Source organism: Thamnophis elegans, chromosome 1, assembly GCF_009769535.1.
Source record: "Thamnophis elegans isolate rThaEle1 chromosome 1, rThaEle1.pri, whole genome shotgun sequence".
Classification (NCBI taxonomy): domain Eukaryota; kingdom Metazoa; phylum Chordata; class Lepidosauria; order Squamata; family Colubridae; genus Thamnophis; species Thamnophis elegans.
In genome coordinates, this window is record NC_045541.1 from 80,259,068 (window position 1) to 80,331,156 (window position 72,089).

At 39.5% G+C, this 72,089-nt stretch overlaps 1 protein-coding gene across 1 annotated transcript; it reads right to left on the bottom strand.

The window, feature by feature from the left end:
- Positions 1–22,924: 22,924 nt before the first annotated feature.
- Positions 22,925–49,685, bottom strand: TH (tyrosine hydroxylase). The gene is made up of 13 exons (XM_032227255.1): positions 49,596–49,685; positions 42,000–42,206; positions 37,160–37,334; positions 34,493–34,581; positions 34,055–34,122; positions 32,396–32,446; positions 30,778–30,923; positions 29,022–29,157; positions 28,862–28,931; positions 26,315–26,371; positions 25,774–25,869; positions 25,465–25,598; positions 22,925–23,084 (listed from the first exon to the last, which is right to left on the bottom strand). The coding sequence occupies exons 1-13, from the start codon at positions 49,683–49,685 to the stop codon at positions 22,925–22,927; spliced, it is 1,479 nt and encodes a 492-aa protein (XP_032083146.1).
- Positions 49,686–72,089: the final 22,404 nt, after the last annotated feature.

The following is a 72,089-nucleotide window of genomic DNA, read 5'->3' on the forward strand; positions in this document are numbered from 1 at the left end:
TGCACTAATGCCTATGTTATAAAATAAGCTTAATTAAATCCAAGTTTTAACTAATGCCATATGGCTAAAGTCAATACTTTTGTCTAAATAGCTCTTGGCTGCAAATCTGCTGTTTGGTCTGTTTTTCTCTGACGATATAGCAGGCTGCCCGTGTGGCCAGTTGTACAATTCTTTGCTTATGGGCATCTGCTCTTGGAAAGGGTGTCCAGCTGAAGTCAGGTATTCAGATAAAGAACCATCAAGGGAGAGAGTTGAGCCCCTTAATGTTACTTGTCATCTGGCTAGCAAACTACACGTCACCCATCGAGTGATGGTCTTCCCCCCCCCCCCCCGCCCCACAATAATGTATTACAAATCATCAGTGCATTGATGATGTTGCCTAGTTAGGGTAATGAAACCTTTGCAAGAAAACAAGCAAGCTCAGAGAGTTTCAAAGACTCAAAGACGGTGGAAGGCTGAAGTTTTATATGTTCATATCTGATATAAGACATCTCCTCCCGATTCTATGGATCACACTTCTCCTTTCTGTCTGTTGCTAACAGGCTGACTACAGATTTGTGGTCTTTGCCTAAGTCCACACATATGCTAAAATAGTCCTGGAGACTTCAGCCAAAAATAATGTTGTGCTTTACTTGATCAGTTGCCATAAATGCTTTGAGGATAAATAGAAATCCATAATAGTGGTAGCAGAATCTGTATCCTGTTTCTGACCATTCCTCCTGTCTCCCAGGGCCAAGATTTTTCAAACCTTATCGAGCTCCAGCACACTTGATTCCTGAAAGCTCAAAGTTCAGATTTTTTTTAAAAAAAACAGCCCTAGAGCCAAAACCATGCCAAAAGTATCTTTCCCCAATCTCATACCCTTTAGACCAATACCCTTTTTCCTCCCTTCTTATACCTTAAAAAAAAAAAAAAAACTCATGCACTCATTTCGGTAAACTCATTAGGATTGTCCACTGTTTCTGTCAATCTGCCAGGAAGAGTTTATAGGACAAAAACAATCCTTAGTATATAATCTTCAGTCTCTCTCTAAACAATTAATGTGGGGGGGAGGAGGCGAAAAATATACCATTTTGTCACTCTGCAGAAGTCAGTCGTGAAAATGCAAACCACCTTATATCTTATATACATGACACCCATTTATTGGCCCAGCTAACCTAGATTTTGTCACACGGGAATGCTCGCACATCATGGATCTGCTAGTTCCCATTTTGATGCTCCCAGATTGAACTGCTGAAATTCAAGAGTGAAACTATTTAGGTTTCTTTGGGGCAGGGGGAGGTGAGAGGCATTTAAATGGATATCTGTGAGTTTTAATGCACCCCCTTTATCCTTTACTGCCTAACCCACAACCTTTGTGAAGCTTAAAGTTTCTTAAAGGTCAGGTGTCCCCACTGAGAGTGATGGCATTGTCTCACAAAGATGATCCCTCTGGTTTGCAGGAAACCCTCCCTGAAAAGTTCTGTGAGTCCCAGCCACAAAAAAAGATTTGTCCATTCTTATTCTATAGCAGTTCTTCAGTATCCAATCCCTTGGCCACGCCAACCATTCTAACTAAAATCCTGACCTACAAATCTAAGAAACTATCAATTTTTTATATGTATGTCCAGAAACTATCAGGTATAAATTATTTTTAAAAAACAATTTGTCAATGCGTAATGGGAAAATGTCATTTCTTTTACGTTTGGATAAAATATTTTTTTTTCACAAAAAAGTAATAACACAGCTTAATTAATTGAAAACAAATCTTAGGAGTTGCATTTTAAAGTGTACTTTAGTATGCACCAACTAATTCCTGGCCTCAAACAACAATTGATTTTTTTTTAATCCAACTATATTGAAATTGCATCATGTAAGTGTTATTTTATATCTTATAATAGAGCGGAAAATTGTCTTTTTTCTGAAAGGTAAGAATGATTTTGGTGTAACAATTGTAATAAAGTAGTAGATAATTTTGACACATCTCCAGAGGTCTATCTTAATCTTATTACTATCCCATAGAAAAATCATCTCCCCCCCACCCAATTCTAGTTATTTGCATCCCACAGTTTTCCATTAGGAAATAATCTGTGCCATATATTCAAATTTTACTTTCTATAATAATATCTAATTGTGATGATGGCTTTACCTAATATTTTTCTATTCATGTTCTTAAAAGATGTGATGCCTGCTGGGGCCTGAGTGTGTGGAATTACTATGGATTTCTGCAGTGGTGGGATTCAAATAATTTAACAACCGGTTCTCTGCCCTAATGACTATCCAGGTAGGTGGGGCTCAGTGGTTCATGTGACTGGGTGGGCGTGGCCAACTCAAGGTCACTCAGGCTGATGGTCGCTTCACCTTAGCTGTTACAATGTAAGGATTAACCGGAGAGGCAGTTTCTGTAAGCAGGTCAATAAAGATTAGGCTAGAAACAACACCAGAATGTTTCCTTCCTGCCTTCCCTACAGGATTAGCCCTGTAAAGTAGAAAAAAACAAAAGGAGATTTCTTCCAATAACCGGTTCTCCGAACTACTTAGAAAGTTGCCAACCGGTTCTCCCGAATAGGTGCGAACTGGCTGAATCCCACCACTGGATTTCTGTCTATCTGTTGCTGCATTCAATTGCCAGATTGAAAGGTGAAGCAGATCTTCCCAAGGAACTGTTATGGTTACAAAAGACTTGCTGCACTTGTCCTGTTTGACCAGAAGATGTCTCTCCTCCATTTTCTGTGACATTGATGGATGTTTTGCCTCTCCTGTTTTTAATCTATTATCTCACGTTTCCCTAATTGTCTACCTTTCCAATAAGATAAGTTATTAGCTATTTTGTATAGGAGATGAGAATAGTGCAGTCCTATTTTTTCTAAAGATAAACTTCAGCACGATGATATTGCTGATGTAATGCAATAATGCATATGATGAAAGCGTGATTGCTTAAATTATATTCCTAATCTATTAACAACTTTGGTTATAGTCATTCAGTGTTACCTTCAAAGCATAACTCAGAGGCAGAAGGTGAAGAGTTCCTTCAAAAAATAAAGAACAGAAAAGTTCAGATGCAACAGAACTGGCTCCCTGTATTTCAAGGGAATTGGAGGAAGCAGTCTCTTATGTCTGGAATCTAAAATGATCTAATTTCATCTCTGAATGTTTCTCGTAGGTTTCTGTAGTCATTCTGAAACCTGCCCTACTCACTTGTAATTCAGTAGAAGGCTGGCACACAAATTTCTGCAGAAGGTTCTGCTTTCCTCAGAATGTGTGGGCTGCCAAAGAAGCTAAATTTGAAAATTTCTACATTTTAAATCCCATGGGTTAAGAAAGAATAGTCAACATAGAACAGGATGGGAATGGGCTAGATGGGATTGTTAGACATCACAATTTAAACCTATGAATCAAAATGTCTTTGCTGATTTTAGCAATAAACTATTCCTTTTCTCCAGAATTCTTAACATACTCAAATTTTCCTGCTTATGCTAGATTCAAATTACGGAAGTCAGAAATGTTTTTTCCCCATACAGGAAGTTCCTGTTATTTTACTGAAGTATTTTTATAATTTCTAAAGCTGTGTAGGGCAAAATAAAAATAAATATTATGAAAACAACAGAACTCTCCCTGGATTAATCAGAAAGCTTTATTTTAGAAAGAATAAAGATACATATTTAAATGTTTGGTAATAAAGTTATTGACTGCCAGTCTAAGGGAAATAAACAGTGAATGTGATAGACCCCTGTTGAAAGAAACTTCCAGGATGAAGAATTGCCAGTGATAAGGCCTTGTTTCTGGGAGAAGAAAAATCTTACACCTGTTAGAGAAGAACTTCAGAAACAGACTTCAGCAGCACTTCAGTAGATGAGCTTTATGTTGTGTTGTGCTGTGTGTTCTGGTGCAAAAAGTATGATTTAGGTAATGACATTCTAGCATATGTCATTAGCAAAGGGTATAAACCCCACTTGAATTTGACCTGATATGATCTACATAAAATTTAGGAAATTACTTTCAGAGAGATAAAGAGACTGCATGTGGATTCAAACAAAAGGAACAATAACTGGATATATTTTTTTCCAATAGGAATCCTCATATATTCAAAAAGGCAGGAGTCCAATTTGAATTAAAAGAAAGTTGCAATATTACAGGTATTGTAATGAGAAGCAACATCATCTCAAGTTAAAACCCTGGCAAAACATCCTCTTGTCTATCTGAATTCCTCAGCTTGGTACCCATTCTACTGAGAATATATTCTGTTATCATCACTATATCACCTATGCAGGTGGAAGGCTGAGTAATTTTTCCATTCATGACTCAAAGTGGAGGGCAAGTTAATGAAGGAACAGTTTGCAGATCATCTAGTCCCAAAGTAACATATTTGTCACCAGCACCTGGAACAGGCCCTCGAAGTGGAAAAAATGCTAGGACAGAGGAAGTAGCGATAACATGAGCCCAATATCCAATATTCTGGCCCTGCTGCTTTTCATTGAATGAAATATCGAAAGAGTATATATGCCATGAAGTTTAGATAGATAGACAGACAGACAGACAGACAGATGATAGATTGATTGATCACAGCTTCCACAGGCGCATCATCACCACTTGTGATCTTCACTGTCAACTTCCAATAAGTCAAGTCAATGAGGAAACCAGCCACCACCTGATGTTGTGTTTAATGACTGCACATGATTCATTAACAACCATAAACTGAACTGTCATTGTACACCGAAGATTGCATTTAATTTCATTGTACAAGATGCAATGACAATAAAGTAAACTAGAGGGATGGATGGATGGATGGATGGATGGATGGATGGATGGATGGATGGATGGATGGATGGCTCGACAGATAGACGACAGAGAGTGGGGATAGAGAGTAAAGGAGGGAGAGAGATTTTGATGGAAAGACAGAACTGAGGTAGCAATTTATTGAAGATAGTTGATTGTAAACCCTAGATTATATTTCCCCCACAAACCATGCAGATGTTAAATAGTATCTCTCTGTTATTGGCCACAGATATATGAACAGAATCCCAACACTAGTTTCAAGTGCCTTTGTGCCAAAAAAAAACCCAGCATTTTGTTCTCTCTCATTAAAATTGTTGCATAATTGGGTTTTTTAATTAATAATTGTGGTTTGCATTTGTTGGTGAAAGCAATCAATATAGAAATTAAACTTATGTTCTTCCTTTCCTATGCTTCATCTCCATGTAATTTAATCACTCTACATATCTATGCGTGTGTGTATGTGTTGATACAAGTAATCCTCGACTTATGACCACAATTGAGCCCAGAAATTATGTTGCTAAGTGAAAAAAATTGTTAACTGAGTTTTGCCACATTGAATCACTGCAGTTGTTAAATTAGTAACACGGTTGTTAAGTGAATCTGGCTTCCCCATTGACTCTGCTTGTCAGAAGTTCTCAAAAGAAGATCACACGACCCCAGGACACTGCAACCATCATAAATATGAACCAGTTGTCAAGCATTTGAATGTAAATTCCATGACCCACAGGGATGCTGCAATGGTCATCAGTGTGAAAAATGGTCATGTCAATTTTTGCAGTGTCGGTGTAACTTTGAATGGTCAGTAAATGAACTGTTGTAAGTCGAAGACTACCTGTCTATGTATGAAATAGAAGAAAGTGCAAACTGCCTCAGACAGCAAAAACTCTTGAGCCAGTCCTGCATGTGCCATGCGTTATAAACTCCTTCTACCAATCTTAGATTGGTGCAAATCACTTCATAGCACTAGACCTCCCAGTTTCAGAATTCAATCTAAAACTCCTGTCTCTCGGGGTGGATTCCGGCTGTTTCCACTGACGGTTCTCTCAGGGAGGCGCCATATGCACACGCACACTTGATGTGCGCTATATACGCATCCCCAGTACTGAAAAAAATGGCTTCTACAGATGAGCAGAAGCAAAAAACAAGATGGTGGCGCCGGTTCGGGGGCGTGGCAGGCCGAGTTGCTACCTACTCGGCCGAACCAGTCCGAACCGGTAGGAACCCACCTCTGCTGCCTATAGGTAGAATTTAAAATGTGGCAAGAGGGGACCTGTCTATCCTCACCAGGGGACCACTGATGCACTACTTACCACTGCAGTAAAAGAGTGGAATGGCCTGTCAGTTCGCCCTTCCTTCAGAGGGAGCTGCAAGAAAGAGCACTGTTAGAATCACTTTAAAAAGTTACTACAGGACACATAAAGCCTTTGGCTTGCATGGCTTACTGGAGATTGTGGTGCGTTGGAGGTTAGAGTATTTCACAATCCCGGAGAGCGAGTGCATTGTTAACATTTCCTTCTTTGCCTCTTCCTACCATCACTGGTCTTGTGTTCTTGCTCAAAGCATACAGGGCACATGTTAACTGATATTTTTATTTTAGCTTGCACATGCAAAAAAATGCGGAGATTTTTGTGGTTAGGATGTTTTCATGAGTGAGACAGTGACTGCCAGTTTGGAAAAATACTTTGTCCCTTCTTTGCTTTCTCCCTTTCATGTTATTTTGCTTGGGCTGCTACTCTTCCTGAATAATTCACCTGCCTCTCTCTTGGGTAGAGATATTACCAATAAGGATACAAAATACAAAACTCCAAAGCATCAGCAAGCAACTTCACGTTTCTAAACACTGATAAGCATGTAGAGGAGAGAATCTGGAAGGTAACCTTGAATTCGCTTGCCTCAGGTTTTTCAGCTGCTGTTGAAATATATCAGAACTCCCCCCAACATCTAAGCAATGTTTTGATTACGGCCTGACTTACTTCTCTTCCCTAATGAACTTTACTCTGATGTGAGAGGGATTTCAATCCCTTCCATCTAAGCAAGCACGCTTAAGATTGAAAATGTATCTAAAATTTTAATTCTTCTGTACAATTGCTGGATTTAGTTCCAGGGTGTGGAACAGGTTTATCAACCGAGGATCAAAGAAAGCTGAGGGGTTCATCAGCTAACTAGGGATGATGAGAGATGTTGTTTAACCCACTTAATGTGAGTTCTGAAAGAGACATGAGCCTGATTCAATAGTGCATGGAAAACTGGAAAAATTTAACAATCTATGGAGATTCTCAGTCATCCAGGTCATGGTTGTCCCAAAGGTGTTTTTTTTTCCAAAAGGCAACTAAACTTTGCTTTTTTCTTGAAGATGTTTTGTTTCTCATCCAAGAAGAGGAAAAGACAAAGTCCAGTTGTCTTTTTTTTGTGGGGGGAAGCACCTTTGGGACAACTTAACCAATCTGAATGAAAAATGGAAGCAGAATCAAAGTGAACAAGCCCGAATGATTAAAATCTCCATTAAATCAGGACAAGTAGTTGACTGCAGAGCAATAGAGAAAACTTCAATCCATTATTACCATGTATTGATTGCCTGGATTTTTTTTGCAGCCCAGATTTGATGGGTAATGGTGATAGATATCCTTCCTGGAATAAAACTGCCTATGTTCAGTAGATTAAAGTTCTAAATCCAGTACTACGTGCCCTATATAGCAGGGGTCTACAACCTTGGCAAATGTAAGACTTGTGGACTTCAGCTCCCAGAGTTCCTCAGCCAGCAAAGTTGCCAAGATTGGAAACCCCCGCTATATAGTAACAGATATAGAATGGGCAAGACCAATCAATAGGGATATAGGAAAAATATCTTATACCAAGAACAGAAAATATTCATGCCTGATTTCATAGGTGGTTAGTCACAATGATGAAAATGTGATGACACACTAGTGACATCATAACAAATACCACTCTTTCATACTTGCATTCCAACATCAGACCCAAATATATCCAATACAGGACTTGCATTGTAACGCCTGACTCATCCTGAGCCTGTCTCTGATTTCTCAATGAACTCCTCCACATTCCAAACTCAGCTGCTGACCACCATGTATTTCTTTGGCGTGCTTCTGCTCATTAGAAAGATCTTACATGTATACATTACTCACAACTTCTGATTTGTGGGCAAACATTCCACCAGCCGCAAGCTGAGTGTACCTCTGTCTACTATGGCCATGTTCACATTCTCCATAAATACGATAAATAAATTGTAACTGGCTTGTGGTTATTTCAGTTGACCAAAAAGACACCTAATCCAATCAGTGCTTCTTCTGGCTGACCAGTTGGAAAATATGAAGAATGGAGTTTGGTCAATAGCCCATCTCTTGAGCCATTGTAGGTTCCATTTTAACAAAAAATTCTTTCACCCCCATTGAGTGTAAAAAAAAGGAGTAAATGTCTATGTTCCTGCAATGCAGGAAAAAAAGAAACATCCAACCTGTCTTATTACCATTCCTTTACTGCATTTAAAAATTTCCAAAGATAAAAAAGTGACTTATTAGAACACAGGGTTTGGAGAGGGGATATATTGCTTATGAACCATGGTGGCTCAGTGGTTTAGAGTGCAGTACTCCAGGCTACTTCTGCTAACTGTCGGCTGCCTGCAATTTGGCAGACCGAATTCCCCAGGCTCAAGCCTTCCATCCTTCCGAGGTGGGTAAAATGAGGACCCACCTCTGTAAACCGCTGACTCTGTAAACCGCTTAGGGAGGGCTGTAAAGCACTGTAAAGTGGTATATAACTTTAAGTGCTATTATCAGTACAGAAAAACTCTGGCATTGTAAAAAAAAGGGGCCCATTTTGTCCCATTTGCAGGAAAATCTTGAGGAATGAGAAAATAAAAAAGAGGCTTGCCAAAAGTATGAAATTTTACATTTCTGAGGATGAACCTGAACAGGTACCATGTCTTTCTGTGGAGATGCCCTCTCTTTCCCAAGGCTGAGAAGTGGCTAAATTGGCACCTCTGTAATCAAGAAGGTAAGTTTGTGGCACTTCAAGATTTCTAGAAGTGCTCTGCTGCTCATATGTTTGGAAATCTTCCTCCAAAGAGGGAGAGGAACAGAACACTGGTGGATAAGTCCATTGAAGCACACATGTCGTTTTCTCTCTCTCTCTCCCCAGTGTGAAATTCTCTCTTATTGATGCACATTCAACCTTTAGGAGGCCCTGAATAACCCTGCAGCATTAGGGGTTTGTTCTGCAAAAGTTAAACATGATCTCTACTGGGCTCTGCTGTTGGGTCACTTAATTGTATGCAGGTTTCAAAATATCCCTCAGAGGCATTCTGCTGAACCTATTGTAACACATGCAGATGTTTATTACTTCCAGCATTGACTCTGCAGTCTCTTAAACTCAAGCCTCTCCATCTGAGCTCTCTAATCCCCTTTTAAACAATATGAGCAGGCTGCAAAATCTCTTCACATATGTGTCTAAGTGTGTGTGCTTAATCTTTCCTGTTTTCTTGATCTCTTATAAAAATAGCAATTTCCTAACAAACTTGACACGTCTACTTCTTGCACCTAGAGAAACTGATTTAACAGCTGGCCCGTTTAAAGAAAAGATAAAGTACGACATTCATTCAACTCCTCCAGTTCCCCCAATCAAAAAATAATAATCATGTGAATTCGTGTTATTTATTTTCAAAGATAAACTTGGTTTGGGTTTAGGTCTATTCTTGTGTATTCATAAAAGCATGTGTCCATGCACTGCCCATGTGTATTTTATGTAAAAGATGGGAGCACCCTTCCTTTGGGTGGCTTTTCCCCACTTGACCAAAGCTACAATTGGACTGAAATATTTGGAACACATATTAAGGCAGCCATACTTTTTGACATTTTGATAACTAATATCTGCTTGCATCCTAAAGTATATTTGTATGCTTGTGATCCATCAATGCCTGTTTTCTCATTCTAGTTTCCTGCCCCTCTTTCGGTACTAAGCTTAGTGCATGCTTATTACACATTATTACAAATATTACACATTATTACTATTACAAATATTACTTATTACACATCCTTTACAAATATTAGTGAAGCCTAAATATGTTTTGTGGTACATTAATAGTTCTAAATGAAATGTAATGTAAACATTTTGGAAAACAAGGGCCACCAATCTTCCTGGTTTTTATATTTTCACAACCTGTTTTGAACTATTCACCCTTCATTTGACCATTTTCCTACATGTTACGAAAGATTCATCATTATGTTCTCCCTAATCCCAGCAATATTATTATGCTATTGCCTTAGTCTGATCCCCTCGCTCATCTAAAGCAAGTAAAAGCCATGTATCTGTTTCTTCTGATAGTTTTGGTCATGGATTATGATCTAATGTGCTTTGCTAGCAATGTGGTTACTGAGATGATCTTGGAAGAGATTTTATTGGCATCTTTGGGGTTTTATAGATACACCTTTCTCCTCTGGCATTCTTTCTTTGGAGGCTTAAATTGTGGGGAAAAAGCAGGTGCCTGATTTTCACAGAGTACATAATAGCAATAGCACTTAGACCTATATACTGCTTCACAGTGCTTTACAGCCCTCTCTAAGTGATTTACAGAGTCAGCATATTGCCCCCAACAAACCCCTGTAATGCCTTACTGGTGGTTTCTTCAGCTTTTTTCAAGCATTCTGTGGACATGCCAGACACACATATTTAGTCATCTTTTGAAAAAAAAACATCAAACCTATGTTTAAAAGTAGGTTTAAACACAGATCAGTGTAGCACTGAAGATTGAATTAAGTCAAGAAAGAGTCATATTTTGTCAGATGTACCTTGCTGGTCCTGTCACCAATGAATTATAAATTATTTGCCTCCTCTGGAAACAAGGGGATTTAACCATACTTTTAAACCATTTTTACTGCTTAGATGGGTTAGATGCATTGCTTTGACACTATTTCATGGTAGTGCAGCTATAATCACTCACTGAGCACAATTACACTTTTGAAGCATCGTAGAGCTTTCTTGTTGCTTTCATGTCTGTTTCATCCTGTACTCTTCTTCCACACCTATGTCATGTCAGTGAGGTCATTTTGGGACACAGAGTGAATGCTCTTATAGAAGAGTTCGAGACCTCTGTTTTGAAATAGCCTGAGTAGTCATAGGTACAGAGCACAACGGTAAGCCAGGTAGTATGACAAGTAGCTAACCATACAGGAACAAACACCCACTTACATGAACTCATCCCACTGCATCTTAGGGAGGTTGAATGGTGGTTGTTTTCAAACTGACAGATTATGCTTGGCTTGGGGCAGTGGTGGGTTTCAAATTTTTTCTGAACCTACTCTGTGGTTGTGGCCTCCTTTGTGGGAGTGGCTTGCCAGCCATGTGACCTGGTGGGAGTGGCTTGCCGGCCATGTGTTTTCCCTCTCTCTCTCTCTCTCTCTCTCTCGTCTCTTTCTCCCTTTTTCCTTTTTTTCTTTCATCTCTCTCTCACTTTTTCTTTCTTTTTTCTTTTTTTCTTTCTTCCTTTCTTTCTCTTTCTCTTTCTCTCTCTGTGTGAATCTGTGTGTCTGTATGTGTGTGTGTGTGTGTCAGTCAGTGGTGGGTTTCAAAAAATTTTGGAACCTCTTCTGTAGGTGTGGCCTGCTTTCTGGTGGAGCCTCTTCTAACCGGTTTGGTAGATTTGACGAACCGGTTCTACCAAACTGGTGCGAACTGGTAGGAACCCACCTCTGGCTTGGGGAGTGGAGAAAAATCGGAGAGAATCCAACAAATTCCACATCAGAACAGGAAGAGGAACATCAGTCGTCAAAATTAGGCTTGTATTTGGGCAGCATGTTCATGATGTTCACAATAGTGATTGATAGAATCATCTGGACATTGTAGTAGTGGTACAACATCTATCTCATTAGTTCCTTATGACCCTGGCTGGTTGATGCTATTAACTGTTAAGACGTATATGCTCTAACATAAGCAGGATCCCCACTAGTAATATTAGCATCTCTATCAGCTGTCCAATCACTGTTGTGCTGACATTAAAGTAATGGGGACTTGTTTCACATCAGCTAAGTAATGGCTGGATGACATTAGAAGTTGTTATAATTGGGAAGCTAGGGGGAAAAAATGTCCATGAAATCCTGATAGAGTAGAGACTAATATTCTACCAGATTTTCTGTTTGTTTTTAGTTAGTTCTGAGGTAATCAATTAAATGTCCTTTAGTATCATTTTTACTGGCCTCTCATGCCATAGTAACATCTTCAAGGGAAAATAAAATAAGAGAATTTCTGTCATAGAAAAGTTTCAGATTGTAAATCACAAACTTCCAAGGATATGGCTGAATGATGATAAATCTTTGCTGTGCTCAATTTTACTCCCCAATTCTTTAGAAGAAGTTCAGGTTTGTCCACAGCTATCTTTACAATTGCCATCTTGAATGCTAACAAAGCCAGAACCAGTTGTGATTCAATCACTGGCCTGGTCAATTGGAGTATACAAAAATGGTGTTGAATCAGTGCCTCATCCCTCTCACTCCACATTATACTTTCATGTTGAGTTGCTACAGAAAAGAGTTGTGAAGCAGCTAAGGCCCTATCCTGTGGCTGCTGTTCAAATGCAGGTGAAATAATACTTGGGATCCTCTGATGGCTGAGCCAACACAATTTTGGAATGAAGGAATAAAGTGACATAAGAGTCCCTATCAGTCAGAGCCCAGTCAACCAAAAGATCTCTAGAGTTTCAATGTTCTGAAAAGGAAATTGCTTCAACTGTGATTTGAGATGAAAATCCAATTGATGAACATAGTTTATAGCATGAGGTCACACAGGGTGGTACCATGTGCAGAGTGTTGCAAAAACTATGCACCGAAGTACCCAGCGCAAATTGCCAGCATGCTGTACCATCTTACAGTGAAATAACAATAGCACTTAGACTTACGTATATACCGCTTCACAGTGCTTTACAGCCCTCTCTAAGCATTTTACAGAGTCAGAATATTGCCCCCAACAATTTGGGTTCTCATTTTACCCATCTCAGAAGGATGGAAGGCTGAGTCAACCTTGAGCCTGGTGAGATTCAAATTGCAAAATTGCAGGCAGCCGGCAGGCAGCAGAAGTAGCCTGTAGTACTGCTTTCTAATCACTACACCTCCACGGCTCTTGGTACTCAAAAATGCCACGAGAAGAAATTCTCAAATGCTCTAAGAATGAGATAGACAAACAGAATCTGCTTTCCCTGAAGGCAAAATTAGAAGACAAATGTTTGGCAAATAGTACTTTCCTAATTTGCTTAATAATTGGCACATCTTGTCTCTTAATATTTTTTTCTGTACTTCTTGGTAACAACACTTATCAGCACTAGCAAATGACATTAGTGATGAATCCTTAGTATTGTCCTTTTTCTCAAAGATGTGTACACAGAATTGCTGCCCAACAGGTTGATATAGCAGAGATCTGTGATGACAATGACTGCTTCTTCTAACATCCCTTTAAAATAGCCACTGAAAATGGGGTGGGAAAGTTGAACTGGTTCAGATTTCAACTGCACCCAACCTGATCCAGATCTGTACAAACCTTTGCATGTGGGCAGGCACCAGATTCACAGCACCTTGACTTCCCACCTGTTCTGCCTTTCCTTACTCATCCCAGGTGACACACCCTAGGAGCTGATGATGTCAGCATGTACAGGGTGTACATTTTGCTGCTCATTCTCTATATGCCTGATAGGCACTTCCAGGAGACTTATGAAAGCAGCCTGAACTTTATAACTTTTGTAAATATCTGTAAATGCTAAGATCTTCTGTTCACAAACAGTTCACAGGAACTGGGGTAAAATGCCAAGAGGGAGGGAAGACAAGGGACTTAGGCAGATGAAAAACTTTTAGTGCCTGATGGTAAGGTTCATTGTTACAATTATCTTTATCATTAGTATTGTTACTATTTAGTGAATCCCTGGCTCTTATTATTTAGCAGGAGTCATTTGTGCAACATATAGTTAATGAATTCATGAAAATAAACTTTTGCTCAGAAAATCACTGAACTCTATCTCTAAGAGCTGATCTTCCTAGTCATATTTCCTTTAGAAGCTTGTGACTTTTTTTCCTTAGAGATATAAGGCCTTAGGGCCCTTTTATACCAGCAGTTGTGTTGAGATGGGGAGTGAGCCAACAAACATAACCATGTTTATGGTTGATCACACAGTCAGCCAGATGTTTAGATTGGATTTGGCATTTTTAATCCACCTATCAAGCCCTTCCCAAGGATCTGGGATAGCCAGAAGCTGTTTGATTGTATTACAGGTGTCATGGCAGGATATAATATGTTTTGCAATTGACTGATGCTGATTTTGTCAATGGGGTTGGTGTTGAAATGATGCTTGAGATGTTTTGGGATTGCATCCAAGATGCCCATTATTATTACTATTTTTGCTTTCTTCTTATTATATTGGATTTAGTGTAGCCAGACTTTTCAGTGGACTCTGGGCAGCTTACAAAATGTAATACTAAATTAGATCAGTTAAAATAATAAACGTACACACAACCAAAACATCCTGGAACAAAAGCATTAAAACAAACTATGACAGACATGCATACACATGAAGCACATTAGATCTGGGATCAAAGTAGGTTTTAACTGTTTTTCAGAACCCCAGGAGAGAGAGTGCCATTCATCTCTCTGGGGAATGCTGTTTCAGAAGTTGAGAACCTAGACAGAGGTCCATAAGATGACCCTGTTTAACAGAAGGGACCTGAAGCTCACCAACTCTGCCGGAATGTACTGAGTGGATAGAAACAATATGGGGAAGGTGTTCCTCCAGATAATGGAAAGCTACCTGAATCAAAAATTAATCATGTTTAAAAAGAATGTGACCTTTTTGCAGGCGTGCTCAGCAAATAACTTGTTCTAGTGATCTTGATGAATGATATAGTTAAATACTAATGAAGTACATCCATCCCATGCCAACAGGTGCATGGAAATTCCATAGCATGCTATGGTGACCTAAAATAATGATGTGACAAAGATTAGGAGCTGATCAAAATATGAATGATATGACGTTACCAAAGGTCAGGAAGTGCACTTCTAAGATTGAGAACTGCTAAAGAAGTAGACCTGTATTCTACATTGTAACAATATTACATGACAAAACTGGAAAAAAAGTTGGTCAGATTCCCATAGGAGACAAACACAAACTCTAAATGTCTAAAGGTTGTGTGTAGAATATAAAAGATTTTCCATTCCACAGTTGCCACTTTATTTTCTTCTTTTCACCTATTATTTCTTCTGCTATTTCTTCATACTGGGAAATCTTTAGATTTTTTGGGAATCAGAGTGCCACAACACAACTTTAGTAACTGTTTAGTAATTTAGACAAGCTTTTTATTTACATCAGTTGAGAAAATTGTGTTGATCAGCAGTGTGAATCTCTAATTAGTCACATTAGGACTAGAAAATATATTAAAATGACAATTGTACTCTCAGTTTGATTAAACAAGCCGGTGCAATTTTTGTATAGTACTGTTGTCTCCGATTGAGATTGTTCCCATTTGAAGACAATCCTGAGAGAGATGGAATATCTATATCAGTGGTAGTCAACCTGGTCCCTACTGCCCACTAGTGATGTGATTTGATTTGATTTATTGCATTTCTATGCCGCCCTATTCCCAGAGGGACTCAGGGCGGCTCACAAACCAAAGTAAGGGGGGGGATACAAACAGGAGGAAAACAACAGACAAACAACAACAACAATTTAAAAACAATCAACAACCACACAATTTGAGCGGAGACAGAAACTTGTCAGCCCCAGGCCTGTCGGAACAGCCAGGTTTTAAGGGCTTTGCGGAAAGCTTGAAGGGTGGTGAGGGTCCGAATCTCCATGGGGAGCTCGTTCCAGAGGGCTAGAGCAGCCACAGAGAAGGCCCTCTTCCGGGTGGTAGCCAATCGGCATTGGCCGGTAGATGGAATTCGGAGGAGGCCTAGTCTGTGGGATCTAATAGGTCTGTTGGAGGTAATTGGCAGCAGGCGGTCTCTCAAGTACCCAGGTCCAATATCATGAAGGGCTTTATAAGTGACGACTAGCACCTTGAAGCGTATCCGAAGACCAATAGGAGCCAAGGTGGCACAGTGGTTAAATGCAGCACTGCAGGCTACTGCTAGATCAGCAGTTCAGCGGTTCAAATCTCACCGGCTCAGGGTTGACTCAGCCTTCCATCCTTCCGAGGTGGGTAAAATGAGGACCCAGATTGTTGGGGGCAATATGCTGACTCTCTGTAAACCGCTTAGAGAGGGCTGAAAGCCCTATGAAGTGGTATATAAGTCTACTGCTATTGCTATTGCTATTGCTATTGCAATAGGCAGCCAGTGCAGCTCGCGGAGGATAGGTGTAACGTGGGTGTACTGGGGTGCACCCACAATCGCTTGCGTGGCTGCATTCTGGACGAGTTGAAGTCTCCGAATACTCTTCAAGGGCTGCCCCATGTAGTGTGCATTGCAGTAGTCCAGTCTTGAGGTCACAAGGGCATGAGTGACTGTTGCGAGGGCCTCCCGGTTCAGGTAGGGACGCAACTGGTGCACTAGGCGGACCTGGGCAAATGCCCCCCTGGTCACAGCTGACAAATGGTGTTCTAAAGTCAGCTGTGGGTCCAGGAGGACTCCCAACTTGTGAACTCTGTCTAAGGGGCGTACAGTTTGACCCCCCAGCCTGAGAGATGGAATACTTGGCCAATTGTTGGGAGGGAAACACACCAGCCACTCGGTCTTGTCCGGATTGAGTGCAAGCTTGTTAACCCCATCCAGACCCTAACAGCCTCCAGGCACTGACACATCACGTCAACTGCTTCACTGAGTTGGCACGGGGCGGACAGATACAACTGTGTATCGTCCGCATACTGGTGATATTTTATCCCGTGCCGTCGAATGATTTCACCAAGTGGCTTCATGTAGATGTTAAACAGGAGGGGGGACAGGACCGAACTCTGTGGCACCCCATACTTCAGGGGCCTAGGGGTCGATCTCTGCCCTCCAACCAACACCGACTGCGACCTTTCCGAGAGGTAAGAGGAGAACCACCAAAGGACGGTGCCTCCCATCCCCACCTCACGCAAACGTCGCAGAAGGATACCATGGTTGATGGTATCGAAGGCCACTGAGAGGTCAAGGAGCACTAGGATGGAGGCATGACCCCCGTCCCTGGGTCTCCAGAGATCATCGGTCAGTGCGACCAAAGCAGTTTCCGTGCTGTAGCCAGGCCTGAATCCAGACTGAAAGGAGTCTAGATAATCGGTTTCATCCAAGGACCGCTGGAGCTGAGAGGCCACCACTTTCTCGACAACCTTCCCCATGAAGGGGAGGTTGGAGACTGGATGATAGTTATTTAAGATGGCTGGATCCAAAGATGGGTGTTCCAGCTTTCATGGTGGGCAGTAGGGGTTTTGTCCGATATTGAAGTATTTTTCTTTTTAAAATTTAATTGACTTCCCTATTTTATAAATCACCATTACTGTAGAACCGGTGGGTGGTTAGAAAATGTTACTAACAGAGATACAAAAGTGGGCAGTAGATATAAAAAGGTTAACTACCACTGATCTATATTTTCCCCTTCCCAAGAACAGTGGACAATCCAGACATTCATGGCAAAGATTATACTTTGGGAATTTTTTCTTTTGAAATTGAGATTAATTTCAGGCCTCTGAGATATTGAAGGTTTTGAATTTTGAGGAAATTCTGAGAGCTTTAAAGAACATTTGAGCTTTTGTATTAACAGCATGATTCAGAGTATGTTTATTAGAGTTTGGTGTGGGGAAAATCTGCACACATTTCAAGAATGCTATGGTGCTATAAGCAAGGTGATAATTGCAGTGGTTCAGGAGGAGAACATCTCATCAGTCAGTTTCTAAAACTTTCTTTAGTGATTCATGAAACTGTGGGAATTAATCCTTGGGCAAGAGGAGCTGTTTGAATCTTCTGATCAGGTTGGATCTTGGCATGATATGCTTGAGAAGTAAAAAGACTCACATCACCCAAAACCACTTCAAATACAAGGTGGAGCAATTTGATTGGTGGCATAAGTTTTGGACTGTATTATGGAGCTTCGCATAATTAAGAAAGCCACTGTTGAGAAGAAACAGAAATTCAAGAATATGGGGGCACTTGCAAGGAGATTGGATTATGACTTTCTACAAGGCCTGTCACAGTGATGGCACAAGCGCTTTTCTGGGCTGCAACCCGGAAGAGGAGCTGCCCAGGGGGCATGCGTGTGCCGGAAAATGAATTTCCAGTTTCTGGCATGCCCATGCATGTCAGCCAGCTAGTTTTCCAGTTACTGGTACATATGCACATTTGATGATCAGCTGACCAGTGTGCATGCTCACACTGTAAAACAGAACACCAGCTCTTCCAGTTTCCGGCACTGCCAAACACATGATGGCCAGTTGTGCATGCATGCGTGCCAGAAACCCAGAAGATGAGTGGGCAATGCTGCATGTGCCAGGTGACATAGCTCTGCATGCCACTTTGGGCATGCGTGCCATAGGTTCGCCATCATGGACTTATCATGTAACCTCCACATAGTGGGGCAACTGAAGCAGATTTTATTTTTCATAATAGATCTTGGGAACTAGTTCAGCACCTTCTACTGAAAAGAGTCAGGAAAGACCAATAGCTTTCAACTGCTGAAGGCTGAGGTTATTTACAGGCCAAAAGAAATAGAAACATCCATAGCAATCTGCATAGAGCAGAACAAAGATATTAAACTTTTTTTTTCACTTACTCTCACCTCTGTGTTATTTAACTTGTGGGATATTCTTGTTACAGGTTGATAGGGATGACTAGTAATCAGCTGCAGCATCTCTCTCTCTCTCTCTCTCTCTCTCTCTCTTTCTCTCTCTCTCTCTCTCTTCATTAATCCATGTTTCTGTATCACTGCTAATATTAATGGATGGAATTTGGGTTATGTAGTTAGTTGTTCAGTTTTGAAGCTCCCCAGGTTATATTAACTTTTCCCCCAACCACACTGAGAATGAATTTGACCTTGCACAACTAGCTTCTGCTTCTCTCTGAATCCACAAGCCCTGGAACATCTTTTAGAACAGAAAAAAAATGAAGCATGAATCAAAGTGCAACAAGACCATTCAGACTTTTGGCTCTTTCCCATGAAACAGCAACTATAGATCAATACCATTTGTAGGATTCTATTTTACAATTTAGCCCTACTGCTGAGAAAGGAATACAACTGATGATTCATCCAACTGTGATAATAGTGAGAATACAAGTAATTGCACTATGAGTTACTGTTGGAGTGTATTGAGGAAATAGACACTAGTCAATAAAACAATCCATAAAAATGTACTGTTGTTGCTGTTATGAATATGCAGAAAACAGAACATTGTTAGTTTCATAATAGTGATGTGGGGAATGTTTATGACTACCATAGAATATTCTATGTATCATGTACATTTTATAGGTCATTGATCAACATATGTTTCGTTGGAAGATAAATTAGTGTGCAATATCACAGTTGTGTTTAATATTTGGGTATTCAGAACAGAAGAATTGGTGGGACTCTCAGAAGGCAGTTTTGGACATATAGAAACTAACATCTAGTGGAAGCAAAGAGGCTTCATCTTTGAATTGAATGTAATTTAAGTTCTCGGAAAGTTTGCACAGCAAATAAAACTTTTTATGGATCGTATTGGATACAGAGCTGAGTGAACTATATGATGAATGCAGTCTACTGCAATCTGCACAGTCCATCTGAAAGTATAGGTCCAAAGTCCCCTTTCAACACTGGATGGTTGAAAAAAGTAATTCATTCATGACTACTGTTCAAGAAAAATTGAATTATAGCTACTGTGATTTATGAAATAATAAACTGCTTAGTTTCATGAGATACTTTGTCATTTTGGTGCTTCTCTAAGTATAAAATTGTGACAGAAACAGCGCATTCAAAATAAGACAGCCATGGCAGGTGAGTTCAGAAAGACAAATAAAAACTGCAAGGCCAGAAATATGATTTTATTCATAGCAAATCAGCAGCAGCTGCATGAGAAACAAATATATTCTTTATGGAGCAAGAGAAACAGATCCACTTCACATAGAAGCAGCGATAGCAGCAATAATATTGGCACCTGTTCTTTCAAGCTGTATGGTGAACACACACAAAAGTACCATGAAATATTTCCAAGCAAGACAAAAAAGGAAGCCTCTCTTCATTGTCCTTTTGAGTTATCTATTATCATAAGCAAAACAAAACAAAAAAACATTCTGAGATTTGGTGAAATCATAGCATGCATTCAACCATTATGGTGCTGTAAATGCCATAGAATGTTTATGAGACCTGAACTATCTTGCGAGTACCACAATACATCCAAGTCCATTGCAGTTAAAGAAGGCTTCAATAGTTAGCCACTGAGAATTTCTTTAAGCTAAGTGTATCCATTCCTAACAAAGTTACTATAAATGATTCCCTGTTCGTGTTGAATGGATATTTTTTTATAAATTTTCTTGCCTGCAAAATGAAAACAAAAATCCTACAAGCTACATGGTTAAACTTTCTTTCTTTTTCAACAAAATATAATGTCTTTTTTAGTTTCTCAAGTGACCCAGCTTCTTTTTTTTCATCCACTCTAATAGACAGAACTTTAGAACAGGAAGTGTCTTAGAATGAAAAGTTTTGTGTCTTAAAAGTGCTAAGACATACATGGGCATTTCTTAGCAGAATGTGATCAGTACCTTTCAGCACTATTAAAGTCTATATAGGACAGTGGTTGCAAACCTATGGCACGCATGCCAGATGTGGCACGCAAAGCCCTTTCTGTGGACATGTGCGACGTTGCCCCAGTTCTGTTTTGGGTCTCTGCCACGCATGCACGAGGCATGGGCACATGCACAGGGTGTGGGTTGCGCATGCAGGTACAAGGCACATATGCAGTTTGGATGCACGCACGCATGCACTTTGGGCATTCGGTGCCCAAAAGGTTCACCATCACTGGTGTAGGGTGACAGAAAGCTTATAAAGTACTGGGACAATATCATACTGAAATGCTGAGGTGCCCATTCAGGCCTGAGACTGGAAACTGCCTGGCCATGCCACAGTATTGACAATCAAGTTACGGTTTCAATAAAGTGTGGTCAAATGTTTGAATTGTTCAGATTCTTTTGGTTGTTTTTAAATGCCCTGTACTTTTGTAGTTTTCGTGTTTTTCCCTTCCCCTCCTTGGGTTTGTGCGCCGCCCTGAGTCCCGCCGGGAATAGGGTGGCATATAAATAAAATGAAACTCAAACTCAAACTCAAACTTTTTGTTGTTCAGGCGAAGGGTACAAGGAGCAAGGGGAAGAAGCAGACACACCCTAAAATTAGGCTAGGCCTGAAGTCAACAGCCTAAGCATTAAGCAGAACAGGGAGAGTACAGGCTGAATAGGTTAGTCCTAACACCACTGTGGTGCTCTTTGGTTTTTCTCTCACTTTAGGTAGGCCTGCTGAGGTCAGAACCAGGACCTTTTCAACCATTCTAGCAATCAAGTGCTAGTTTTTAGACAGAAGTGTCTAATGCAAGCCATATTGACACACACACACACACACAAATGACAAAACGTGCAACGTGACATCTCGATCCAAAGCCCTGCTGCAAGTACATAAGTCAAAGACCTTGTGCCAAGATATCATGCCACACATTTCATCACTTACCTTCATCCTCAGAGGAGGAAAAGAAATCAGACGAGCAAGATCAGCACTTTTAACATGGAGAATTATTATCCATTAGCCATTTCCTGCTATTCATTCTACCCAACACAGCACTCTAGGCTTGTGGACAGACAGCTGCTGCCAAAGGTCTAAGAGTTCAGAAGACTTCATTCTCAACTCTGTGGATTATTCTGCCTTTAGAAGAAATCGCTTATTTCATATAGGCTTCCCAAGGGGCTCCTCCTTACCGTAAGTGGCACTAATGGGAACAGACCTGAACCTGAACTTGACTCTAATCCACGCTCCCTATTTGCCAAGTAGTCCCTATCTAGGGACACTGTAGGATGGGCTGCAGAGTTAAAAGTGCTGCTGTGACATGGTCGCATTAGCAGCGTTGCAGATGTGATTCTGATGGGGGTCAACTCAGTTTATTGAGAGGTGTTGGACCTCATTTGGATTTGAGAAGCTGAGGTTCCACCGAGCTTCATGGGGGCCACAAAACAAGCCTACCAACAACTGTAGCCAATGTGCATTAGTCAAAACTTTGCTCATTCTGGAAGAATTTTTCCCAGATGGAAAGATTAGAGATGATGAGAAAGATGTTCCAGTCAGATGAGGAAAGTTCATTGGGCCTTGTTCTGAGTCATCCCTTGGAATTCTTCAGAGCTCCTGTTACCAGTACAATCTTAGTGTGGGGCAGACCCCTGAGGCTTGTACCTGTCTGAAACCATTTAAGCAAAAGGGCTGAGAGAATTCTGGTCATAACAGAGAATTACTAATGGAATGTTTGGTCTTTCTGGGAAAAACAAAGTCATAGAAGATGTTGCAAAATTACGAAGGGGGGGGGGGGTTAGGAAAAACAAGAATATAATAAACTAGTACATTGTCCAAGTTCTTTAATGGAAGCCTTCCTCAGAGCTACAAAAATGAAAACTTCTCTCTGTCTCTTTTGATTTGGGTGTTTTGTTCTTTTCATTTCCAAGGGGGGAATTGAGCAGAACTGAGTTTCAGAAAGTGGAGTTAAACTGCCTTGAACCTGGCAGGGTAAGAAACTATTTGGTCTCTTCTGTGCTTATCTCTCACATTTTAAATAATTTTAAAAAATATAATTTGGGGGAACAATTAATGTTTTGGGAACACATTGCTTTTTCTTTAAAAAGGGATTTACAGTGTGCTGTGCAATTATTTCTTATAGCATCTGTCCAATCCAGATCCCTCGCTATTAATAATTAAAAAAAATACCCAAGGGATTCAGGATTAAGCTCCTAAGCCTTCATTTACTTTCCTTTCTTCAACCAAGCTTGTCACTAAAATGTCTGCTCTGCATACCATAGCATGTGGGGCACAATTCACACCGTAGGTGTTGTAGCATGAGATAGCAACACAAAACCCTAAAAGAAATCATAGTGACGTTGTTGGCCCAAACAGTGCAGTAAATAGTAGCCATGGCAGGAAACCAAGTTTGCAGGTACAGAAAAAAGACATTGGCTTGGGGGGGCAGGGGGGAAGGCTCGTCCAAATCTTGTGTTAGCTGATAATATTGAGCGCATCAATTAATGAGTGGAGCTCATCGCGCACATTTGCCAGGGAGTGGCAGATCTTCTGTGGGTGGTCCAAGAGCTCAATACTATAGGTGTAAGGATCATATTTCACAGAAAAAGGTCGCTTGATATGTGCTGCGTAGACCCTGAAAAGAAGAGGACAAACATCAAAGATGGGAATGTAGTGGGCTCCTGAAAATGTTAAGAGATAAGGAAGCAATTAAAGGCATACTGTGTGTAAACCAGCTCTCATTAGCCTGGACCTTGGACAATGACATGGTTGTCTAGGAATATGGCAGCTCTATTTGATGTTCTCTAGGATTATTGGAATTAATCTGGGATCAAAGGGTTAATATTGTCAAGAATCACTAAACATATAAGGTTCAACTACATTCAATTTAGTTGAACCCTACATATTTTTAGTCTAAACTCATCCCTGCCCTTTGCCTAAATATAAATTCATTCTAAGGAAGCTAGCATCTCTACCATGCTGTATATAAAATAGAAATAAATTTTCCACTTTTGTTTGAATAAAATTCACTACATTTTTATTTCTTTTCATGTCTTTTGATTATATCACAGGGTTTTTAAAAAAACACACACAAAAAACAAAAATGCACATTGTGCTTAGGTAAATTAAACATGCAACAGGCGACTTGCTTGCTGAAGGTCAGCCAATATCATAAATGATATATCGGCAATGTATTTCCATGGAGCCAAAAGCTACAGTTGAAAATAGCTGGCCACTTTGTGACCAAGAATGGAAGCCATTGAATTGATGAAGATTATGAAACTAATTGTAATGGCAAAAAGGCTGTAAACTAGAGGCTCACCAAGCCCAGTGTTTTATATCACACACAAGGTAAATATTAAATCACCAGAATGAACTAGAAAATTTATCTGCTAATTGCACACACACAGTTACAATCATTCATATTGTAAAAAAAAAAACCAAACATTTTAGTTGAAATGATATTGTATGCCACGGGTGTCAAATTTGCAGCATCACGTTGCCGTCATGTGACATTTTGTAATGTTTTTTCTCTTTGCAGAGCTGGGGTGGGAATGGCCTGCACATAACACATCCAGCCCACCGGCCGCCAGTTTGACAGCCCTGTTGTATGCTCTTTTCCTTCTTCATCTGATGAAGCTATAACTGTTGAAGTTGTAGCCCACAGAACCTAATGTAGTAATGAAGGAATCTCTATAGGACCCAATAATTCCAGATTATTTATGTTATGGCACCATCTAGTGGCTTTGGGAAATAATATTAACTTGTCTCAAAAGTAACAATCCGGCAAATATTAATCCCTTCTGTTGTGTTACTACTGCCTTTTGATCAATAGTTCATACTAATATTTAGATTTATCTTGGGATACTGTGCGCAAATATTCTCTTCAGAAGAAATTATGAGAAAGGTCTGGCTTCAATTTAGTGTCCCTTCACAAGTTAAAATTAAGACAGAAGCTGTAGGACCATACAACGTTTTACGTGGTAGTATGTGCTACTACAGACATTTGGAGTTCTTTCCTGCACATATATTTCACTCATGTACAGTCCAGGGGTCTCCAACCTTGGCCACTTGAAGACTTGTGGACTTCAACTCCCAGAATTCCTCAGCCAGCTTTGCTAGGATTTGAAGTCCATTAGTCTTCAAGTGGCTAAGGTTGGAGATCCCGGATGTACACTTCTTATCTTCCTCTTTAAAAATATTGGTGGAATGAAAATATATGGAATATAACTTTCTTCCCTAACATAAACTTCTTTGGATGTTTAATGAGTGTCAATGTACTGTATAATTTATAACAGCAACCTACTGAAAAGCGAGTTTCACTGAATTTTTTGAGAACAGTGCAGTATTTTGGGGAATGAAACCCTGGTTAATAGAGATATCAGAATGGGGTCTGTTAAAAATGCAGTGGTTAACTAGATCAGTGGTCCCCAACCATTCTGGCTTGTGGGGGACATGTGAGTGGGAGGCGCACACCTGCATGCACAGCTCCATTTGGCGGAGCTTCATGCACTAGTGTCCTTCACTCACGCGAATGGAGCTTTGCGCGTGAGAGGAGGTCCTTTCACTCATGCATGAAGTTCTACTCATGAGAGTGTCAGGCACTTATGCTTAAGTGGGGGCAGCGCACACCCATGTGCATGAAGCTTCACTCACACAAGCAGAGGGCATTAGCACGCAAAGCTCCGTTGGTGCAAATGGAACTTTGCACACACATGCTTGCCTGCCGCTTGCAGGAGTGAAGCTTCACACATGCACACATGCTCAGGAGTGGGTTCCGGCTGCTGTTACTGCCAGTTCGCTCAGGGATGCACTGCACATACGTGCGCACTTCATGAGTGCTATGCATTTGTGCAAAATACTAAAAATGCTTCTGCGCATGTGCAGAAGAAAAATAAAATAAGATGCTAGGGCGCCGTGGCGTGGCAGGCCGAATTACTACCTATTCAGCCAAACCGGTCTGAATCAGTAGCAACCCACCTCCTGTGCATGCCCATCTCTTCCATGACCCTTACCTGAGTTTAGCTTTGGCATCATTGAAACTCTCCGATACAAAATAAACAGGCTGATAGGTCTGATCTTGATAGGGTTGCATGGCCGTAACATCGGGGTCAAAGTCCCTTAGTTCCGGTTCATCGGACAAAGAGTGCTAAATCAAGGAAAGGGGGGGGGGAGAAAGCAGGAGAACCCCATAAGTCGATTACTGCAGCAAGAATAAGTTGATCAACCAAACAGGATCACCCAGGCTCAGAAGCAGCTGCTGCACTCTTCAGTTTACGGGTAGCTGAATGGAGATAGATTGGGGTGGGGTGGGGGACACTTACTATGAGCTCTCCATAGGAAGATAGGAGGCCAGCTCCATAGGCTTTAATGATCCCATTTTGCTTGCAGAGCCCAAACTCCACTGTGAACCAATAAAGCTGCAGAGAAAAGTGGGATGGAAAAGAAAAACAATGATGGTTAGCATTTTCTTTTCCGTATTAGAGAGATAAATTTTTGTTGCATCTGTTCCTTTTTTGCATTGCATTTGGGATGGCAATTAGAAGCTCTTCTGGAAGAAAAATGCATTTTTCTTTGTTCTTAGAAATCAGCATTCATTTTCTCTTTGTCATATTTATGCTGGAATATCTACTAATAATATTATTTCCTGGTGTCTGCTACTGCTTGTATTGAAAACCTATAACAGATTGTTCTATCCCAGCTCTATCCCTGCCAGCTACATTGGCTTCAATTCCTAGAAATTCTGATTAGCATAACCAAAATTGGCATTTCATATCAACATTTACAATCAAGATACATATGTAGAACAGAATTTGACAGAGGCAATTACTGCTCTATCTGTGTATCCCAGAATTAAGGACTTACTGTTGAAAGTTTTTCAATCTCCTCGTCAGTCGCACCCAAAGATGCAAGTCCAATGTCCTAGGAGCAAAAGAAAAATAATCATGTACAGTAAATATTATGTGGTTCCCCCCCCCCCCATGACCATTATATGTTTTGTGGGCACAGCTCAATTGTTATGGATCATACAATAGGATTTGGTAGATTTTATGGATATTCAGTATATTACAACTTTCCAACATCATTCCCAAATGATGAGCAAATGCTTCTAATTATAAGGTGGTAATCTTCCTGAACACTGGCTAGGAAATTATGACCCTGGCTTGTCAGGAAATATCTGGATATGCTATAGCCTAATTGATGAGTTCTTATTTCAACCATATTTGTAAAAGCCCCATGATCTATTGATATTAACTCATGGGAAGTCTATAAATCGTTTTATACTGAATGCAGATAGGATTGTATAGTTTATTGCCTCCTTGCAATCTTGAAATTATTTCATAAGTATTTCAAGATATTCTACTACATATTTCTTTATAGTTCATGTTTCTAGACCGCCCACCTCCCTCAAGGAGAGACTCCAGTATACATCAAACTTTATTTATTTTTTTATAATTCTTATAATTGTTATCTCTATTTTGACATTTAAGAATCTCTTTGGAATGCTACGATTCTGTTTGGTGTGCTCCGATGCATACATATGGCTTTAATTATTCTTTTAAAAAAAAAACGAATTGGAGCCCACCCAATGAAGGGAAACCCTGCAGCACATAGAAGAGGTTCATTCTCAATTGCTAAACAAGAACAAATAGGGAGAAATGATAAGAAACGAGATTTTGATTAAACATGAAGGGGAAAGACATCCCATTTAAGGCAACATTTAAAGGGTTGGGCCACAATTCTACCTTCTGAGTTTCCAGAAATTCTAGGAGGCCATTATGTGTTATAATGATCGTACCTACAATGATAGTGACTATTAGCATTCTTAGGAGGGAAGGCAAGGAGGAGTTTAGTAGAAATGGAAATAGAAACTACACCCATCTCCATTTTCAATCTTATCCAGGCCCCAAATCATTATTTTAGAGATTGATGATGCACCATTATTTGGCACAGTAGTTGTGAGGGGGTAGGATTAGCTGATTTCTAATTACCTTTTATCCACTCCCCATCTTTTAAATTCTGAAAAACATTTCCCTTTTAGCAATAGCACTTATGTACTAACTCACAGGATTTTACAGCACCTTCTGGGCACTTTACAATGTCAACATATTGCCCCCCAAAAATTGGGTCCTCATTTTATCAACCTTGGAAGGATGGAAGGCTGAGTCAACCTTAAGTCCTGACATGATCAAACTACTGACTGTGGGCAAAGTTAGCTTGCAATACTGCATTCTAACCACAGTACCGCCAGCGTCAGTTTCCTTTTGGCTGAAATCAATTGAAAATTAGCTACTTTTAAACCACCTAAGTGGCTATAATTAGTGGTGGGTTCCTACCAGTTCAGCCGAAATGGTAGTACCTTGGCAGCCTGGGTTGCTGAAACCGCCCCTGAACTGGTTCTCCCAGTGGTACAGCCATCTTGGTTCTTGCTTATGCACATGCGCAGAGCAACTTTAGTTGTATTGCACATGCGCATGCAACTCATATCAAGCACACACACAGCATGCACATGAAGGCGCAGCATGCATCAAGCATGCGCAGGAAGTGCTCTCACACACAAAGTGCATCCCTGAGCAAATTGGCAGTAGTCTCTGCTGGAACCCACCCCTGACTATAATGCTAAAAATACAATAGGGGAAAACTTGGAAATCATAATATTTGGTCATTTTAAGATGTGACCTATGGATTTTCCACTTTTGCCACAGGAGATAAGAGGCGGCAAAATCCATTTGGGTAGACATCTAAATGAACAATCTTTTCTCAAGGGTGCTGTCACTGAAAAGGAGTTGATGGGCATTTTTTTTAGCAGTCTTTCAGTATGAGAAGTGAAAGGTACAAAGTGCATTAAAGTTCACCCAGTCTTAACCCACTAGTTAATAGTAGAAAATAAAATCCCACATATCTCAGTGTGTGGGGGGGAGGGAAACACATTTGAAAATCCACCTTTGACAATGCTTATGTGAAGACAAAAATCACGAAACTGCATGCCACTTCCTTTGGCCATGTCACATGGGGGAATTCACTAGAGAAAGCAATTCTGTTTGGATAGTTTGGGGTAAAAGGAAACCAGGCTGCCAAAGAACACGGTGGCTGGACACTCTCAAAGCTGACACCAGTCAGTGCATAGAACAACTCAAGGGAGTAGTGCAAGATCTGAAGATATGGAGAGACGTGGGCCATCAAATTGCCAAGAGTCAGACATGACTGAATGGATAACATTATCACGTTCCTTATCTATTTTGGCAAATGTGTCAAATGTCATTTTATAAAAGGCTGCTACTTTAATCTGGGAACACCTTCTGGTTGAGTTATTTTTCAATGGCCATCATTCCAGTCAGCATGGCCAATGACTGCTCTAGTGGCAAAATAGAGATCGTACCTTCATCGCAAGGTGGTCCACCTTTGGCTCACCTGAGAGAACTGTGCAAATGTCTTATCAGCCAACATTGGTACGTGTCCCAGAAGTTCATGGCAGCAGTCCCTTTGGAAAGAAAAACACTCACTGTTTGCAATCTCTTTGAAAAAAGCAATCCAAGAACTTAAGAAGCCAATTCTATGAGGTAGTACTCACGGCTCTGGAGAGTGCATGGGAGAAGAAGCATGCCGGATGTACTGTGTGCATTGAAACACCCTGAAGGCTAAACTGGCTAAGAAATCCCGAGCTGAGAGAAGGCCAGCTACTGGTCGGAGTTGGAACCCAGTTCTCTCTGAAACAATCCAAACCATCTCTTACATTCAGTTGTATCATTTAAGAAAGGATGAACATTAAGAGCTTAATTGGGTCTTATTAAACTAAGGCTGTATTTGCTTCAAACATGATTTGGGAGAAATGCTCTGGATCTTGTGAAAAGAAAATTGCAGCTGCTTTAAAGGTCTCATTAATCTTAATGTTTTGATTCTTTAAAACATTTTTTGGTAGCCACAACTTTTTTTGGTAGGAGGGACATGCAGGTTTTCCAGGAAGCTTGAAAATAATCAGGCCAATGATAATGGAAACATTTTATCTTAATTATTTTCAAAGCATGAACAGCCTTTAGTACTGGACTACTAAAGTGTTATATTGTAGCTGTTCAAGTACATCCAGTGCTGAATTTTGTGAAGTTATACAACTGGTCTTTTTCTAATCTTTTTTTAAAAAAATTGTACATATTCTTTTGGAAGTCTATTCATTCCAGATCCATAGTATTATTAGAAAATATTATTATTAGAAAATGTGATTTGGGTCACCACAAATATATTAAAGATTATAGTGTTATAGATCCTAATGTTTATTGTTTAAATTTCTACATTTCCTCCTAAAATGCAGTTTAATTACACATTTTGGTAGGATTTTTTGAGCAAAATCTACAGTACAAAAATCTTCAAAAATGCAAAATCCCAATGGATAATACTTTGGATATACACATTAGTCCAGAAGAAGCGGAACAGATTCGTTCTTCTCAAAATGAGCAAAAAGTGAGCAAAGCTCCTGAAGCATCCTTTTTTCTTTGGATGAACAATAGTCTTATGGATGTTCCCCTCTACTGAGCATCTTTACAGAGCATTTTGGAGGATTCCTTTTGAATTCCTCTTGCAGAAACCATAAATATCTTTTGCTGTTTTATGAACAGTGAATTTTGCCGAACTTTGGCAAGCTGTTTTCTTTACCTGGCTGAGGAGATGTGACCTAAATATTATAGAGGATTTTCTTCTGAGAGCAAAACTTAAATGGAATGTTTATTTTGCATAACAAGTGAATATACAGAATTGGAAATTGAAGAACACTGTTTTAAATTGTCTCGTAGATTTTGTCCAGGATAAAGGATAGGGAGGGAGGATAGGGAGGGAGGGAGGAAGAGAGGGAGGGAGGGAGGGAGAGAGGGAGAGGGAGTGGGAGAGGGTGAGGGAGAGAGTGAGGGAGAGTGAGAGAGAGAGAGATATGATAGAGAGAGATATGATATAAATAGAGATACAGATAGAGATATAGATAGATAGATAGATAGATAGATAGATAGATAGATAGATAGATAGAGACAGACAGACAGAAAGAAAGAAAGAAAGAAAGAAAGAAAGAAAGAAAGAAAGAAAGAAAATTCCCAGGGTAGTATTGCAATGTTGTTCTCTAGTCACCATCTCTGTGGTTCAGGGGGCAGTACGTCTGAGTTTTAAACATGGTCACTCGTCTTTGGAATCTAGTTGAACATCTCTTCAACTAGAGTCTCCCCTAAAGGTCCCAGAAGTACTGCTGAAATTGGGCGAGGAATTTATTAAACCACAGAGGTGCAAAGTTTCAAGCAAGGTTAACACCATAAAAATGTACAGTCCTGTAAAAATGACCACAAACTTACCTTTCAGGAAGCAAGAGACATCCTCCAGCTGAGGGATGTTGTTTTCACTATAACCACTGTACCTCTCCAGTAAATGAAAGGCATCCAGGTGTTCTTTGCAAGCATGAGTGGGATAAAGACTCTTCAGAGTACTATACACTTCCCTCCTTTAAAAGAAAAGATATCAAAGATATTTTTCCAGAGTATTCGCATGGAAAAGATAGTTACCTTAGAATTCTGACAATCAGTTTAGGATTGTTGATTGAAACATTATTTTATTTTTTGTTTTTGTTTTATTTTATGTTTTTATTTTATCATTTTGTCTTTGAATCCATCTCGACATTTACAGACTGCCCAGAAATGTCCCTGCAGTTTTCAGAAGTGGTTTGCTATTGCCTCATTCCTAGGGTCTATGACAATTTGCCATGGCCAACTCATCAAGGCCAACTTGCCATGGCCAACTCATCACAGGACAACACACTGCAGGACAAGAGTTACACTAATATCAAAGAAATGATGGAATAGAATCATTAAAGAAAGGATGCAAAAGGAGATCGGAATGAAATGTGAATGCAAAAATTTAATTAATTTATATTTATTTTAAATAATTAAATTGTTAAATTGTCACACAACAAGTTGTCTTGCAATGAGTTAGCCATAACAAGTTATCCTACGCCAAGTTGCCCATGGTGAGTTAGCGGTAGCAAGTTGTCCCATTCCACCTACTTAGGGCTCTGAGAGAGTGACTGGCCCAAGGTCACTCAGCTGGCTTTGTACCTAAGTTGGAACTGGAATTTACAGGCCTCTTGTTTCTAGCTTGATACCTTAACCATTACACTAGAGTGGAAGGCCATGAGATGTTTAAAACATACAAAACTGTTGTGGCTCGGCAGGAGCCATTGGAGCTGCCACCAGACTCCGACAGTGAAGGTCTTATGAGTCAGCCCTGAAGGATGCAGAGGACCCTGGACAGGGTTCCGACTCTGACCAGGGAGCAGAGAGACTAGTTGGTCACCAGGTGATGCCTGAGCCTTGGATCAGTGGGAAGGAGACAAGAGAGAATGATCCAGAAACCACCTGTGAGTTGTTCCGGGATGCACGCCATCGAAGGGCTACTCGGCGTCAAGAACAACTGCGTAATCACAGGAGGTGATTACATTCAGCTGATGCTCATTAAGATCCTCTCCTGATTATAAAAGGGACTGCTTGTGCCACGCCCTTCTGCAGAAGTCAACGTTAAGGACTAACAAGAAACAAACTTGGCAGGCTGGATTGCTGCCAGAGTTTGTTTCTGTTGCTGCCAAGTTTTGTAGGACTTGCTGCCAGAGTGCTTATCTCTTTGTTTATGTGGCTTGCAGCCAACGAGAGTCTGGACTGATTAAAAAACATTCTCATTTACGTTGGTTTCGGTATTTGTTCCTGGAAGGAGAAGGGGGGGGTGTCAGAACACAAAACATAAATAAAAATAGAGTGCAAATAAATGGGCAAAAATCTTCTTCTGTCCTAGAGTAACCATGAGTCAAATGATACCTTAACAATTGAGATGAAAATGGTGGGGCAGCTACTCTGCTAGAAAAAGCAATTTGACTTTCCTGAAAGGATCTAAGAAAAGATCTAGAAAAAGTTCCTTTACACTTACCAAGTAGTAATCTCCTCTTCTGTGTATTCAACTCGAGGAATTGGGTCTCCACTATTAGAAGAATACAAGGAACAGGCACTTAAAAATAATGGTGTAGCAAATAGTACAGACAAACCCTGCAATATTTAACTATGTCATACCCAGTCATGTCCAAAATCTGTCACAGAGTACAGATTATAGAGTACCTTAAACTAAATGACATCAATAACAGTCCTTTATTTAAGAAAACTATCCTTTAGATTTATTTAAGTATTTGTTTTCCTGGTTTTGTTGGTGAATTTTCCATTGTAAAGGGGAATATTTTTTTTATTATCCCTTTATCTCTTTCAGATAAGCCCTTTTTTTTCATATTTGTCCTCTACTTTTTCTAAGAAAATGTGGTCACTATAAGTAGGTGCACTCATTTATATAGTAGATCAAGTGTGATCTGTTAGATCCTCAGTTATTTGAGCCAAAGGGGCCACCTTGGGGAATTTTGAGGTCATGGCAGCCATTGTGTGCATGGCTGCTCCCAAGTCACTCATATACCAGAAGGAAAACACAACACTGAGATGCAATTACCAATCATAATCTTTTTCTAAAAATGGCCCCGAGTGAAGTTGTTCAATATTTAGATCCAAATGAAAAAGCCACATCAGAGCCAACATGGGTGTGCTTGCTGTATCTGTCAATAGTTTATTAAAGAAGCTGCACCTTTTGGGGGGAATGGCTTTCTTGGTAAATGTGTTCTCTCAAAAACATTTGACCCAGGGGTGATATACTCCGAAGTCTGCTACAGGTTCGCTTCACTACCAGTTTGCTTCATGTGCAATGCATGCCAAATGCGTTCTTTGCGTGCATGCACACCACAGGTGCTACCATGTAGCACTGAAAAAGAAGGATTAAGAAGTTTTTTCTGAGTCTGCAAAGGTAAGTAGAACAGTGAGGGGGTGATTTCCTGCTTTCTAGCGAATATAAATCACACGGCAAAGCTGATTGTTGTACAGCTGATCATCAGAATTACCGGCTTGCCCGAACTGGTAGCATTTTTTTACTACCGGTTCTGGCAAATTGGTAGCATTTTTTACTACCGGTTAGGGGAAAATCAGTCCAAACCGGGAGCATTTCACCCCTGATTTGACCCCACCCCATCTCCATCCCTGTCTAAACCTCTATTACAATTCCTCAAACATGTATTTTCCTGGCACTGCATAGTTACACAAATATGCAGCTTTTCCAAGGTCCACTAAGGGCTATCGTGAATACACTCCTACCAGATGCAAAGCAACTTTCTGGCTTGGGATCTGAAAGCTGCACACCTTTTTAAGTGGGGCACTGATAAAACACAAGGTTTGCTTGAGGTTGATGCTTTATTTTACAATCAGCTAATTCCCCCGTCTTCTTTTTAATTAAAGGTGGCCACAAATCTGAGTATCTTTCAGCTCTAGGAAGAGAGTAACCAATACTCTCCAATTTAAAATTAGGTTGCAGAAATTTGATCCAAGTTTGAATGTGTGAATTGATTGAAGGAAATAGTGTTACACACAACTGGCAAACATGGAACACTGGAAGCAAGATGGATGAGTGTGAAAGAGAAAAAGTGATGAAGCAGGAAAGGGTGAAAATAAAACAAGTTTAGAGAAGTCCATAGATAACAGTGGACAAAGTGGTAAGTCTTACTGCTTATAGTGAAAAGCAATTTCTGCAATCATTTTCCTTCGCTCACGATATACTTCATCAGAGAATCCCTTGGAGAGAAAAAAAATAAGACCAACAGTGTTATTTAAGAAGCCAAATTCTTATTAAAGGTTCAAGAAGGTGATATGAAGGAATCACTTGTTCTAAAGACATTACAACATTAGTGGTTTTATTTTAAATCTCTTTGCTAGTGCTCCCTAGTACAGAATTTGTCTTTTTATATTTGTCATAAACATGCCATGACTTCAGGGTAAACAGTTCAGATTTCATCAGTGCATATGTGAAATTGGGATTTTTCTACAATTTAAATCACTTTAACACTTGAACTGCCGAGATCAATAAGAATGACGATTTTTCATCCCATAAAATTGAATGTTTAGACGATCCTCCTAAAGAAATAATGAAAAAATGTTTACTTACTGGGTGATCCAGATCCAAATCAGGGTCAAATTTGGTAACTAAATGGTGACATAGATCTAACTCCGAAATTTTTCTTGGAAACCAATGAACTAAAATCCAAAAAAAGAAAGAGGAAGTTAAGTGAAATCCCACAAACTGATATGATGGAGTTGGTGATGTTGGGAATGTTGAATTTTATCTAAGAAGATCAAAATCAGAAACATAAAATAGTTGCTTCTATTTAATATCAGTAACCCATGAACTGGATTTATCTTTTAATTCCTGGCAGTATCTCCTTTAACATAATAACTGTGTAATTCTATAATCTTTTTTTACCATCATTCTTTTACTGGAATGTAAGTCAGAGGCAAATCCCTAGGTGAAAGGACCAAAGTTTTTATTGAATAATAGGGAGAAATTCCAACAGAATAAGTCTGAATAGCAATAGCAATAGCAGTTAGACTTGTACACCGCTTCATAGGGCTTTCAGCCCTCTCTAAGCGGTTTACAGAGTCAGCATATTGCCCCCACAGTCTGGGTCCTCATTTCACCCACCTCGGAAGGATGGAAGGCTGAGTCAACCTTGAGCCGGTGAGATTAGAACCGCTGAACTGCAGATAATAGTCAGCTGAAGTGGCCTGCAGTACTGCACCCTAACCACTGTGCCACCTCGGCTCCTAATAGAAGATTAGCATAGACATTCTTAGACACAGGAGAACTGGGAAAACTGATCAAACAAAAGCTCTGATTTGGGCATTTGTTATCGGCCCACCAGAAAGCAGACTGGGGATGGGGGCTTTGATCATTCCAATCCATCAGCTCTGGTCACTACTGGATAGCCTTTCCCAACTAAGTCTTATCCATATTCATTTGACTTCAAATCTCATAATCACAGCCAGCATAGCCATGACCATGCAGTTTTTGATGTTAGTTATTGATTTAGAAGATTTCTATGGCTACTCACTTCACAGAAAGTGACTCTGGGTGTAGTACAACACTCCAGTAAAAACAGTAAATAAATCACTCACTAAAACCTTTCAATAATGATTATTAAAATGAATTTAAAATTAGAAAAAGAAACTAAAATGGGGAAAGAGAATGAAAGATGGAGTGTTATTAATAGTAAGGCAGCCATCGCACGACAGGGTTCACCTGTCCCCTGCTGGCATAACAAGTCTTGAGGGAACTTCAGGAGTGAAGCTCAAGAGTGAGGAGGTCAACCTTAAATCTGGGGAGGGGGGGAGTTAATGGAGTTTTAGATTTAGATTTAGATTTTAATAGCATTTATAGGCCGCCCTTTTCCCTGAGGGGACTCAGGGCGGCTTACAATAACAAGGAAGGGGAGTGAAGACAAAACATAAAAAGAAATGTGCAATAACTGAAAAATACTAAAAACACAACATTCTCTCAGCATTCGGGAGGGGCAGAAGAGTTTATCCCCAGGCCTGACGGGCTAGCCAGATCTTGAGGGCTGTACGGAAGGCCTGGACTGTGGTCAGGGTACGAATCTCCACGGGGAGATTGTTCCATAGCGTCGGAGCAGCAACTGAGAAGGCTCTCCTCCGGGTAGTCGCCAGTCGGCACTGACTGGCGGATGGAATACGGAGGAGGCCCGCTCTATGCGATCTGATGGGACGCAGGGAGTTGCCTTCATTCAAGAAGTTCTGTGAGATCAGGGATGTAGTCCTCTGGATCTCAGTGAAAATAACAAGATGTACTAGTTAGATCCACATGTCTAGAAACAGATGTGGAAAGTTAGATAGCCCTTTGAAGAAAATAGATGCATATATTTCTTAAAGGTTTTGCTGAATAATCAGAAGATTGCAATGCAAGGCACCTGAAAAGTGATTTATGAAATTGTCAGGCATAAGCAAACCAGAACCACATCATGAATATGTCCTAGTAAAAGCTTTATTGCTGATCACCTATATTATAGGAATCTTGTCACAGTTTGCTTTCCCTTGGGAAATGGCAAATATAGACCTAGAGCCGTGATGGCAAACCTATGGCACGCGTGCCAGAGGTAACACACAGTGCCCTCTCTGTGGGCACGTGAGCCATCACCCCAGTTCAGCTCTGCCACATATGTGTGCAACCCTCCCACTGGCCAGCTGATAGTCATGTCTCTGTCATGCATGCATGGGGGGGCGCATACAGGGGGTTGCACATGCAGGGGGACAGGGTACATGCAAGGAGGCTGTGTGCGCATGCACAGGTGGTGAGGTGCATGCAGGGGACCACATGCACATGTGAGGGATGCACGTGCATTGCATTTTGGGGATTTGAGGACATGTACCAGGGGTGGGTTCCGGCTTCTTCTACTGCTGGTTCATTCAGGGACGCACTTCAGGCGCATGCACAGAAGCAAAAAACAAGATGGTTCTACCAATAGAATTGGTTCGGGGGTGTGGCTGGCTGAGTTATTACCTACTTGGCCAAACTGGTCAGAAGCGGTAGAAACCCACCTCTAGCACGCATGCACATTTATATGTGCATGTACACTCTTTGGGCACTTGGTCCAGAAAAGGTTAGCCACCACTGACCTTGAGATTTGATTTCAAATGTTCTGTCCTCCAAAACAACTCTAACCTGGAATGTCATTTTACTCCCCCCCCCTTTATCAGTGATTCTACTCTATCAATATCTCCTGCTCCTAATACATTGAATAAGCTACAAAGTCCTTCTTACACTTGTCTTCTTTTGTGCTCCTTACATCTTCTGACACCCTTTTAAGGGAACTGATGAATGTGCTCAGCGCAGAGCAATGGAGTTCGCATCGCACAAAGTATTCCAGGTCAGGAGAACCTTCTTGTACTTTCTTACAGTGCCTTGTTTCCAAATGATGAATTTTGGCTTCAAAGGTCTTTAGAGGTAGAGAGAAAGGAAAGAGTAACTGAGAAAAAAATAAGGAGATGCCTTCCAGATAAGACAAGGAATAAATGTTAGATTAAAAACAAAACAAAAAATTTAAGTAAGCTGCTATTTATCTTTTAAAACTACCGTATTTTTATTAGAATTTTCCCCTGTAATGATAAAGCTCCTGTACAGTGGAATAGACAATAGTAGGAAGGTGTTTCAGATAGTCCTTGCTTACCAACCAATCATTCAGTGACTATTCAAAGTTACAATAGCACAGAAAAAAGATTTACAATTGATCCTCGAAGTTGCCACTGCAACTTCCCTGAAGTCACATGATCACAATTTGGGCTCTTGGCAGCTGGCATACATTTACAACAATTGCAGCATTGCACATCACATGATTACCATTTGCAAGCTTTACAGTGACTTCCAACAAACAAAGTCAATGGGGAAGCCAGCAGAAAGTTTCAAGTTGAGGTCAAGTGACATTGTACTGAATGACCACATGGGATTCACTAACAACCATAGCTGGAGCTGATATCATACGTTGCACACAGTCACATATTTAACTTTACAACTAGATGACTTGGCAATGGAATTGTCAGTCATAGTTGGTCAGTAAGGATCCCCTATACCCACATATAAATAAATACTGGCCAGTCAACTGTCTGAAATATTGTACTTACACTCGGTCAGATCACTTCTGAAGAATGTTCCAAGTCAACAGATACATCATTTGTGGAAGCTATTATTTCATAACAACTAGAAGATATAGGGTAGAAAGGTCCAGTTGAAAGTGCACCATTATGAACACAATAGTTTTAGCCCATCGCTATCCTAGTTGCACTATAAGAATAAAGATGTGCTAGAGAAATGATTCTTGTAACACTGGTGACACAGCTTAATGCCTAAAGCTACTGCAGGATGATGAATGATACTGTACTTATTGTTGCATCATATAGTGTAATGACACTACTTTTATTAATACACTGTTAATTCAATTATATCACAACATTACATCAAGATAAATTGAAGCCTGGATATTTTTAAGAAAGCTGAATGTCTTATTTTCCATATAGGTTTTGAATAGTCCCGGCACTATGCTCTGGCCAAGGTGCTGAATGTAAACTATCAAGAGAATGCTTTGACTTCTAGGACAAATTCCTTCTGGAAATTTTGGGTTGAACTCTTTGATTGGCACAACTCCCATATAACTGTCATGTCCCAGGAGAAGCACATTGGAAGGAGGAGGAAAGATTAAATAATCCACCATCCAGTTCTACAATCTTCTCATTTAAAAAAAACCCTTCATTAAGACTAAGATTAATCTCTGGGTGAAATGGATAAAGAAATAAGCAAGCTTTCTCCTTTCCACATTTTCACTCCTGAAAAATCTACAGAGTGTGATTTATTGGTAGATCTTGGGATATAATGACAAGGATTTCTAACGTCCCTTGACCAACTCTCACACATCCCAAAATAACCACCAGATTGTTGAAAAAAGATACTTAGGATGAAGTCAGGGTTGATTTGTGTGAAAAGATTTATGAACTTGCTTCTGTTTATTGATTGCAAATTTCTGGATTGAGTACGTCTCACAACATTCCTTATTTTTTTTAGAATATGTCTCCTTACATGAGCCTCCATCATGAATTCAGCTCTATCAAAATCTGAGATCTCCCTGCTTCTGCCATAGATATTACATTTCATTGATACCAAATGTTCTCATCTGTGCAAAATTCCTGCTCATACTTCCATGTCTAATGCTAATAAGGCTTTTGCTTCTACTACTTTCAAGAGTTAAATTATCTCCTTCTCAGAGATACAATAGGGGAAAGGCTGGAATTGTTACTTAATCAGAAATAGACCAAGGGAAGAGAAAGCAATGTCACGAATAAATTCAATTTAGCTCCATGTTTTGTAGATGCATTGTTTGAATGTGGGATGTAGAACAATCAATACCTCAGCATTAATCTGACAGATCTGATTGCATTACACTTGCTTTAGTTGTATATAATGTAAAACAGCAGAGAGAAACAAGGCTGCCCACTGCCTTTTTCATCAACAGGCAAATGTCATTACACCCATCTGTTTTCATATCTTCTACCTGCAGTGCCGGAGGGATCGGAGTAATGAATCTTTCACTGTGGGAGCCTGGTGTGCATTGGTGTTTACTTTCCTTACACACCACTTCATGATTGCCCAAAAGAGCTTTGCACTCCTGAAAATCTCTCTTTTTAAAAAAAAAAATATTTTTTATTTTTTGTTCTCTGTATACAATTATAGGTATACATTCACATAATGATTATTCTTTTTTTACATTCATGGTTCTTATACATTTGTCATTCCATTTATAGAATTATAATATTCCATTTAGGTTGCTTTGTTTACCATCCCTTGCCTGTTTTGACACCACAATCTTCTCCCTTTCTTTTCTCCCTCCTTCCCTTCTCTACTTCCTTCCTTCCTCCTATCCCTTCCTTCTTCCCTTACCTGTCCCCTCCTCCTCTCTTCCTCTTCCCCTTCCTACCCTCTCTCCTTCTCTCTTTCTCTCCTTCGCCCTTCCATCTTTCTCTCCTCCTTTCTACTTCCTTCCCTTCTCTTCCTCTCTTGGAGGTCTCAGTTCTCAGTTCTCTTCAGATAAATGTCCTTTAGTCTTACAAATCTTTACACTCTTTTGGAGCGTTATTGTAAATCTTATTCAACTGACTGTAAAATAATTTTCACGCACTTTTGTGTATACATATACAAACACAAACAGTTCATTTATTTTAAAAAATGGATACCAAGAGACATAACAAATTACCTTTGGGCCTTATTATATACTTTCTGCAACATTTCTGAGCTTTCATAGGAATTATGGAAAGAATAACTAAATTCTCTCCATCTCTAGATTAGCTTTGTTTGCCTTAAAAATACTGAGCTCACATTTTAGTACTTCAATTTTCTTTTCAGTTTGTTTAAACATTTTCCCCTTTAACCCTGTGCTTTGTAATTATTTTAGCTTTTAGAATAACCTGTTAAAAAGAGACAGATGATGGTAAGTTCTGGGCTCCAGGCATTATTGTTCTTTGTTACTATAATGTTGGCTTTTGACCTGACCAATATTAGAAAGAATCTGTTTGCAAACCCAATTCTGGTTGAACAGGAAAGCAAGCAAATATTGAAAAATGTATCCAATAAATCCTACTAAGGCACTGATATCCCTGAATGCATCCAGTCAGAAGTCTAATCTAAGAAATGTTGAGAAATTTCACCAGAGAGTCTGACTATTTAAAATAAGATGTGCAATTTATTAATTTTTTTCTGATTTCAATTCTTATCTTAAAAGTTACTCTAAGAATCTTAAACTGGGGCAATGTATCCTTTCTTTGTCTTTTTCTTTTCCTCTCTTGGAGTTTGGAGTAGTTTATTTATATGCCGCCCTTTTCCCTGGGGGGACTCAGGGCGGCTTACAATTCGAAGGGAGGGGAAACAAACAGATTAACACATAAGACAGTACATCATTAAAAGCACAACATTCATACAATTCGGGTGGGTTACGGTCTTTAACCCCAGGCCTGATGGGATAGCCAGGTTTTGAGGGCTGTGTGGAAGGTCTGGAGGGTGGTGAGGGTACGAATCTCCATGGGGAGATTGTTCCATAGGGTCAGAGCTGCCACCGAGAAGGCTCTCCTCTGCGTGGTTGCCAGTCGACATTGACCGGCAGATGGAACTCGGAGGAGGCCTAATCTATGGGATCTAATTGGTCGAGTGGAGGTAATTGGCAGCAGGCGGTCTCTCAAGTACCCAGATCCACTACCATGAAGGGCTTTGTAGGTGACAAGTAGCACCTTGAAGCGCACCCGGAGATCGACAGGTAGCCAGTGCAGCTCGTGGAGGATAGGTGTTATGTGGGTGAAACAAGGTGCACCCACAATCACTCGCGCGGCCGCATTCTGGACTAGCTGAAGTCGCCGAATACTCTTCAAGGGCAGCCCCATGTAGAGCTCCCCCCCCCCTCTCTCACACACACTACTGCTTTAGCTGCAACCACCTGGTGAGGGAAATGTCCATTGAGTAATAGCCCTATCCAGGGGTGAGTTCCTGCCAGTTCTAACCTCTTCTACAGAAGAGGTTCCACAAATCTACAGTGCCGTTTAGAACCGGTTCCAGCTCCCTCCCCCTGCCCATCTGCACATCATCAAGATGAAGAGAGAGTGGAGGAATTCTGGGATTTGAAGTCCACAAGTCTTAAAGCTGTCAAGTTTGAACACTAAAGGGTTAGGGGTGCAAGGGTCTTGTAACTTGATAGCTTTAAGACTTGCGTGATTCAAATGCCAGAGTTTCTGAGCCAACATTTTGGTTGCTAAGCAAGAGTGTTGTTAAGTGAGTTTCACCACATTTTACAAGTTATCCACTCCCACTCGGTCACATGGCTGGCAAGCCACTCCCACCCAGTCACATGGCTAGCAAGCCACTCCCACCCAGTCACATGGCCGGCAAGCCACTCCCACAAAGCAGGCCACCCCTACAGAAGAGGTTCTAAAAAAATTTGAAACCCACCACTGGCCCTATCCCTGCCAACTTCTATATCTTCAAAGTGTTTCATATGACCATTGTGTCTCCTGACTAATTGCAAACATTTGCCTACCCCATCTGAGCATAAAAGTCAACCCCGCCTCCTCACCTCAAAGATTTTAAGTGCACGAGATGGCAGTGAAGTCTTCCCTCCTTTAAGTGTGAACAGAAGATTCAACACGGCTATCCCATCCTTCTCATCAAAGACAATGGTCTCAGTCAGTTCAGCAGCTTCTGATGCAGCAGCTGCAGCAGCTTCTCTCTCCTTTCTGGCATCTTCAATAAGACTCTGGCGTCTACCTATGAATTGTGGAGACTGGGCAAAGAGCACAAGAAGAGAAAATTCAACACAGCCATGGAAAATGATTCTTATCTCTATACAATATATGAATAATCAGCCTACTGCAGCTTTATCTAGCCCCAATGTAACTATTTAATTATCCTTCTGGTATCCTCCGGGATAAAAGGCTAGATCAGGAGTTGGACACTTGTTTCAGCAATTTCATTGCTATAGACATGATGTTTCAATCAATGATATGGGGAGAAGAATGCTTCTCAGTCATATCCCCATCCCTATTGTTTAATATCTATATGAGGGAGCTTGAGATGACAACATCTGATATTCAAGTATGGGCCAGAAGAGACTGTTGATGTCATGACTCACGGTCTGGAAGCAGTAAGGGATTGAAGAGGAGAGGGGAGGGAATAAGCTGAACTTAAATTCTGATATTGTTTATCAGGATTCATCAGATTCTTGATTGACTCCAGTTATCACTCTAGATAGGGCGCTATTCCCTCTGAAGGAGAAAGTTGAACTAGTGGTTCCCAACATGAGAACCCTTGCCCCAGAGGGGGGCAATATGATTTTTCATGGGGGCAATTTGAACCTTGTTTAAACCAAGTTAATGGCCTTTTAAGCTTCTTCCACGTGAGTAGAGTTCACTTTTTGAGTAAAGTAAGAATTATATGTCATGGGGGGGGGCATCAGGATTTTAGAGATGCTTAGGTGAGTCATAGCCAAAAAAAGGTTGGAAACCACTGCTCTAGACACACATCTGCTACAAGATGGACAAATGGCGGTCAATACTGGCAAGGTTGTCCAGTTTTGGTTAATGTGCTAGTTGCCAGAAGGAAGCCCTGGCAACAGATTTACATTATCCCAGACTGCTATTTTATGTAAGTCTGCTTTTGGTGACTTTTGGTTACTACTAAGAAGTCGCAATTGACTCAGATTCCAACAGCCGTGTTCTGCCTGAATATCTAACATTAATGTTGCAGGTACTGGATGCAGGCCAATGGGCCTCCAAGTATCATTCAAACACTATATAATCATTAATAAAATCTAATATACAGTGGCACCTAAAAATGATAAGACTGCATTGAGCGATGCCACCTTCCCATGAGAGATTCTAAAGGTTCCCCCCTGTACAATATTGAGGGATGGAGAGCAGAAAACTGTTTTTCACTATATGCTCCGTCACAGTGGAAAAGATCACTTTTATTTGGATGGCATCCTCTATGATGCTTTTTAGTAAGGTAGTAAAGACTGAATTGTTTTGAAGACCTTTTAGTTTTTAATATTGCTGAGTTAGCTGCTGGGGAGGGAGGATGGATAATTTTTATTACAACTTTAATATATCGGTATCAAACATTTTTAAGTTTTGTTATTATTGTTGTAAATTTATGTGAACTGTTAAAAGCCTGTACTGAATTGGCAAAATACAAATGTTTTAGCATATAAATAAATAATACACCGTGCATTAAAAACATTACTGAAATATACAGAGTGCTAACTTATTTCAGGGGGTAAAATCTACAGTGGCTATCAGTTTCTTTAGCATGCTGATATTGATGTTGAAAGCAACAAGCTCTTATTTTGTAAAATGTATTCCATCGTTTTGCTAATTTTTAACAAATTTATGGCAGCGGTTTTATAACAATTTGTCCCAAATGGAGAGGTGGGCATCAATTCCCTTCTGACGAAGCAGGCATTCTTCCTAGTTGTAAATCTCTGCATTGCCCAGGTTCAGGGAGGCATAAAGAGCAAAAACCTTAATCTCGCATATAATCACTGCTGACATCAAGCAGCTTGCAGAAAAAGAGCCGAATGTTAGAAGAAAGGACTATGCAACTCCAAAGGCTGCCTTTTGAAAGAGGGAAGTTTGTAGTGGTCATTTTAGGGTGTACAATGACCCAAAATACTCCCTTTGGTAAGTTGAGGATTTTTTTGTGTTTATGTCTTTGCTTTTGGGGAGTTTTATGGGAGGGGAGGACAGAGTGGGCTTTTGAGATAATTGCCTGTAAGCATGCTCAATTGTTTGCTTCCCACCCCCATTTCTCTTTATTTTCAAAACACCGGAAAGAATTTTTGCACATCTGGGAACAATAAGAAGAAGAAAGGAGAGCATAAATGCATAAATAGCAGCTTTATCTATTCAAAAACACATCCAACCCATGCTAGTTAATTTTCTAGCAAAATACTTTTGCCAAGCTTACCACTAATATTATGTTATTTGCAAACTGGAGGTATAAATTAGAAATCGTGCCGCCTGGGTCACTATGAGATGTATTAAAAAGCAGATAGAGATAAAAATGAGAGCCAGTTTCCAACCTGGTTAGAAACTGGAGAGTTTGTGAATCCTGCCTTAGGTAAAATCACCTTTGGCTGGTTCTGCTATCTTAGCATTAAGAATCAGGCAATGGCAAATCACTTTTGAAAAATCTTGCTAAGAAAACTTCAGACACCATCGAATGGAAGAAGAAAAAAACATCAAAAGGCAGATCTAAAGCATTTGAAAGAATTTCCATATGTAGTGATAGTATTAAATAGTCATTTAGAGGTTCATTACTCAGCCCCATGTGGATTTGCCTCTTTCTTATCATGTGATATTTTCTTCCCCGACCTCATGCTGTATACACTTGATGGATTTTAACCCCTAAAATCCCCGACTACCTTCACTATTGGTGGATAAGCTGTCTGGGCTTGATTGTTGATACCTATGGTTGATAATTGTAGAACAACTCAACTAGAAAGCATGAAGTTACCAAAGGTCAATGTGACAGAGAACATAAAATTAGAAGGCTCCACATTGCTCTCATGCCAACTTCTGAAGCTAACATAGAATGCATTCAAGGAAACAGGTATATTTCCAGATATCGAAACAATGTGAATATAGTTTTAGAAACCAGTATATACCTACCTACCAAGAATTCATGGTATTTATAAAATTTACTTTTGAATGGACATATATAAGTATGTACTCTTAAATGTGGTGATGTTGTCTAATCTAAATTATATCTATGTAGTGAAAACTCCTGTTGATTTTTTTTGTATAATATCCCAGCTTGTAAGGCCTGCCATTCCTAACCTAGTATACCCTCCAAATTCCCAAAATCCTATTAGCTCCAAATGATCTGTTGTTCTAGGAATTGCAATCCTAAATTACTTAAACAATGTTAGGTTGAGACAAAACTCCTATATGGGACTGTGGACTTTTGTTTGATTTTATGGTGATGCTGCTTCAGTGCTTCAGTTATTTAACTTGATGTGTTATTTGAGTCCAAGCTGTAGGCAGAGTGTTTCTGGGAAAAACTTGTTTTGTTCATCTTTGAGAAATAAGATACACTCATCTCTATCTCCATTTGAATAGAAGATACAAATTACTTCATTTATTATTATTTTTTATTATTATTTAAATATTTATTATATATTCATTTATTTCCACCAGGACTCCATAGACAGTGTTTTCTCTATTGAAGAAGATCGGGGATCACATTTGTTTTTATTTGCAAAGAAAAAAAGAGAGGGGAATTGCAATTGCCTACTACACTGCCTATCAGATATACTGTAGGTTAATCTTGTTTGAAATGCAACCTGCTACATTAAATAAGGAAGAGAAGATAATGAAAGCTGAAAGCAGTGGGTTTTATTCCTAATAGTACTTTTTTAGTCCGTGATTTCAAGCCGGTGTTTCATTATAGGTCATGCAACAGCCATCTGGGGCCAAAAGACCTTTCCACCTTATTGCATAGCATTACTTCCCTATTTATATTAGGGGGGAAAGAAATTAAAGATAAATATGGTAGCTTTAAGCTTCCCCTTTTTTTAGTATGAGTTCAAGCAATTCCGCTTGCATCTGCTCAAAAAAAAAAAAATTAACCTGTGTTTTACAAAGCAGTGAATCAAGACTGCTTGTATCTAAGAGTTACTTGGCTAGCTTTCCATACGAATAAACCCTGGAACCTGCCCTTTCCTGAAGGATGGGATAGGATTTTATATCTTTTCTTGTGTAGGAGAATTCAGTTCCATTCTTTGCACAAAAGCAACAGTGAACATCACTATTGGGTTGGCAGAGTGGTATTTGCCCGGCACTTGACTGATCTTGCAAAATTTGCTTCCTGACTGCAGACAGAGAAAGTAAAACAGAGAAAGTAAAACAAAGCCAGTAATAATCTAATAATTTAGTAATCTAGCTTCATACTGTTTCTTTTTTTTTCTTTTTTTCTTTTTCTTTTTTTCTTCCCTCTTTTCTTTTCCCTTTCCTTTACTTACTTACCTTAGGTAGATATGTAGATAGGCAAGGTGAGATGAACTATGTATATATATGTATGAATTTTTGCCATTTGCGTTGTAAACATGTAATGAGTTCTATTTCTTTTTTTGTATTTTGTAAACCTTGCCTTTTTTACGACCTTTAATAAAAAAAAATTTAAAAAATAAAAATAAAAATAAAAAAACAAAGCCAGGGCCATCCTTGAGGTCCCTACATCAGAGGAAAGCAATTTAGAAATCTTTCAGATGTTGTTTTAGACCACATTTTCTATGGTTGTCTATGATTGACCACACTGGCTAAAATTAATAGAAGCTGAGATCTAAAACACTGACGGTTGCACTTTGCTTATTCCTGCCCTAAACAAAATTGTAAGGACTGTGCATTTAGCCAAAACCAGTGCAAAGTTAAAATGAGCAAACATTTTGCAAGGCTAGAAAACCAGTTCGGTGTAGTGGTTAAGACATCGGGCTAGAAACTGGGAGACCATGAGCTCTAGTACTACTTTTGACACAAGGCCAGCTGGGTGACCTGGGGTTCTTCCCTCTTTCTCAACCCCAGGAAGCAGGCAAGCAGGAAAAGTGGAGGGATTTGTTCAGGCAGCCTCCAGCACTCAGAATTGACTCAAATACACCCTTCTCTCCCCCCCCAAAAGAAAGACACCTTGAATTTAAGCTGAATGAAACTTGCTGCTGTATCAGTTCAACAGGTACAGTGTACTACAATGTCAGCTCACAAAATGGAAAGATTTTAAAAATCAAATCCGCTTGCCTTACTGGTTTCACAAGATTGTTGTGAGGCTTGCATAGGAATAACCCTTGTTCATCAACTGAGCTCCTTGAAGGAATGGCTATTGATTTCTATTTCTGGTTCTCTGTCAGAGGCAGCTAATTGCTTTTCTATTTTTTATGCTGGTGATAACAAAAAAAAAAAAGATTTCAAAGATAAGTAGCATTCCTTACAGCATAAAAAAGAAAAAAATTCAGAAGCTGTGTAAAACACCAAAACTTTCTGACTTCTGAAACTTGAATGAATTACATACATAACTAACTGATTGCAATTATAAAATATGTTTAGCTGGCTACTGAATTAGATCAGTGTTGTGGATTGACACAGCTTAGTTAGCCATAAACTAACTGAATGCAGTAGATTCATAAAACGTTTTATCCCACAAGAAACTTAAACAAGACCAAGGTTAATCTAGGTTGTACAAATGCATCTGCTGGAATTTCACATGAACTGTTTAAACTTGTGGTTTAATACAACCAATATTTTATTTCCCAGAAATAAATTCTCCCACCTTGATATTAACTCCTTCCTCATCCCTAAGTATAAAATAATATTTGATTATGATTTTTCTTTATATATATTTAAAAGTAGCATGAAATCAAAAAAGAAATGGCAGTAAGTAGAGAAATTGTGATCTTTTATTTAAATGTAGCTAAAATGTTGCTTACAATTTATTTCCTATTATTCTCTTGTAAAAAAAAATATTTAAAAAGATATCTAAAGAGATGTTTTAAGATCGCTTCTGCTAATCTAGTTTTAGATGTTTTGACTCCCTGCCTCCCCTTTTGCTTTCCCAAAGTATCTTTGTTGTTACGAAACCTTTTCTTGGATTTGAAAATGAGTTTATTACAATAATTCTATTTTTTGTTCTTAATGGGGAAAAAATTGAAAAACCTCTCCTTCTCAGGCACATTACTCTAGTTTACATTACATAGTACTACATTTACATTACATAGACAATTTTGATTAAGGTCTTGTACTAATTAATTGCAAAGAATGTACAGTAGGAGAATGTATGAGTCTAAGGAAAACTGTATAAAGCATGATTACTTGTAGAATTTAACACATTTGGCCAATCAGCAAACTTTTCTGAAGTGACTTTACTACTCTAAATCAATAATAGTGTATATCTAGATAAATATGAAACCCAAAGAGAATCAGAATTATTTCAACAAACAGTTTGCCCTCCCAATAGTAATATCACCAAATTCCATTATATTTTATAGTTGTTTTTAAAGAATAACCATGATAAGTACTTTATTTCAGGACCATGAAGGGTGAAGCCTTAATTCTTTCCTCCTATACAAATAATCCTCACAGTAAAACTCCTATTTGCTGCACAGTGCAAGATTTTGTGCGCAACAACTACAGGTTCCTTCCTGTGATGAAATGCAGTTTCTTGGAAGATGGGGCAATTTTCATTGGGTCTGCAATATAGGAACAAACTATATTTTGCTATGGACTGATGTCCTGTGGAAATGCAACTAAGAAAGCAAGAGAAATGTAATCAATAGTGTTTTATGCTCAAGCTGCTAGGGTGAATGTTTATATGACATCTTCATAAATATTCCAAGAACACTCAGAAGGCTGGTTGACACCCATATATGCAGCGCTTGAGTCTTATGTACTTGAGGATAGGCAGTCAAAAATATAAGTAAATTAAAAATGAGAGATTTACCTTTGGTGCTAGAAGTGCAATGATCACGCATGAAGTTATAGCTAGCAATATCTATAAAACTTTAATACAGTCCGATATAGTTATATCAAGTCTTGTGGGGAGTTATAACCTTCCCTCTGTGCCTATCTATATTGCAGACTTAACTCGGATGCTGCAGCAAGGAAAAATGCAGAACCGAATTGAGATTCAGTGTTACAAAGAAGGTATTAGCAATTTGCCATTGGATACGAATCACTATTCTCTCATGCAAAAACAAGGAAATAAAGTAAGGCATATAACCTCACCAAATTTCTACTAAACTAGAATATTGTAAAACTCCTATTCTAGGCAATAATAAGACATGCAAAGCAATTCAAACATACAGTAATAAAAGAAAGCCTTTTGTTAGTATTTTAGTTTTAGCCTAGCTTTTATATGATTCCACATTTTTCCCATTTTATAATATTTTTCTTTTATTTCATCACTTTTTCTTCTATAAATGGCATGCTTCTTCTGGGCAACTGCATTATTCTCTGGTACTAATAATTAGCACCAACAATTCTAAGGACCGATCTGCCTAGCTTTGGGATTCTCCCACAATAGATTGATGCTCATGATACAAAGTTAGGTTTCTCTTCCTTCCCTACATTTGCCTGTCTCTGTAAATCAAGATCTCATCCTAGGGATGGCTGAGAGCATCTTTGCTTACCATGATGGCCTCGGCTTGTTTAGAGTCCAGCTCTGATACTGCCCGCCGGAAGCCTTTGGCTGAAGAACTGGAGGCGTTTGGGGTTGGCATCTTGGCTGATAAACTCGCTTAGCTTCCAGCACTGTTTTCTCCTTCTTATTCTGGGTTTTTATAGGGCATGTCTGACGTCAAAGACCCTCTCTGATCCCCCTCTGTCCACCTCCCTCCCCTTCAGCCTCAGGGAGAGAAAAGAGGAGGAGGGAAGAGATGCAGAGGAAGAAAACACTTGTGTCCCATTAAATGTAATTGCCACAAAGATGACAGGCACCCAGTTCCTGCAAACACACAGTTGATTCCCTGGCACCCAAAGTATTTGCTCAGTTATTTACCCTGGCTTTTTACTACAGCTTCCTCTAGTCATATGCATGCTGAACATTCTCAGTGAATTGCCTGTTACCTATTTTCCCTCACGTATTTTTGTGTCTATTCCTATTCCAAATATACACATTTTCTTAGGTATTCTTAAGTGATAGGTTATATTGCAAAAAAATTGAAAAGCTGCAGATACCACTGCTTAATTTTGTACTAGTTTGTCCAAAGCTTTGGGAGGTGAAAATTAAATAAACTCACATTAAAATGTGAACTAAGTGGATTTTCTCTGAAGGTTAACAGTCCCACCCGATGTTTGAAACGGGAAAAAAAATCCTACAAAGGCCCCTCAGCAATAGCCAGATGTTTTCTACTTTTGCTAGGCAGTGAAATAGGTATAAAATGGATGGCTGTCACTGTGGCCCAATGTGCTAGTTTTTCTCTCATCTCAGTTCAGAGAACAATAAGGGCCAGAGGCAGAGCAAATGAGTGAGAAGAAGTCGTTTGTCAAGTCCAAATCCAGAGTGGACAAATTGACAGTGAACCTAGATCAGTGTTTCCCAACATTAGCAATTTGAAGACATGTGACCTTCAACTCCTGGCTCGGGACTTCTGGAAGTTGAAGTCCACACAGATCCTAAAGTTGCTAAGGTTGAGAAACACTGACCTAAATGAAGGAAAGACTGACATGAAGATTCAACCAATTAGTTTTTACCCAGCAGTAGGATGATGGTTTACTGATCAGAGATAGAATATTTAGCTAACTTTTCAGATTCACTGATTCGTCAGTTGGTTGAGTGAGAATCTATTGACCAGGTTTGTCAATTTTCCTTTTCTTCCTTTGTTCTTCCTCTTTTCCAGTGCCTCATAATGGGTAGGAGATGTTTTGTAGAATGAAACTTAATTATTTTGTTTCCAAAAAGTGGGGGAAAAACTAGCAGATTGGATAAAATTGCTAGAGAGGCTGTTTTATATCTTCTTTGGAATGGTAATGGAAATAGTAGCAATTTCTTAGAAGTAAGCATATTTTTAATGAATTGAAGTGAACTACCAAGGTGGCCTCCTCATCTTTCCTATTACATAATCCTCAGCATTTTAGTTCCCAGAAGGAAGAATTGCTACACTAGGGTAACATCCAGCTGATATTTACAATCCTTAGAGTCTCTCAATGTAGCTACTAATTTCTTTGCTTTAGTTGCACATAATTCTAATGGGTATCTATGCCTGTCTTAGCATTTGGGACAGTAGTCAAATGTGATAATAGAGAGAGACAAGTTGATAGATATCATCTAAAGAGAATTATGAATGTCACTTTGTTCTCCCAACAGATTCTATCTGAAAAGATGATCAGAGAACAATGCATCAAGGAACTTGTGTGATGTGGTTCCTGTAACAAGCAGAAAAAAGAAAACTGCCCTGGGGGGTTGGCTTAGTGGAACCGATCAAATGGGAGAGAAACAGTTCAAACTGAGCTTAAACCCAAATCCAAAAGAGATGAAAGAAATGGCATGATCAAGGGCAACAATATGAATCCTTGGGATGCTTGCTTTGACTTCTGAGCATTGTTTTGGAGATATAAAGAAGGGAAAATATACCTTCCAGGTGTGTATGGACATTATAACCTTAACCTTCCATGTGAAATGTGCCCATCACTCAAATCCTTTCTTATGGGTTTTGTATACATTTTTGGAACGTGAATAATTACTTTCCAAGAATGGAGTAAGAACTGTCTGTCTAATTCAGGCACTGCCATCGTATCTTTTTGCAGGTGTTTTTCTAAGGAGTTCTAGCATAGTGTTCTAAGGAGTTCTAGCATGGTATAGTGTCTCCTACTTGAGCAGGGGGTGGACTAGAAGACCTCCAAGGTGCCTTCCAGCTCTATTCTGATTGATTGGTGATTGATTGATTGATTAACTGACTGACTGATTTTTCCACAAGTGTTGGACTGCTGTGCAAGACAGATGTAATGGCAAAGACATAGATTATTTCCTTGGTTTTTTGCTGTGCATTCTAATATAAAATGGTTTTTACTTTCTCAATCTGCTTTTTTTTTAAAAAAAAAAAAAGACCCAATTCTTCCAAGATCCAGTTTCATTGGGGAATCTGTGGTTCCAGCATCTGGGAAAGGGAGAACTGGCTTTTTCTTCTCCACTTTATCCACACTGGTACACTTCAATCGTGCCCTGTCTCATTTGCCTCCTTTCAAGACTAAAAAGTGGCAAATGCCACAACTTTCCTCTCAGCAAAGCTGCTTCACCCCTGTGATCATCTTAAATGCTCTCCTCTGAATCTTCTCTAGATCTCCTATATCCTTTCTAGATGCCGTGGACCTAAATATTGCAGATGTCTTCACACCATTGATTTACATATAAGGGCACTACAATACTGGCATCTCTATTTGCGATACCATTTCTTATTATCCATAACATGCTGTTGGGCTTTTATTACACAGTTTATGTACTGTATACTGCTTTTACACCTTCATGAACTGTTTACCATTATTCTAAGATCTCTTTCCCTGTCAGTCACTGTTAACTCTGATCCTATTAGAACCTTACATAGAAAAGAGAGACTATTCCTGATACACAGTGGTGTTATCCTACCAGTTTAACAACTGGTTCGGTGATTGAGCACTTTGCTCAGATGCATGTACGCAGTTTGGAGAAAACTTGACTTCCGCATTACTACTGGGGAAGAAAACAGCTGAGGCACAGCAATCCTCTTTGCCGCATGACTCAGTTGTGACAATATAGGTTTGTATAACGCAGGGGCGGGCAGGCAGGCACACCAATTTTCTCCCAGCTGATTGTTGGAGCTACCAGTTCGCCTGAACTGGTCCGAACTGCTTATGCAACTATGAAGTTGTTTTTCATTCCAGTACCAGCATCTGTATAGAACTGGTCTAATCCATTGGCCCAAGGACAAAGCTTGACATTTAGTGTAATGAAACAGCTGCCTTGCTATTAGGTGCTGGGTGATTCAGCAAGGGGTTGTGAAATATGCTATACATTGGATAGTATATCCTTCACCATCGAGTGCAATAGAGGAAACTGCCTGTTGCAGATGACAAAAGCCTTTGGAGAGAGAGAAAAAAATGCTGATTGACAGCTTTGGTCCAAGCAGCAAAATATTCCTGGCCAAAAGCTGCTTGACGCGGAGTAGAGAGATGAAGTGTACTCTCCATTTTGAGTGTCAGGTAGTATAATATGAATATTGTCCCTTCTTGTTCATAGATATACATTAATATATCATTTGCCAAAAAAAAAAAATGCATGGAGGACAATTACTTACAGATGATGGAAAGAGGAAACAACCAACAGAAAAGTTCATACAGATCTATTCGTGAAGCCCAATCTCCATATAGCTTCTCCTTTCTCCCTCCCCCCTCCCTCCCTCCCCCCTCCCCCTCCCCCCTCTCTCTCCTATAATCTTGAATAATTACAGTCTGTCACTTGAGGCAATTACAGCCCAGTTTGGCATTCACTGAAAACTCTGCCATTCTCCCTTTACAGCTCCAATCAAGAAAAGCAAAAGCAATAGAGTTTAATAACCCATAATGATTCTTCGTGACTTATCACCACCAGCAGCAAGATTTCTCGGACTTCAGAGACAACAGGAAAAATAGAATTAAAATCCTGCATGGTTACATGAACTTCAGACCCTTTCATTATATAGCAACTCGGCGGCTGATTGCTGTTTGCAATTCTTTGTGTCATCCCAATGAAATGAATAGTCCCACTCCAGAAGGAGGGCTCTAAAAACAGGTCCCTTCAGAGTCTACGTTTTTCCCCTGCAAATAAACAGGCTGCTTTGGTTAAAAAAAAAAGTGCTTTAAAACCATTGAAATGAATGCAGGAATAATCAGACTCTGCTTAATTGTTTTGCTTTCAAGAAGATTCTACTCACACCTGTCCTATCATACAGTTCCTCGGAGTTGCATTTCCCCCATTTGATAGAGGAGACTTACAAATGCAGGAATTAAATTTAATGGTAGAGCTGAAGCTTTGCCTTTTGGAAAAAGATCTCCAATATACAATTGGCCCCAATCCTGCTGGCCTTTTATTCTAAAACCACAGTTTTCTCAAATGTTAAGGCCAGATTGACTGGAGTTGCCAACCGGAGGATTCTGGGTTCCTGTTAATTAATCCTTGTTGTTTTTAATTGCATTTTTCCCTTGCTTGTTGGTTGAAGCCCACCCAGAATCACAACTGCTTGAGCTGGGTGACCATATATATTCCTCACATTGTATAATCAGGAATTCAATAATTCCTATAGGGGAAAGAAACCAAGAAGGAGCAAAGTTCTTTTATTATGTGAGGTTTAAAAGTACAAGAACAAAAAGAACTGTGATGGCCCAGGGCTTAGAGTACAGTACTACAGGCTACTTCTGCTAACTGCCGGCTGCCTGTAATTTGGCAGATCGAATCTCACTAGGCTCAAGGTTGACTCGGCCTTCCATCCTTCCGAGGTGGGTAAAATGAGGACCCAGATTGTTGGGGGCAATATGCTGACTCTGTAAACTGCTTAGAGAGAGCTGTAAAGCATTTTAAAGTGGTATATAAATCTAAGTGCTCTTGTTGTGGCTATTGCAAAATGAAAGAAAGACAAAAAGTTTCATTCACTTCAAGGTAAAGTGGCCCTTCTGTGACTTATGGAAGTAAGTAATACCTTCAACATTAATCAGGACTAATTCTGTTAGGGACTTCTGGTGAGACCATGCCAAGCTACACATCCTGCCAAAGAAGGACAGCCTTACAGCTAAGATTGATGGCTGGATGTGGAGTTCTGTCCAGTGAAGTTTATCTGGAAAAAAGGAGAAAATTAAGATTTAGTTTATTTAAGATTTAGTTTGCCCATGTGCTCACTGAGAAGCCATTCCTTGTGATTAGACCTCAGGAACAGAGGGTTTTGTGGTCATCTTATGAGTTGAGTGGCCATAAATCGAGTGATTGAGCTCTAAATTTACAGTCATAATGCAACTTTTGTGGACAAAAAGCTAAAATGGAGCCTCATTTCTTAATCACCTTGAAATTAGTTTTTACTGCTTTTAAAAAACGTTTAAAAAAACCCTTAGAACTTTGAAAGTTTGTATTGTAGTGTATTGCATTCACTAAGTAAAACTTCATAAAAGAAATTTTAATCTGAATTTAAGGATTAAAAATATTACATGTTTGGAATGAACAGCAACAGAGTATTTAGAGTATTGATTTTGGAAATCTACAACCAAGCTAAGAGTCTAGATGGATTTGAACATAATTTGAATTAATAATTTAATATTAATTATAAGAGTCCTTCCTATGAGAAACTGTAGCTATTGGAGGAGAAAACATAATAAGATGGGCCTTTGAATTTTGGACAATTAAAGGGACCGAAAGAAACTAAAGATTGCAATTAAAGGAGAAGAATACTCTAATTTGATGCCTTACTACAAAATGGTCAAACACTTTAACAATGGTTTCTATGAACATTTCTGAATTACGGACTCAGAAATTAATTTTAAAAGTTTAACATCACAGATGATGGTGTACAAATGTCACGGCAGAAAAGGAACAAAACATACTGACTAGAAATTGACTAGATTATTGATTTAAACATGACAAGTTGCAAGAATGATATGGGTAAAGAGGATATATTGGATATCTAAATGAAACTATACAAATATAAAAATAGAAAAGTGAATAACTTTTAAACTGAATTTACAAAAGGTATCACTGTATATATTACACCCAGATATGAACATAGAAAAGAGCATTTAATGGTAAATTTCAACTTTTCATTGAGATTTCTATATTTTATTAATTAAAATCCAAATTGCTCAATGTGACACTTTTTTTACTATACAGTAAAATCAGATACAGTCTGTTATGTCAAGCGATAATTTTTATGCATTTATGAAAATTGGGAACTCCTTAGAATACAAACGCTACACATTTCATTACCATGGGTAAAACTACTAAGTTGCCCATATTATTGTTCAATCTGTTTTCCACTGCTAATAACTCCTTTTCTACAAGGATCTTTCCTTTTTTCTGAAGATCCTTTGTTGTTAATTTCACCTAAAATGGGCCACCACCTTTTACACAGACATAGAGAATGTCTTCACTAAGACTAATCTTCTGCCTCAAACACAATTGCCTTTTATAAAGGTAAATATATTGTGATAATACTTCAGGCAGGTACCCAATACTGAATGAAAAAATATAAACATTCTGATAAGAGGACTGAATGTTGTCATCGTCTCCTCCCACCAAATGTTACATGATTGGATGTTATTAAGACTTTTTGATCTCAAACTATTCTTAGTTTCCTCAAAATGTGATGTCCACTGATGGGAAGTGCTGGCTGACATTTCTTTTTCTAAAAAATGCAGACAATGTTTTGGCTCTGTTAGATTATTAGGAAGTGATTTTTTTTTGTTACTGTATTTAGTCCCAAAATAAAGAAAGCATATCTTACTTTTCACATGGAAATGGTGTTGTAACAATTACAATTGACAAGGCCCAGAAAAAGGGCAGGAAGTAAACAAAACATTTAAAAAGGGATATTAATGACTCAACAACGGAGCTAAATACTAGAAGTTGTCTTTAGTCAATACAGAAACTTTTAAGTATAAAACAGGCATTTAAAACACGGACAGCAAGAAATTAGGACAATAGTTAGAAAAAAAGTAATGATGGAAGAACTATTCTTGGCTATATTTGGAACAAACACTATGTATTTTCAAAATGAACGGATAACCAAGCATTGTATAAACAATCAATTCCAAAGTTAAGCCATCTGCCCCATCCTGCTAATTGGGATGTGATGGCTATTTTTCCATGATCGGCACTTATTCAGAAGTGGCTAGAAGGCTCTATAAGCCTTGGGTTCAAACTGAACTTTCTTGGATTTTGTCAATCCAACAAGGTATAGTAGACGAAACTATGAAACCAATATTATTATTATTAATTATACAATTGTATCACAGCAGCCAGTTGTTTTGCCAGATTTGGCATTGGTTACTAGTTGGGCCCCACCCAGGGGCCTAGGACGTCGTAATGTATTTTCGTAATATGTGTGCAGATCCAAGCAGTGCGGCTTTTTGCATTTGACTGATGGTGATTTTGTCAATTTTTAACTGTTTTAAATGTAATTCCAGTGCTTTCGGAATAGCACCCAGTGTGCCAATTACCACTGGAATTACCACTGCTGGTTTGTGCCATAGTCGTTGAATTTCGATTTTTAAGTCCTGGTATCTTGCGATTTTTTCATGTTCCTTCTCGGCGACCCTGCTATCACCTGGTATTGCGATGTCTATGATTGTGACCTTATTTTTCTCAACCAGTGTGATGTCTGGTGTATTATGCGCCAGTATTTTGTCGGTTTGTATACGGAAATCCCACAAGATCTTGACCATCTGATTTTCGGTGACTTTTTCAGGCTGATGTTCCCACCAGTTTGTTGCTGTTTTAATATAATAATTTTTGCACAAATTCCAATGGATCATTTGTGCTACTGAATTGTGCCGCAATTTATAATCAGTCTGCGCGATTTTTTTACAGCAGCTGAGTATGTGATCAACAGTTTCATCAGCTTCTTTGCAAAGTCTGCATTTGGCATCATCAGAGGATTTTTCGATTTTGGCCTTAATGGCATTTGTGCGGATAGCTTGTTCTTGCGCAGCCAGGATTAGTGACTCTGTTTCTTTCTTTAATGTACCTGTTTTTAACCATAACCAAGTTTGTTCACTGTCCACTTTATCTTTTATTTTTTCCAGAAATTGACCATGCAGTGCTTTGTTCTGCCAACTCTCCATTCTTGATTTTATCACATCTTTTCTGTATTCTTGTTTTGTCTGTTGGGCCGTCAGTAGATTTTTGTTCTTTACTTCGATTAATAGATGTTCTTGAGTGTCTTTTAAATAATCAGCCAGTGCATGTTTTTCTTCTTCAACTGTTTGCTTCACTTGTAATAATCCTCTGCCACCTGATTTTCGGGGCAGATATAGTCTATCAGTATCACCACGTGGATGTAAACTGTAGTGCATTGTCATTAGTTTCCTGGTTTTTCGGTCCAAAAGGTCCAAATCAGCTTGTGTCCAGTTAACTATGCCAGCTGTGTATCTTATAACTGGTATTGCCCAGGTATTTATGGCTTTGATTGTATTTCCACCATTCAATTTAGATTTCAAAATTTTCCTAACTCTGTTGGTGTACTCTCGCCTGACAATAGTTTTTACTTCTCCATGCTTGATGTTATCCAACTGCAGAATGCCTAAGTATTTGTAGGCTTCATTTTCTTTGCATTTAATTAGTTGGCCATTGGGCATTTCAATTCCCTCAGATGCAGTGATTTTGCCCCTTTTTATGGATACAGTGGCGCATTTTTCCATGCCAAACTGCATTGAAATATCGGTGCTGAATACTCGGACTGTATTTGTCAATGATTGGATTTCTATTTCTGACTTTCCATAGAGTTTCAAATCATCCATATATAGTAAATGCGAAATTTTTTCAGCTTTTTTGGCTGTTTGGTAGCCTAATTTCATTTTTTTTAAGATTACTGATAGTGGGATCATTGCGATGATGAAGAGAAGAGGTGAAAGTGAATCACCCTGGAAAATTCCTCGCTTGATATTAACCATTCCGTAGCTCTCATTCCCTACTGCCAACTCAGTTCTCCATTGTTTCATTGCCTTTTCAGTAAAGGATGTAATATTTTTGCTAATGCCAGTTGTTTCTAAGCATTTTATGATCCAACTATGTGGCAGTGAGTCAAATGCCTTTTTGTAATCAATCCAGACCATATTCAAGTTCGTTTTTCTGTTCTTACAATTTTCTAATATCATTTTATCAATTAGAAGCTGATCTTTTGTGCCCCTGCTCCTTCTTTTGTTGCCTTTTTGCTCTACTGGCAAGATGTTGTTTGTTTCCAAATAATCCATCATGTTATCTGCAATAATGCCTGTGAGTAATTTGAAGGTTGTTGGTAAGCATGTTATTGGTCTATAGTTTTCAGGTGTTGTTCCTTTGGTTGGATCTTTCTGAATCAAGTATGTTTTTCCAGTTGTCAACCATTCATCAATTTGGCCCTTTTGTAAAATTTCATTCAGTTGCCTGGCCAATATTGCATGTAAACTGGTCAGATATTTGAGCCAGAAACCATGTAATTGGTCCTTTCCAGGTGATGTCCAATTCTTTACCTTTTTAACTCGATTTTTGATCATCTCAGTTGTTATTTCTAATACTTGCATTTGTTTGTTGCCAATGCTTTTCTCAAAGTCATGTATCCACTTTGCTTCCTTGTTGTAGTCCTTTGCATTTTCCCACAATTCTTTCCAGAATTCAACTGTGGCCTGCTTTTCTGGTTTTTCACTTTTGGTGTCACCATTCACATTAAGACTTTGATAAAAACACCGTTGGTCTGATCGAAATTGCTGATTTTGTTTATATTGGATGATTCGTGCCTCATATCTTTCAATTTTTCTAGCTGTTGCTGTTATCTGCTGTTTTACAATCTCTACAGCTTCATTGATGTTTCTTGTATCCAATCTATATCTTCTGATTAGCCGATCTATGATTTTGTTGTTTTTAAGCCGTTGCTCATGCATGTTCTTTAAGTTACTAGCATCTGCCCTTAATTTTTTGATTTTTTGTTCTAAACGGATTTTCCACTTTGGCTTTGATGCTTTTTCTGTTGTGTGACTAGGTACTTTAATTTTAATGCCTAGTTCATTAGTGACTATTACAGCTGCGCTGTACATTAACTGGTTTGTTTCCAAGATGGATCCCGGTTCAATTGTTGAAAACACTGCATTAACCATTTTCATGATAGGGGCCAAAATTTTCTTAGGCACAGTTTTTAGTGATGGTAAACGTTGCCTTTCCTCATTAAGCAGAAAATGCTCCATGATCTTATCCTTCAATTCTTTTTGTTTTTGAGTTAGTTCATCAGTTGGTTCAGTGATAACTGGTTCTAGTGGTGGTGATGTTATTTCCTCCCTGAGAGCTTCTTCTGGGAGTTCTACTATAGTGTCTTTAGTTGTGTCTTGAATATCAGTTATTTCCGCTTGTGATATTGTTTTTTGGGTTTTGCAATTTGCCTGAATTTCCTCATGTTCAACTTCACTAAACACTTTATTCCGTATAATAAATCGCCTTTGATCTGCTAGTCGTTGTTCACTAACATTTGAATCTGGATATTGTTGTTTCCATAATTCATACATTCGCTTTAAATATCCTCTTTTTTCTGGCTCTGAGTTGTAGTAACAGGCCATTATGGCACGGTTTTCATCTGCACTATATTTTTGTCGTTTTGTTGGCTGGTCCACTTGTAGCCCACTTGTCGACGGATGTCCAGGGACCCCAACATCCGCCGCGGCCCTTGTTAACCCGCGCGACGACCGATGCGGTATGGAATTCTTATTCGTTTTTTTCACCATATTGTATGGGTTGGCGGGGGTTTTTTTACGGGACCAGATGCCAACCTGTTCCCAACCTTCCTCCTTTCTCATCCGGGCTTGGGACCGGCAACGGCGGAGTTATTATTATTATTATTATTATTATTATTATTATTATTTGTATGGCACATTCACATCACATTTCCATAAAAAACCACAAGAAATAAAAATATAAAACATTTTACAAAAATATAAAATATTATATGGTCAGGATTATTTTTAATGTAACAGCTACAATAACAGAATCTTGCAAATGTGAATGTACTTACTCTTTCCTTACTTTGTCTTTGGGTGAACTAGGGAAAATGTTTCATGTGGCCATTTTCTCATAGTGTTTTCATAGTAGCAGCTCTTCCTTCTGTCCTCCTGTCCTATCAACCTCTGTCTCTACAGGCTTTCTATAATAAAATTTCTATTTAAGATACTGCTTCTCTTTTCTCCACTGAAACTTCCAGGATCATTTCTCTGCTTTTGTCCTATGAATCTACTGTTGTATCCTCAAATCTTGTGTCAAAAGTTGAATACAAACAAATTTACTTTAGCACCAATAGCGTTTCTCTCTTTCTTACAGATGTGCTCCACAAATGTGCATGACTTGTTTTCAGGACTACAGAACAGAAATGAGAGATCAAATCTCTTCCTTTGTATTGTAATCCCAAATCAGATTGGGAAGTCATAAAATCCTTTTGAATGAGCAGCATCCAATTTTTAGCATGATATGCAGTGTTTCTTCAACATGTTGTACACTATTTTAAAGTCTATTCCTTTCTTCCGTGGCACGACAAAACCGCGCCCGTCAAAATAGTGGTGATAAAATCGTATCGCTAAAGCCGCGACGTCATCACCGTGCGTCATCACCGCCGCGACAACAGCGCAGCAACAGAAGGGCGCTTTAAAACGGCGCCGCAGCAGAAAGCCGATTTCAATTAAGGTAAGGGTTAGGATTAGGTTTAGGGGTTTGTTTTAGGGTTAGGTTTAGGGTTAGGTTTAGGGTTAGGTTTAGGGTTAGGTTTAGGGTTAGGGTTAGGGTTAGGGTTAGGGTACTGAGTGCTTGGGAAAGCGCGGATTTGCCCTCTGCAATTATGTCATCGCGATAGGGTCGCGTTTTTCCTTAGCGCTTCGAACGGTGCGAATTAGTCTTCGCACTTATGTCTCCGCGGATAAGGGCTTTGCGGATTTGTGGTGGAACCCTTTCTTCTCAAGGCAGCTTATGACTGCTTCAGATCAGCAGGGTTTTGGTTTGATGCTCCTAAGGATGTTTTTTGTTCTCTAAGAAGTTCAAGGTTCTTTCATTAGCATAGCAAACATATTTATTTTGGGGCTACTCAGGATTCTGATGCTAATATGGTCTCCAGAAGGACTAGAGAATGGATCTTACATGGAGTTCTATTAACTGATGAACCTTAATCTTAAACCTCTACAATGTATGCACTGCCACAGACAAATTTACATCCCCAGCCAAATTACAACCAACATTTACAACCTATTGCTTATATTATGATGTATTGATGATGTAACCTTTTGGAAATCAAATATTTCAAAGATTCAAGTAAATAGGTTGTTTTGCAGAGTACACCATTTTTCAGTTAGGCAAAATTCTATACTGAATTCATTTTCTCTGCTCCAGGGCATGCACAAAATGACCACTTCTGAACCAATCACCAATGTGTCAGACAATAAATAATGATCCAACTTTGTTAGAGACTAATTTATCAAGCAAGCTTATCAACAGCTGTATTGTGACAAGGAAGCATGGGTGATTATAGTTGGCATGTTCATTCCCTCTTTTCTCTTATTCCATCCTACTTCCTCTTTTAAGTGCTTTTGCTGCCTTCTAATTTTTGACTGAGCAGACTAAACTTGCCTTTTTTAAGGTTATGGTTTCCAGGTTTCTTTTAAAAAATTCTCCAGGTTACAGCAAAAGCTGTGTTAAGCAGTATAGGTGATCATCTGGTTTCTAATAATATAATAAGAACACATCTATCTGATCTTCTATATTCATTACTTCATTCCATAAAGGTCTTACTGAACTCGGTATGCTTCCTTCTTGCAAGCTGTTCAAATGACATTTGCTATACGGAAACAAGGGATTCAATAGTTGAAATAAATCTGGAGAATGCCTGTCATATTCCAGGAATCTATAATAAGGGGGCCTGACAGCACCCTGTAAACAGAGTTTTTCAATAACCTATTCCTTATGACTGCAAGAGGGAAAGAACAGAATTTTGAAGGTTCTTGTCTTGTATGCATCTCACAAGACCACTCCCCTCTCCAAGGAAGAGTGGAATGTATTTCTATTGCCAACAGTATCGCAAGGGAATGATGGGATTGGTTCTAGTGATGTTGGGAGGCTGCCTCTTCACCTCTGAAAGGGCATTGAAGGGAAATTTCTCAGAAGTCCCCACTTGCATGTAATTTATTTTTAAAGTTGGCTTCTCAACAGGTAGGTGTATCTTTTTGTTTTCAATGTCATGGTTACTAAGTTCTAAAATACATAAAATTATGGAGAAGAGTTGCCATTTTGATAAATATTACAGAAAACTATTGATAGGTCATAAATCAACTACCCTAATTTATCTTCCTCTGCAATCCAAAGAGGATTATAAATCCTCTCCCTCTCAGTCACAATATCCAGTTAAATGGGGACAGTCCCAAGGTTGGGAAAACTATCTTCAATAAATGTATACAGTATACAGAATGCAAAAATAATCAGACCCAATTTTAGATTCAAGTTTAAACAAATAAAGTTAGAAGCAGACAAATTTTTCATGCCAGTGTTTATAGCATGATTTCCCTCATAAAAGCAGTGTATTTATGTTAATAGAATCTAATTTTCATTGCTTCTTAGGTGATGGAGGATAAGCATACATTCACTCAGAAGAATGTAAAAAGCTGTTAAACACTCAGTGTTCAGGCTGTAATGTTTGTTACCAGATATAAAGATGTATGGTGTCATTGATGCCAGTTTTATTTTTGTCAGCTGTTTAGGCTATGGTTTGGAATAACTTTTTTTCCAGAAAAAAGGAGAACTATAATAGTTAAATTAGTAGCTAGATAAGAAGTCTAAAAAAAAATACAGACTAATATAATTTTGAGTAGATGAACTGCAGTTCCTGTAAGCCCTCATATCGATGCTGCCTGGAAAACATATAGAAGTCAACCAAACATCTGAAGATTTTCTACCCTAACGTGGTCCTAACCTCCATGAAAAATTATCAGCTACATAGAAGAAAGTGTTAAAAATATCTCCACGGACCCAGATTGGGAAAGCTTGAAATAGGAAATCCCAAATATTTCAGGAACTCGAGATTTTGTATAACTGAAGACAGTGTACCAAACTCATAGCAGTCTGATCTTACTTCCTTTGAGAAAGTTATTGGAGAAGTCTTCCTAGTATAGCTGTTTTTGCTTCAGCCATTCTTTTGCCACTGGTGCTTCCATCTTATCATTGCAAGCAGAGGATGGGATACTACGTGAGATGGATAAGATGGTTTAATTGAAAGTTAAGAAACAAGTAACTACTACATATTGTGAAGTATAATTGTTCATTCTTGAAATATAGGGATTTATTTTCCAGTCCATATGCAAACAGCACCATTATAATTCATATTTCAGCTTCATCAACATCATTCCATCCAGATTTGTTTGATTCCCATTTCCATCCGCCTCAGCCTGCATGCCTGGACATCTGTGGCACTTGGGATTCTTATCCTCTTCAGTTCCCCTTGAAGATTTCATACTTTCCTGAGGGAGCTGTTGCAGTTCTCCTTTGTCTGAAGGGAATTGCCATTTCATATTTTGGACAGCTCCCAATGGGACTTCTTTTACCCGCCGTTCCATTTTTTTCCCCACTTGCCTTTGATTTTTCTCTTCCCTCCTCCCACCATGTTCTGCGGTGAAGAAGGCCAAAAGGGTGCACACAAGTGATTTAACAATAATTGCAGACTCGCAATCTCTCCGAGAATCTAAATTCCTCTGTGACATTTCCAGTCTCAGGCTCCCACTGACTCAGCTGCTGATTTTGATATTTAAAGAAGGATTACTTTTTTTGTTAACTTTTTTCTTTAGATAGGAACAGATACTAAGGGAAAGTTCTTTTAACACTTTCCTATGTTCTTGTCTTTGGTTTTGGACACTTATCTGAGCAGATCCTTGCCAAATCTCTAATCTCCAATCACTTGGCATCAAGTGGCCAAAGCCATCCCACCTCAAAGACTTCTTCACACTGTCCCAATAAAGCCACCAGCACTTGACTTCCCGTAGAGCACAGATGGGAAACTATGGCCCTTCTACGACTGGCTCGGGGGATTCTGGGAGTTGAAGTCCACAAATCATAAAAGGGCTATAGTTCCCCACCTCTGCTGTAGAGCATTTTGTGCAGCAAGTCAACATGGTCAGGTGATGCTTGCCTAAATGAGTGCATTCAACACTTGTTGCTATCTAATCTGAACCTTCCAAACTGCAATCACACAGAATTTGATCACAAATTTATATCCTACCTGGAATTCATACTAAATAAATATTACACTTTACTTGCTTGCTTGCTTGCTTGTTTGCTTGTTTGTTTGTTTGTATCCTACCTTTATTATTTTTTACTAATACCTCAAGGCAGAAAACATATTCAACATACTTTCCTCCTCTTATTTTCCTCACCACAACAATCCTGTGAGATGGGTTGGGCTGAGAAAGAGTGAGTAGCCCAAAGTCACTCAGCTGGCTTTCATACCTAAGGTGGGACTCCATGTATTTACCTATAAGTAGATAACCTGTTTTTATGTACAAAGATTTAACTCAAGTTCCTATTTTCAAGTGTTGCCACTAACTACAGACTATTCTGTAGAGAGGAAAATAAGTATATTTGTCTTCTTATCACCTTAATTAGCTTTGGATTCACAAAAATATATTTCCAAGATGCTGGTAATTGTTTTCCTGCACAAATTTATCTTAGAGTTGGAACTGTGGTTAGCAGATATACCAAAATGTTCTTGGGACCCAGCTTAAAGAATTGGTCTTCAGAGGCTCATTTCAATATCTGCCTGGTTGTCCCAAAGGTGCTTTTTCAAGAGGCAACTGGACTTCTTTATTTTTCTTAAAATATGTTTTGCTTCTTATCCAAGAAGCTTCTTCAGTTCAGGCTAGATGGTGTGGAATGGAAGGATTTATATTCCATGCAGATAGCTGCTTATTTGCATTCAACACAAGGAAGTCCAGTTGTTCTTGGAAAAGCACCTTTGGAATAACCATGACCTGGATGATTGAGAATCTCTGTAAGCATTTAGCTATCACTATGAGATGAACACCCTTGAATGGTGTGGGAGTTTGAATGAATTTCCAGAAAATTGCAGACTACAGGGACCCTTTCAGTAGTTCCAAAAAGGCTCCGTGTCCATTTGCACTACTCGGGTGACCCTGAGAATACAGACAAAACTCCAAGTGGCCTCAATGACTCTGCAAAAGGATGCAAATGACCAACTATCTGCACGGAATATAAATCCTTCCATTCCCTACCATCCGGTCAGAGCTGAAGAAGCTCCTTGGATGAGAAGCGAAATGTCTTCAAAGAAAAACAAGGAAGTCCAGTTGCCTCTTGAAAAAACATCTTTGGAACAACCATGACTTGGATGACTGAGAATCTCCATAGAAATCTGTCTGGTGCATTTTAGAAGTAGGTGAAATGTTGAAGTAATTTAAATCATTATTTTAGAAAGTAAAAGGTCTTCAGAAATATGCAGAGTTGCCTTCATTTTTTGACAAGACTCGGTGTTAAATCTGTTCTGGCAATATTCTTGACAGACTTGAGCCAATGCTTGACAGCAAAAGAGGGCTAACTTCATTGAGAAAAAAGATTTATGATAAAGGATTGATTCTCTTAATGATGAGAAGGATTTCTGGGAAAGCTGGCTCTGACACCTCCACCTCCCTGCCACGCACTTCCTTCTTACATTCGAAAATACATGTTTGAAAAGAGATTTCCCACTAAAATCTTGCACTTCTTAGAATTTGAGTTTCCAATAATCAAAATATGTAATTCTTAGAGAAAGACTTAGCTTGGAGTACAACTGATGCTAATGCTGTGTCTCAGATATTATTATTATACAATTGTATCACAGCGGCCAGTTGTTTCACCGGATTTGGCATTGGTTACTAGCCGGGCCTCACCCAGGGGCCTAGGACGTTGTAACGTATTTTCATAATATGCGTGCAGATCCAAGCAGTGCGGCTTTTTGCATTTGACTGATGGTGATTTTGTCAATTTTTAACTGTTTTAAATGTAATTCCAGTGCTTTTGGAATAGCACCCAGTGTGCCAATTACCACTGGAATTACCACTGCTGGTTTGTGCGATAGTCGTTGAATTTCAATTTTTAAGTCCTGGTATTTTGCGATTTTTTTTAAAGTAATCTTTATTAGTTATACATTTTTTTAAGAGTAAAACATACAAATACAAATACAATTTTAAACATACAACCCCCCTCCCCTCCCCCACCCGCGGTGACAGTCATTCACAGCCCAACTTTTTTCTTTCCTTCCTCATTGTTAGGTCTCTAAGCCACATCTTCTCATTACAAAGTTCAGGGATCTATTACAATACCCATGCTCACTTTTAACTTTCCCCATTTTAAGTCCCTGCTGTTCTCCTTGTCGCCCACATATACCATAAGTTCCAGCTAAGGTAATGTTCCGTTTCTCCTTTGTCCCTCAGCCAACCCTGGTATTAAATCCTGGTATTTTGCGATTTTTTCATGTTCCTTCTCAGCGACCCTGCTAGCACCTGGTATTGTGATATCTATGATTGTGACCGTATTTTTCTCAACCAGTGTGATGTCTTGTGTATTATGCACCAGTATTTTGTCTGTATGCGAAAATCCCACAAGATCTTGACCATCTGATTTTCGGTGACATTTTCAGGCTGATGTTCCCACCAGTTTATTGCTGTTTTAATATTATAAATTTTGCACAAATTCCAATGGATCATTTGTGCTACTGAATTGTGCTGCAATTTATAATCAGTCTGCGCGATTCTTTTACAGCAGCTGAGTATGTGATCAACAGCTTCATCCGCTTCTTTGCAAAGTCTGCATTTGGCATCATCAGAGGATTTTTCTATTTTGGCCTTAATGGCATTTGTGCGGATAGCTTGTTCTTGCGCAGCCAGGATTAGTGACTCTGTTTCTTTCTTTAATGTACCTGTTGTTAACCATAACCAAGTTTGTTCACTGTCCACTTTATCTTTTATTTTTTCCAGAAATTGGCCATGCAGTGCTTTGTTCTGCCAACTCTCCATTCTTGATTTTATCACATCTTTTCTGTATTCTTGTTTCGTCTGTTGGGCCTTCAGTAGTTTTTTGTTCTTTACTTCAATTAATAGATGTTCTTGACTTTCTTTTAAATAATCAGCCAGTGCATGTTTTTCTTCTTCAACTGTTTGCTTCACTTGTAATAATCCTCTGCCACCTGATTTTCGGGGCAGGTATAGTCTATCAGTGTTACCAGTGGATGTAAACTGTAGTGCATTGTCATTAGTTTCCTGGTTTTTCGGTCCAAAATGTCCAAATCAGCTTGTGTCCAGTTAACTATACCAGCTGTGTATCTTATAACTGGTATTGCCCAGGTATTTATGGCCTTGATTGTATTTCCACCATTCAATTTAGATTTCAAAATTTTCCCAACTCTGTTGGTGTACTCTCGCCTGACAATAGTTTTTACTTCTCCATGCTTGATATTATCCAACTGCAGAATGCCTAAGTATTTGTAGGCTTCATTTTCGTTGCATTTAATTAGTTGGCCATTGGGCATTTCAATTCCCTCACATGCAGTGATTTTGCCTCTTTTTATGGATACAGTGGCACATTTTTCCATGCCAAACTGCATTGAAATATCGGTGCTGAATACTCGGATTGTATTTGTCAATGATTGGATTTCTATTTCTGACTTTCCATAGAGTTTCAAATCATCCATATATAGTAAATGCGAAATTTTTTCAGCTTTTTTGGCTGTTTGGTAGCCTAATTTCATTTTTTTTAAGATTACTGATAGTGGGATCATTGCGATGATGAAGAGAAGAGGTGAAAGTGAATCACCCTGGAAAATTCCTCGCTTGATATTAACCATTCCGTAGATCTCATTCCCCACTGCCAACTCAGTTCTCCATTGTTTCATTGCCTTTTCAGTAAAGGATGTAATATTTTTGCTAATGCCAGTTGTTTCTAAGCATTTTATGATCCAAGTATGTGGCAGTGAGTCAAATGCCTTTTTGTAATCAATCCAGACCATATTCAAGTTTGTTTTTCTGTTCTTACAATTTTCTAATATCATTTTATCAATATTATTATTATTATTATTATTATTATTATTATTATTATTATTAACCACATTTATATGCCGCTCAATCCCGAAGGACTCCGGGCGGCTTACAAAAGAGAGAAAAAAAACACATAACGAAACACATAACAAAAGAACGATTTAAAAGAGAAACACCTCATACATTCATTCTAATCGGGCTGGACCTCAACAGTGAGGTCAACAGCCCCAGGCCTGCTGGAACAGCCAAATTTTTACAGCTTTCCTGAAGGCCATGAGAGTGGGTATGGTCCAGATCTCTGGGGATCGCTGGTTCCAAAGAGTCGGAGCAGCCACAGAGAAGGCTCTCCTCTGAGGGCCCGCCAGCCGACAGTCTGGCTGACGGCATCTGAAGGAGGCTCAATCTGTGGGATCTTACTGGCTGCTGGGAGGTATGTAGCAGTAAGCGGTCTTGAAGGTACTCTGGCCCTAAGTCATGTAGGGCTTTAAAGGTGATAACCAACACCTTGGAATTGCGTCTGGAGACCAATTGGTAGCCAGTGCAGCTTGCGGAGGACAGGTGTAATGTGGGTGTACCTCGGTGCACCCAATATCGCTCGCGCAGCCGCATTCTGGACTAACTGCAGTCTCCGAATGCTTTTCAAGGGTAGCCCCATGTAGAGCGCGTTGCAATAATCCAGCCTCGAGGTGACAAGGGCGTGAGTGACCATTTGAAGTGCCTCCCAATCCAAATAGGGCTGCAATTGGTGCACTAGACGTACTTGGGCAAAGGCCCCCCTGGTCACAACCGATAGATGATGTTCCAGTTTCAGCTGAGAATCCAGGAGGACCCCCAAATTGAGGACCCTCTCTGAGGGGCATAAATTTCCGCCTCCCAGGGTTAAGGATGGACTGTCTAAGCAGTCCTTCGGGGGCAGCATCCAAAGCCACTCAGTCTTATCGGGATTGAGAATTATGGAATTATTATTTGGGAACAATTGTAAATATGGTAATGGAGAATATAGTTTTGAAACATACCTTAATTTGAAAATAGTGTAACATATATAATGCTATTATATGTTACAATATGGTATTATTTTTCAAACACTGGAATTCCAGAATCAGGTATCCAGGCTTTTTGTATGGATTTTGCCCTTTTGTGAATAATTTTCACTCTTTTTCAGGAGCAAAATAACTCTCTGAATTTTATGAAAAGCATCTTTGACAATTTAGAGATCTTGAAAAAAATCATCTAAAAATCCTCTTTGCTTAGAATGAATTTTTTTTAGAAAAAAGCAATGGCATCAGAGAGCAAACATATCCACAACTCCATAGAGGAAATATGTCCTTACTTTGAGGCAATGAGTTTCATGTTATCTTTAAATGTTTATCTAGTCTAGGTGAGAAACTGAACTGAATTCCTGTAGGATTGGCTTTTATCATTTTTATAAAAAGAACAATAGACTTACCTTAAACATGAAATGATTTTTTTTAATCCTTGAGAAAACTAGCAAGGCATGAGGATTAGATGAGGCTAGCAAAGGGTTTATAGAATATTATTGTTTCATACTTTTTGTAGAAGCATGGCAAATGTCACTTCAGCCAGATCCTAAATATCACTAAAACTAATATAAATTGAAAGTGGAAAAAAGGAAACACACACTCGCGCAGAGAGAGAAAGAGGGGGGGAGAGAGAGAGAAAGAGGGAGGGAGTGAAGGAGAGAGGGAGAGAGGGAGGGAGAGAGGGAGAGAGAGAGATGGAGAGAGAGAGAAGGAGAGAGAGAGAGAACTGAGTTACTCATGAGGTTAAACCTCAGTGTTGATTATATTTGGATTCTCTGAACAACGATATATGATAGAATCTTCCATATTTCTCTAAATGTTGTTATGTAATCATAATATTAAATAATAACTTTATTTGAATATATTTTTTGGAACATACATAAGATATAATAGTATAACTTTTTGATATCAGGTGTTTAAGACCTAGACTCCTTTCAGTCGGGCTTCAGGCCTGGCTACAGCATGGAAACTGCTTTGGTCACGCTGATCGATGATCTCTGGCGGGCCAGGGATAGGGGTCACCCCTCTATCCTTGTGCTCCTTGACCTCTCAGTGGCCTTCGATACCATCGACCATGGTATCCTTCTGCGACGGTTGCGTGAGGTGGGAGTGGGAGGCATCGTTCTTTGGTGGTTCTCCTCCTACCTCTCGGACAGGTCGCAGTCGGTGTTGGTCGGAGGGCAGAGATCGACCCCTAGGCCCCTCAATTATGGGGTGCCAGAGGGTTCGGTCCTGTCCCCCCTCCTATTTAACATCTACATGAAGCCACTGGGTGAGATCATACACCGGCACAGGATTAAGTACCACCAATACACAGACGACACACAGTTGTATCTGTCTGCCCCGTGCCAACTCAGCGAAGCAGTAGAAGTGATGTGCCAGTGCCTGGAGGCTGTTAGGGTCTGGATGGGAGCAAACAAGTTGGCACTCAATCCAGACAAGACCGAGTGGCTTCTGATGTTCCCTCCCAAAGATTGGCCAATTATTCCATCTCTCAGGCTGGGGGGTGAAATTATATGCCCCTCAGAGAGGGTTCGCAATTTGGGAGTCCTCCTGGATCCCCAGCTGACTTTAGAACACCATTTGTCAGCTGTGACCAGGGGAACCTTTGCCCAGGTTCGCCTGGTGCACCAATTGCGACCCTACCTGGATCGGGAGGCCCTTCAGACAGTCACTCACGCCCTTGTGACCTCAAGACTGGATTATTGTAATACGCTCTACATGGGGCTGCCCTTGAAGAGTGTTCAAAGACTTCAGTTAGTCCAGAACGCAGCCACGCGAGCGATTGTGGGTGCACCCAGGTACACCCACGTCACACCTATCCTCAGCGAGCTGCACTGGCTACCCATTAGTCTCCGAATCCACTTCAAGGTGCTGGTCGCTACCTATAAAGCCCTACATGGCATCGGACCTGGGTACCTGAGAGACCGCCTCCTGCCGATTACCTCCCATAGACTGATTAGATCTCACAGGTTAGGTCTCCTCCGGATTCCATCCGCCAGCCAATGCCGGCTGGCGACCCCCCAGGGGAGAGCCTTCTCTGTTGCAGCTCCAGCCCTCTGGAATGATCTCCCCATCGAGATCCGGACCCTTACTACCCTCCCGGCCTTCCGCAAAGCCACCAAGTCCTGGCTGCTCCAGCAGGCCGGGGGGCTTGTGAAACATCCAGCCCCACGGAAATTGTGAATGTTGCAGTTTTTGTTTTTAAAGTGTTGTCTTTGTCCAGTTTTCCCCTTCCCTTGTCTATTGTGAGCCACCCGGAGTCCTTCGGGAGTGGGCGGCATACAAGGCAAATAAATACAATACAATACAATACAAGACTATAAGAAGAATTTTGGATCAAAACCAAAGGACCATAGAGTACAC

What these genes read in the sequence shown, in the direction of transcription:
- TH (XM_032227255.1), bottom strand. Translation starts at nt 49,685, where the DNA reads ATGCCAACCCCAAACGCCTCCAGTTCTTCAGCCAAAGGCTTCCGGCGG. An exon ending in GAGCACAAAAGAAGACAAGT is followed by an intron (nt 34,582 to 37,159) that starts GTAAGAAGGACT and finishes TTTGGATTTTAG; the next exon opens with TTCATTGGTTTCCAAGAAAA. An exon ending in ATTTGGATCTGGATCACCCA is followed by an intron (nt 34,123 to 34,492) that starts GTAAGTAAACAT and finishes TTTCTCTCCAAG; the next exon opens with GGATTCTCTGATGAAGTATA.